The sequence below is a fragment of the Salmo salar genome, chromosome 28, assembly GCF_965601325.2.
Source record: "Salmo salar chromosome 28, fSalSal1, whole genome shotgun sequence".
Taxonomy (NCBI): domain Eukaryota; kingdom Metazoa; phylum Chordata; class Actinopteri; order Salmoniformes; family Salmonidae; genus Salmo; species Salmo salar.
The window spans coordinates 10362532-10433892 of record NC_138318.1 but is presented as its reverse complement, the minus strand read 5'-3'; the positions used below and the strand labels follow the sequence as shown (position 1 = coordinate 10433892).

At 43.4% G+C, this 71361-nt stretch overlaps 5 protein-coding genes across 6 annotated transcripts in view; 2 read left to right on the top strand and 3 right to left on the bottom strand.

The window, feature by feature from the left end:
• Positions 1–3173, top strand: part of LOC106589407 (cysteine-rich PDZ-binding protein) — a 5023-nt gene extending 1850 nt beyond the window's left edge. Inside the window, exon 5 of the mRNA XM_014179360.3 lies at positions 490–3173. Coding sequence (XP_014034835.1) covers positions 490–554 — 65 coding nt within the window. The 3' untranslated portion in view covers positions 555–3173. The remainder of the gene's footprint in view (positions 1–489) is intronic.
• On the bottom strand, positions 1518–10368 carry gch2 (GTP cyclohydrolase 2). The gene is made up of 6 exons (XM_014179359.3): positions 9923–10368; positions 6153–6262; positions 5703–5758; positions 4737–4768; positions 4514–4598; positions 1518–4379 (listed from the first exon to the last, which is right to left on the bottom strand). The coding sequence occupies exons 1-6, from the start codon at positions 10218–10220 to the stop codon at positions 4250–4252; spliced, it is 711 nt and encodes a 236-aa protein (XP_014034834.1). The 5' UTR covers positions 10221–10368; the 3' UTR covers positions 1518–4249.
• An 8456-nt stretch (positions 10369–18824) lies between these two features.
• Positions 18825–38365, top strand: msh2 (mutS homolog 2 (E. coli)). The gene is made up of 16 exons (XM_014179358.3): positions 18825–19073; positions 20143–20288; positions 20373–20651; positions 26281–26427; positions 26641–26790; positions 29377–29510; positions 32982–33181; positions 33331–33440; positions 33505–33628; positions 33729–33879; positions 34001–34098; positions 34209–34454; positions 36238–36442; positions 36754–37001; positions 37098–37261; positions 38018–38365. Exons 1-16 carry the CDS (start codon positions 18866–18868, stop codon positions 38192–38194), a joined length of 2787 nt encoding a protein of 928 aa, XP_014034833.1. The 5' UTR covers positions 18825–18865; the 3' UTR covers positions 38195–38365.
• Positions 38366–44982: 6617 nt separating this feature from the next.
• On the bottom strand, positions 44983–61086 carry LOC106589404 (F-box only protein 11). Of its 2 annotated transcripts, none has more exons than XM_014179356.2 (20): positions 60783–61086; positions 59284–59441; positions 58973–59054; positions 58648–58792; positions 58304–58433; positions 58148–58231; positions 57904–58036; positions 57692–57798; positions 57468–57579; positions 53877–53983; positions 53628–53765; positions 52866–53083; positions 50276–50456; positions 50073–50195; positions 49850–49935; positions 49426–49757; positions 49206–49313; positions 46577–46685; positions 46389–46487; positions 44983–46229 (listed from the first exon to the last, which is right to left on the bottom strand). In XM_014179356.2, exons 1-20 carry the CDS (start codon positions 60868–60870, stop codon positions 46100–46102), a joined length of 2670 nt encoding a protein of 889 aa, XP_014034831.1. In that variant the 5' UTR covers positions 60871–61086; the 3' UTR covers positions 44983–46099. The 2 variants fall into 2 exon arrangements, with proteins under 2 accessions (XP_014034831.1, XP_082826582.1); XM_082970456.1 differs by having other exon boundaries at positions 59284–59438; positions 60783–61085.
• Positions 61087–71238: 10152 nt separating this feature from the next.
• fshr (follicle stimulating hormone receptor) overlaps positions 71239–71361 on the bottom strand; it is an 8260-nt gene continuing 8137 nt past the window's right edge. The window contains 1 exon segment of the mRNA NM_001126230.1: positions 71239–71361. This exon segment is cut by the window's right edge and continues 1083 nt beyond it. The gene's annotated coding sequence lies outside the window, so the exon portion shown is untranslated.

The following is a 71361-nucleotide window of genomic DNA, read 5'->3' as shown; positions in this document are numbered from 1 at the left end:
CATGTATCTGAAATAAGAACACATGTTTGTACTAATCAAGTATTATTAGAAAAGCAATTATATTAGGAAAGTATATATGCAATAAATTTATTTTTTTGTATTAACACTATGGCGCCGCCACCAATATAATATAATCTAAACTGAGCAGATGTGGGCCTTAACAAGAAATTATTGGGACAGGAAGATAATGGTGGCTCAAGGCCAAGGGGAGTTAATCATCTACATAGAGGGGAATGACCATGTGTGTTATTTGAAGGTGGAAACCTATAAAGCTTGAATGTAAACAAGAAAATTCACTTGTTCCATGGAATTGCTCGGCTTCTGTTACTTTGTAATAAAGTCTATTTGAATTTACAAGTTCCGGTATCTGAGAAATATTTGATTCAATATTTCCACAACACTCTCTAAGAAGCAAATTGTCATTCAGTGAAGATGTAATAATGTTCACAATCTCCCTTCTCTCCCCCTTTTTCTCTCACTCTCTCTTAGGGATCTGTGCCATGTGTGGGAAGAAGGTTCTGGACACCAAGAACTACAAGCAGACCTCCGTCTGATAGGCTTCTGACAGGCCACCAGTATAACCAGAGAAAGAAGGGGAGGAGTGAGAAAGAAAAGGAGGGGAAGGAAGGTGGGCATGAGAAATGACCGCTTTATTGTGTAGCAGGCTTGCTTTGACCCCGTCTAAAACTCTCATAGCAGAGATTCAGTCAAAGGGTTCTTACTCTTTCCAGCTCTCTCTCTCGTGTGTGTGTGTGTGTGTGTGCGCGTGTGTGTGTGAGATGGAGCCGTGTTTCCCTCCCTATTGTACAGCTCTTATAACCCTCAGCTTTTAGCAGCAATAAGTGGCCAGTACTGTTCCACACACCAAATCCGAGACAACTTTTAGTTTTAATACCTGGGCTGATGGTTTCTCTCCGGTTGTGTCAAACCTGCTCTGATACAGGAGTTTCCTTTTATCAATTCATTGGGAATTATATCAAGTGTCATGTTTTTGAGTGCATTAAAATATTCAATATGTAATGGCAATTAAATGATTATTCATCGACTTTGTTTTGTCTCAGACCAAAACATTCCAACAAATGTCTGTTTGGTGTACAGGGTCTTATTTAATAGGCTTGAACACAAGTCACGACCCTGTTCTCTGTGTCGCTCGGTCACCTGTACATGCTACAGTGATTGGTTTAGAACCTCTGACATCATCATGATGTGACACGGCATGCTGTAACTTCCTGTGTGACCCAGGGTCAGGTTAGATGCCGTGTTCACGTGCTAGTCAGAGCTTGGAAACTCTGAAATGTTCCACTTGCTAACTGGTTGAACGGGGTACGTGTACAACTACAACCAGTTAGCAAGTCTGAAATGTCAGAGTTCTGACTAGCATGTGAACGTGGCAGGAGAACAGAGGTTGGCTGAGTCATTGCAGCTGCCCACTGACATTTAAAGGCACCGTCTCCCCTCAGGCTCTACCCCAGCAAACACACACCCAGCCCATTACACAGAAGCAAAGAGCCACTCCATTGTGGTGATCTAGTTTAATTGAGGGAACACGACATAATGATGATTCATGAAAACAAATGGCAACATAGACAGAGGAAAACATTGTTAGACAAATACCAGGAAATATAGATATAGAACACGTGTTGGCTTATAAACTGTAGAGATGCTTTTGCTGACCAGTGCTGAAATACACTTTTTTTAAAAAATGTTTTTAACAAATGTTAGTTAAAAATAATTTCCTTTGAACCACATACAGATGAAATATTATGGAGTCTTAACAGGCTAATCTGCTGTTGGAAAAATAACTTTCGGTAAAAAGATGAGGGATGGGGCTGGATAAATCAAACCGCTCTAAAATGTATAGACCGAGCTATGTATGCAAGGGCTGACCATCCACGATATCACAATTATAGTTCTTCAGGATTGGTGGGTCCCCTGCGGGACGGTTGAGCTAACGTAGGCTATTGCAATTAGCATGAGGTTGTAAGTAACAAGAAAATATCCCAGGACAGACATATCTGATATTGGCACAAAGCTTAAATTCTTGTTAATCTAACTGCACTGTCCAATTTACAGTAGCTCTTATAGTGAAAGAATACCATGTTATTGTTTGAGGAGAGTGCACAGCTTTGAACATGAAAAGTTATTAATAAACAAATTAGGCACATTTGGGCAATCTTGACACAACATTTTGAACAGAAATACAATGGTTCATTGGCTCAGTCTAAAACTGCACATACACTGCTGCCATCTACTGGCCAAAAATCTAAATTGCACCTGGGCTGGAATAATACACTATGGCCTTTCTCTTGCATTTCAAAGATGATGGTACAAAAAAAACAGTAGTTTTCTTTCTTTGTATTATCTTTTACCATTTCTAATATGTTATATTTTCCTACATTCCTTTCACATTTCCACAAACTTCAAAGTGTTTCCTTTCAAATGGTACCAAGAATATGCATATCCTTGCTACAGGCAGTTAGATTTGGGTATGTCATTTTAGGCGAAAATTGGAAAAAAAGGGACCGATCCTTAAGAGGTTGTTTTGAGGCTATACAGTGTTCGTTTATATTTACAAACATTGGCGTAAAACAAGCATATATGTTGGGTTCTGATTGCGTGTAACAGTTGAACTAAGCTCATTAGGCATATAAGTTATATTCCTCAAGAATCAATGAGTATAAATAATTAATTTATAAGTCCAAAAATGTATGTAGTGACTGCAGATTGTCCCTTTAAAAAGGGACATTCCACCACTTTTCAACCTGTCATTGTCTATAAATGAAAGGTTATCAAACCCAGTCACAGGGTTGGTTAACTCTGGCGATTCCTTTGGCTTTTAGAGTTAGGTAAATCAGCCTTTAATTTCCTTGCACCTTAAGTGTGGAATGATCTACATATGATCCACTTTAAACTTGGAATTGATACCTCTAGAGCATTTCAGATGGTTGTTCCGGAACCTTTTTACTGAAGAATGTCTTTTTTATGATTGTGTTTTTTTGTTGTTATGTATAATAACATGTATTTAATTGTGTAGTTTAATGTGTTTATTGTATTTTAATGTGTATTGTTGTGCTGAACAGGGCTCATCTGGAAAAGAGACCTCGGTCTTAACATTGACTTCCTGTCAAAAGAAAGGTTAAGTAAAATAAAAAATACAAATCTCCAGCACCATATGTGAAAACGGCTCCTTTCTTCATTTCTACATTCTGTAGGTAAAATAAGAAGAGAGGTCCTAAAAAAGTGCAACTTGATGACAGTAACTAGGTTCCACCCAATCGGTGACAGATTTTCATGTGAATATTCAAAAATCTGCATATAAACAATATGCACATTTTCCCCACCAGAGATGTATTTCCATCAAATTGACTTGTTGCGGCTAAAAGGCTGTGCATGATGACGTAGTGCACATAAAAATAACTTTTGCGGTTAAATATACAATCAAAAAATACAAGTTAAATGGGTTTCCGTTGCATTTTCAACTCTACTGATGCTTTTGTCACAAAACTGATAGGTTATATCCGGTATGTGCCCACTCTGGTCTTGACAGCCAAGCACTGATCATTATATCACAAGAATAAGACTTGATATTTAATATAAAAGAGTGAATTTCATTACTTAGTTTATCTGTAGCCTAATAAATTGCATGATTTCCTGAGTTGTAGTGGGAGTACCACACAACATATTGCGTGACTCCAAATTTACTTTCGATAAGATGGTTATTATATCAATATTTGCGCATAAAGGCGTTTCCCACCGCAATTCCTCACATAACTATTTTTACAGCCACAAAAAGATCCCACCTTGTCTAGCGTATTTTGTTTTGTCGACATTTGGGAAGATTACCGACAAATTTGCTATTTCCATCAGGTCTGTTGTGACATTTTCTATCCGACATGTACTTTACTCACATAAAAAGTTTGAATGGAAACCTGGTTCATGAGTTGCATTTAAAAAGGTAAGAGGTAGGGCATTTTCCTGCTCCCAGTATCACCACAAATCTCAGTCTTAACTAGTCATATCTAGTGCTTATAACTAGTGTTCTAGCTGAGGTGAGCTGAAGGCACCATAATTATAGCCTCTCACTCTGACAGAAATTCACACACACACACACAGGTTTGAGAGCTTGCATTGCCTTGTGTGTATATAAGGCTTCTGTGAGGTGTGTGGAGTAGTCTTAGGAACTCTACCCTAGAACATGTGCTTTACAGGGTCAGGGCAGGGGTTAGAGGTCAGGGGTCCGAGGTGGTTGCTAAGCAGTCTTGGTGAGTCGTAGGAACTCTTCTCGAGTCTTTGGATCTTCTCTGAACACCCCCAACATGCAGCTGGTCACCGTTCGACTGTTCATCTTCTGAACCCCACGCATCACCATACACATGTGCCTGGAACACATTATCATATACAAGCCAACACAAGAATGCCCCGCTTTACTCTCATGATTAACATGTGATTTATAAGTCTGGAACTTCAAGCACCTAATAAACATTCAGAGTTGGTGAGAGTGTGTAGTACTCACGCTGCCTCTATAACCACAGCCACACCGGCTGGCTGTAGAGCTTCTGATATCGCCATGGCAATCTGCTTGGTCAGACGCTCCTGGACTGGGGAGGGGAACACGCACAGAATGTTGCATATTTCTTACAGTAATGTTTCAAGGTAGTATGTTTACGAATATGTCCTTTGAACTACAGTATACGCACTGTGTATGTATATTTGAGTAAGCCCTCTGCCATTCTTACCTTGGAGCCTCCGACTGTACATCTCAACAATCCTACAGACACACACAACAAACAGTTACTATCACAGTAAGAACACACACGCACCAGTGGAGGATGGTGGAATGAGGACGTGCTCTGTGTAATGGCTGGGAGAAAGAAAAAAAATGGAACGGAGTCAAACGTGTGGTTTCCATATGTTTGATCCCGTTTACATTTAATCTATTCCAGCCATTACACAGAGCTTGTTCTCCTATACCCCCTCCCACCAGCCTCCACTGACGCGCGCACACACACACACACACACAGAACAATAATATAATACAGTAGAAGACCATCAAACATATAGCTAATTGGTGATCAGGTTTGATAATGATTAATGTCTTCATAAATAGAGAGATGACCCGATACACAATCTGTCAATCATTCTATCAACCTGTCGATCACTCTATCAACCTGTCAATCATTCACTGCCTGCCAAAACATTATCTGAAATTGTTAGGCAAGATCTGATCAATGTGCATGTTTGGAGTGAAATATACAAAAGGGTTGAAGGGCTATAAAGTATGAGGAGAGAAATAGAGACAGGGAGGGAGGACAAGGGATAGACAGAGAGACAGAGAGAGCCTGTGATAATAGAAGAATGATTCCCACTGGTCTGGAGGGATTTTCTCATGGTCTGGGAGCGGCTAGGTCTGGGTATTGTCTCTCAGTGTGTGTGTGTGTGTGTGTGTGTGTGTGTGTGTGTGTGTGTGTGTGTGTGTCTGGGGTGAGACAGGATATTAGCAGTAGGGCTTACAGTTTAAGCCTCCAGGTCAAAGAACTGAAATAACAGAAGAACTCAGCCACCCAGCACTAACACACACACACTCGGGTAGCCCGACCATTCCCTGCCCCTGTCATGAGCCAACCAGCTTCTCCAATACACACAACGTATGGACTGTGTATCAGTTGTGTGTGTGTGTGTGTGTGTTTGTACTGTACACTCACCTAGCCAGCTTGCTAAGCCCGACCACCTTCTTATTTGGCAGGTATCCGATATGTACCTGGGTCAATGCAACAGAGTAGAAATACAGGTCAGAGTTCAAACAACCAGAGCAGAGTTTCACATGTGACCTGCTCAACACACATACAGCATCTTCACACTCTTTGTAAACTCTACACACAACACCAGACTGGCATCAAAGCTACTGTGTGCTAAGCCAACTCACTGTGTGTGTGTGTGTGTGTGTGTGTGTGTGTGTGTGTGTGTGTGTGTGTGTGTGTGTGTGTGTGTGTGTCCCATTCCTCCCTATCCAGGACAAAGAACCCAATAACCCCCCCCCCCATACTCTCTTTCCAACAGAACACACTCTCTCTCTCTCTCTACCATTCTTTTCTCTGCTACTCTCTGTCAGCCACTCCCCACCCCACTTTCTGTCTTTAGAGCCCCAGTCTTACCCTGCCAAAAAAGGGTACAAGGTGGTGTTCACAAAGAGAGAACATTTCAATGTCTTTTACTATCACTATCTCATCATGGTCCTCGTCAAATATGGCATCATTCAGGATGTCTGTAGAGAGAGCGAGAAAGAGAGAAAGTTCATCAAATTGTTATAAAAGTCTATCAGTATTGTTCAACCTCTGACCATCTTCCACAAGATATAGTCCCAAACCGGCTAGTCGTTCATTCTGTCGATTCGGTTGCCTGTTTTTTTTGTTCTACATCTATGGACGCGACCTAGTCGTTCGTTCTAAATGTTGCATTGCCATACTGGCTGGCAATGTTCTTATCCCTTAATTGCTAGCTAGCCAACTATGGCTAACTTAGTCTCATCAAACAGTGCAGCCAAAATTACAGAAAAGTAGCTGCATTTGCGTTTGTTTAAGCTGTTTTCTAGTGACATTTATTTGGATACATCCATAACAATAAGCTAATGATGCACTATTTCGCCTGGCATAGAAAATGTGTTCTCTCGACCAGACATTGTTGTTCAGAGTAGCCAACAACACAGCTCACACAATCACTTCAAAGTCAAGCTGGAAAGACTGCAAACTAGCTGCATTTCGTTTAGTTTTACCTGTTTTCTATTGATATTTCTTGGTGTGTGTATATATACAGTACCAGTCAAAATTTGGACACGCCTACTCATTCAAGGGTTTTTCTTTATTTTTACTTTTCTACATTGTAGAATAATAGTGAAGACATCAAAACTATGAAATAACGCATGAAATCACATAGTAACCAAAATAATTGTTAAACAAATCAAAATCTATTTTAGAGTCTTCAAAGTAGCCACCCTTTGCCTTGATGACAGCTTTGCACACTCTTGGCATTCTCTCAACCAGCTTCATGAGGTAGTCACCTGGAATGCATTTCAATTAGCAGGTGTGCTTTGTTAAAAGTGAATTTGTGGAATTTCTTTCCTTCTTAATGCGTTTGAACCCTGCGTTCATTCTTTTTGTTCTGTATCCATGGACACGACCCAGTTGTTTGTTCTAAATATACCATTACCATACTGGCTGGCAGCATTCTTATCCCTTGCTTGCTAGCTAGCCAATTACAGCTAATTTAGTCATGTCAAAAAGTGCAGCCAGAATAACAGCAAAGTAGCTGCATTTGCATAAGCTATTTTCTAGAGACATTTATTTGGAAACGTCCATAACAATGAGCTAATGAGGCACGATTTCACCTGGCATAGAAAATGTGCTTTCTCATCAGGATACTGTTGTTCAGAGGAGCTAGCCAACAACACGACCACTTCAAACTGAAGCTGGAAAGACAGCAAACTAGCTGCACTGCCTTTTTTCAATTTACATTTCTATGTATATATCCATAAAAATTATGCCAGCTGATTTACGATTTCGACTGGCTGAGGAATGCTGCCTGCCTACCTGCTTGTCTGTCTCATCCCGACACGTTCATTACTATGGGACAGCTGGAGATCAAATTTGAATTTTGGAAACAATGTTGCAAATGTCGGAGAGACAGACAACAAGGTTTATACAAATCTCCGCTGTTGAAATCTAAATGTAAGTCTAAAAGAAATGTGAGATCATTTCTAGATGTTTTTTATAGTGGGTTGATGAGACAGTGGATTGCTCAGTCAGAGTAAATAGGCAGTGTGTGTTAACTTGCGGAATAGACACAGGCTGGAATGTGGTTTTAACCAATCAGCATTCAGGATTAGACCCACGGTTGTGTATATACAGTTGAAGTCAGAAGTTTACATACACCTTAGCAAAATACATTTAAACACAGTTTTTCACAATTCCTGACATTCAATCCGAGTAAAAATTCCCTGTCTTAGGTCAGTTAGGATTACCACTTTATTTTAAGAATGTGAAATGTCAAAATAATAGTAGAGAGAATGATTTATTTCAGCTTTTATTTCTTTCATCACATTCCCAGTGGGTCAGAAGTTTACATACACTCAATTAGTATTTGGTAGGATTGCCTTTAAATTATTTAACTTGGGTCAAACGTTTCGGGTAGCCTTCCACAAGCTTTCCACAATAAGTTGGGTGAATTTTAGCCCATTCCTCCTGACAGAGCTGGTGTAACTGAGTCAGGTTTGTAGGCCTGCTTGCTCACACACGCTTTTTTAGTTCTGCCCACACATTTTCTAAAGAATTGAGGTCAGGGCTTTGTGACGGCCACTCCAATACCATGACATTGCTGTCCTTAAGCCATTTTACCACAACATTAGAAGTATGTTTGGGGGTCATTGTCCATTTGGAAGACCCATTTGCGACCAAGCTTTAACTTCCTGACTGATGTCTTGAGATGTTGCTTCAACATATCAACATAATTTTCCTTGCTCATGATGCCATCTATTTTGTGAAGTGCACCAGTCCCTTCTGCAGCAAAGCACCCCCACAACATGATGCTGCCACCCCCATGCTTCATGGTTGGGATGGTGTTCTTCGGCTTGCAAACCTCCCCCTTTCCCTCCAAACATAACGATGGTCATCATGGCCAAACAGTTCTATTTTAGTTTCATCAGACCATAGGACATTTCTCCAAAATGCAGTTGCAAACAATAGTCTGGCTTTTTTTATGGCGGTTTTGGAGCAGTGGCTTCTTCCTTGCTGAGCGGCCTTTCAGGTTATGTCGATATAGGACTCGTTTTACAGTGGATATAGATACTTTTGTACCTGTTTCCTCCAGCATCTTCACAAGGTCCTTTGCAGTTGTTCTGGGATTTATTTGCACTTTTCGCACCAAAGTACATTCATCTCTAGGAGACGGCTGCGTGGTCCCATGGTGTTTATACTTGCGTACTATTGTTTGTACAGATGAACGTGGTACCTTCAGGTGTTTGGAAATTGCTCCCAAGGATGAACCAGACTTGTGGACGTCTCCAATTTTTTTTCTGAGGTCTTGGCCTATTTCTTTTGATTTTCCCATGATGTCAAGCAAAGAGGCACAGAGTTTGAAGGTAGGCCTTGAAATACCTCCACAGGTACACCTCCAATTGACTCAAATGATGTCAATTAGCCTATCAGAAGCTTCTGAAGCCATGACATAATTTAATGGAATTTTCCAAGCTGTTTAAAGGCACAGTCAACTTAGTGTATGTACATTTCTGACCCACTGGAATTGAATGTGAAATAATCTGTCTGTAAACAATTGTTGGAAAAATGTATTGTGACATGCACAAAGTAGATGTCCTAACCGACTTGCCAAAACTATAATTTGTTAACAAGAAATGTGTGGAGTGGTTGAAAAACAAGTTTTAATGTCTCCAAACTAAGTGTATGTAAACTTCTGACTTCAACTGTAATATATATATATATATATATATATATATATATATATTATATATAAAAGTTTGTATTTATTAGGTTTAACCAAAGGGGGAAAGTAAATTGAGTGTTTAAAGACATAGGCAGCTGAACTATAGGTTTGTTAATAATCAAATAACAGTTGGCAGCGAATCATATTTTTGGTTTCAACAAATGTTTTTATTTTTTTATTTTGTTTTACAATTTACAGTGTAGGAAGGAATGTGTTCCTAGTTCTCTATTCTCTCTCTATCCTACGTTTTGCACTCTCCTGCTGCTCATCTTTGATAAATGTATTATTATTTTGTTTCTGCATCAAAAGCATAGCCTTTTGAAATGGATGGCAAAAACAGGGTGCTGATATTCAAATTGGATGTGCCCTTTTCTTTTAGCATATTCCCCCCAACTATTAATCGACCAAATACCGAGTCCCCACCGGGTCTTACCGTACACGTCCTCGTGGTATCCCTTGGTAAGGAACTGCATTGCTTTGGCGGCTCTTAGAGGCGTCCTCAGGAGCCCCTGCCGGTCCGTGTCCTCCCCGAGCCCCCGCAAGATGCTGCTGTACGCTGCTTCGAGTGCCGGTAACCGGGACTCATCCTCAGCATCTTTACCGGACGTCTCATGCTGTTTCCGCTGCTGTACGGTGGTCTTCTTGGTCTCGAGGCTCAGCTCACTGAAACCGTTATTATAGTAGAAATCTGTCACCAACTGCTTCCCGGTCCCGTTACAATGGCTGTTCATCGCCGCTGGTTTTTGGTATTCGATCTGACAGAGGGAGAAACAATATACAGCCTTTCAAACTAAAGAAGTTGCTGATTGTAAACGCTAGTTGTCGTTTTGTTGTCCGCCAAGCAGTCCCCAGCAGCAGATTGTCCATGGCCCTGACCTGCGCTCCGTTTATATACCAGACCTGCAGCAGCCGCGTGCGCACCGTGCCAAACCAAACCTCGCTCCCCATTTCGTCATGCTAATGAAAAACATCGGGTGACGCCATCCTGCGCTCCAAGGGTTAGTTTGTATGAATTGTCACGACTGGAAAAGCTTGCTTGTCTGTTATGTTGTTATCAATTCTTTAACTGAATGTTTGATTGTTTGTAATATTTGATTGAATTAAATAAAGGATTGTCATGACTTGATCATCGGTCATTATCGATTATAGATTATAGATCATAAGCCCATATTCGCACGGAACAAGTATTAGTACAGAACGTTGGTTATGTAACTATATTATCCCAGAATGTCTGTTATTCCAGATGACGATTCGGAGGGGATTCGTTTTTTCCAAACCACCGCATGAAATTCTTTATTTTTTTGTTGTTGTTTATAAGCCATACCAAACAATCGTTGGTATAGATAGTGTCGCCATAATATTTGAATTGAGGAATTGTGATCATTTGGATATTTTAGCGATCCACAATAGAAGACGTCGTAAATGCCCCCTAGTCTTCAGATGTGAGCCCAACAACGCCCTTGGTATGTATTTTTAGGCTATGGATGAGAAAGTGAACTTGTCATTTCCAAACGTAAGCTCAGTTGTATTCTGCTTTACGATCTATTAACAGCAAGGTTATAAAAAAAATAGTTATATTACCAAAAAGGGATCTGCTCTGGTTACAAGCCAAATAACCCTTATTTGACACTATATATAACCGTTATTGTGTGTGTGTGTGTGTGTGTGTGTGTGTGTGTGTGTGTGTGTGTGTGTGTGTGTGTGTGTGTATAGTAGTTGCGCATCACAACTTATTTATAATTATCTATACAAAATATAATTGGTTTGACTTGATTACCTGGGGCAATGGACATTCACAACCAGGCTCGTGGGAAGTGACAAAGAGCTCTTATAGGACCAGGGCATAAATAATAATATAATAATAATCAATAATTTTGCTCTTTATTTCACCATCTTACATATAAAACCTTATTTATTCATCGAAAATTGTGAATAATTCACCACAGGTTAATGAGAAGGGTGTGCTTGAAAGGATGCACATAACTCTGCAATGTTTGGTTGTATTGGAGAGTCTCAGTCTTAAATCATTTTCCACACACAGTCTGTGCCTGTATTTAGGTTTCATACTAGTGAGGGTCAATAATCCACTCTCACATCGGTATGTGGTTGCAAAGGGCATCAGTGTCTTAACAGCACGATTTGCCAAGGCAGGATACTCTGAGCGTAGCCCAATCCAGAAATCTGGCAGTAGTTTCTGACTAAATTCAGTTTTCACAGAACCACTTCTTCAGATATTGGTATGTGGACTGGAGGCAAGACATGAAAGGGATAAGGAATCCAGTTGTTTGTGTTGTCCGTTTCGGGAAAGTACCTGCATAACTGTGCACCCAACTCCCTCAGGTGCTTTGCTATATCACATTTGACGTTGTCTGTAAGAATGAGTTCATTTGCACACAATAAAATCATACGATGATGGAAAGACCTGTGTGTTGTCCTTGTTAATGCAGACAGAGAGGAGCTCCAACTTCTTAATCATAAAATATAGTTGCGGAGATGTAATCCTAGATTCAGATCATTCAGGCAAGAAATAAAATCACTCAGATAGGCCAGTCATGTGAGAAACTCGCCATCATGCAAGCATCAGACAAGTGAAAATTATGGTCAGTAAAGAAAACTTTAAGCTCATCTCTCCATTCAAAAAATAACCAGTTTACCTGTTGTAAAAGCGTTACATGGTTGCTGCCCATATCATTGCATAGTGCAGAAAATACACGAGAGTTCAGGGGCCTTGCTTTAACAAAGTTAACCATTTTCACTGTAGTGTCCAAGAAGTCTTTCAAGCTGTCAGGCATTCCCTTGGCAGCAAGAGTCTCCACCAAGAGACTCTTGGTGGATGCTGCAGTGTACCCAAGTGGCGTCAGGAGCAACTGCTTGCATGCACGTTACCACTCCACTATGTCTCCCTGTCATGGCTTTTGCGCCATCAGTACAGATACCAACATGAGCAGCAGCTACGTTTGGCTACATACGGACCGTTAGTGGAATTCCCACGAGAGAGTAACCCTTAATGTGATTGGATGTTAATTATTTGACTAGGCTACCTGTATTTGACATTGTGTTGTTATTTCGCTGAACAGGAGATAGATTAATTGAATTTTTGGCAGTGTAAGGAGGCTACTCAGGCAACAAAAAAACCTCATAAATGGACTGTAAAAAAAGAATCACATTTTTATTTGGAATACCCGGACGGCATTGCACATACCCCTGGGGGTGCGAGAAGTATGCAATTGAGATCTTTCTAGGAACAAATTGCTGTTTGAAATGTTTGCAAATGACTTTGAATTTCTCTGCAGTATTTTCAGGTATAATACATTTAATTGCAGCTTTTGACCGTTTCAGGGCATGTTGAAAAAGTAATACATTAGTTGAGCACCACAACTTATTTATACTTATTATCTGTACAAAATACCATTGGTTAATTGGTTTGACTTGATTACCTGGGGAAATGGACATTAAGGATCTGCCCCTTTTTTTCAATTTTCACCAAAAACATACCCAACTCTAACTGCCTGTAGCTCAGGACCCGAAGCAAGGATATGCATATTCTTGATACCATTTTGAAAGGAAACCCTTTGAAGTTTGTGGAAATGTGAAAAGAATGTAGGAGAATATAACACATTAGTTCTGGTAAAAGATAATACAATGAAAAAAACATGGGCTTTTTTGTATTTTTTGTCCCATCATCATTGAAATGCAAGAGAAAGGCCATAATGTATTATTCCAGCCAAAGCGCAATTTAGACGTTGGCCACTAGATGGCAGCAGTGTATGTGCAAAGTTTTAGACTGATCCAATGAACCATTGCATTTCTGTTCAAAATTTTGTATCAAGACTGCCCAAATGTGCCTAACTGGTTTATTAATAACTTTTCAAGTTCATAACTGTGCACATTCCTCAAACTATAGCATGTTATTCTTTCACTGTAATAACTACTGTAAATTGGACAGTGCAAGAATTTAAGCTTTCTGCCCAAATTTTCTTCTTACTTACAACCTCATGCTAATCACATTAGCCTACGTTATCTCAACCGTTCCACAGGGGACCCACCAATCCTGTAGCGGTTTTAAGGAGAATGGGCATTTACAGAATGTTTAGATAGAAACGTATTGTGTAGATCAAATTTACTGTGAAATAGATTAGAATAGCATAGGACATTGTGGGTGCTCTATTCATTATTTTCTGTTTTCAACATGCAGTTCCAGATACAGCCCTGGCATGAGTTGAAGGTATCCAATCCAATAGTTTCTGAAGAGTAGTCACTTCCTGAGATCTGTATTCAAATATAAAAAAAATAAAGTAGTTGCACTCTCAGATCTGTATTCAAATAGTTGTAGTCAGCTCCAAAGTAACTATTTGTTCGCCCCTAAACATAGTTACTTTCCACAAAGCATAGTTAAAACTACAGTTATCTTAGGTCTGAGTGTATGTGTGTGCGTGTGTGTCAGTGTGTGTGTGTGTGAGCTTGTGTATGTGTGTTTATGTGTGATGCTGCAGTAGTAATCTAATGTAGTCTGTCACCCTGAGCCTCTCAGGTGAATCACTGCTATGTTGTAATCAACACATTTGCTGTCGTCATGTGAGTTTCAGGCATCTATCAAACAGCAGAACCGGCATATTTGTCAGAATTCCGGCATCGGAGTGTGTGTGTGTGTGTGTGTGTGTTGCAGTTCAACTTAGTTTCCCACTAATCTGGTAAAGGAAATTATGTTGTATTGCAATTCAGTGTGAGGGTCCACAAAAGTAACAAAGCAGGATACTGTATTGTCATATAGTAGATTAGTCATCAGGCTATCTCTGGAGTCATGTTTGATGACTTAAGCACTTGTGTTATATGAAGGGTTATCTTAGGTGTAACAGCAGTGTACTCACATAGTGCGTATTGACAAAATGCTAACTGACTGCTATTTTCAATGATGAATGACGTTGAAAAAGTGAAGGGAAGTGGTTCATCGACTGGTGGGATGATTTCGACAACCAATTTTTTTGTTGCACGATGTTGCCTGTATTTCCCCTCAGCAATAAAGACTCAAAATAATTTTTATCTATGGAAATAGACACAATGTTCTAGAACATTGATAAAGCAATGCTTGCTTATTACAGTGATAGTATCAAATGTAGGCTAAGACCACAATGTTCCTGTGCCCATTTTTTAAAAAAAGGTTATCTGCACGACGACCTTGCCATTGCACAATCACACTGTTCTTTAACGTTGACTTAAAAATAATTCAGAAAAACAAAGGGGATAATGGCCACCACTTAGTAAAACAAATGTAGAACATTTTGTTGTGGGCCTTTTTCCCTTCAAGACACTCTGGAGGAAAAACAAAAGGATGAACGAATTGATTTAAAATGCCTTTATTTATTTATTTAGGTAGAAATACTGTATTTAAAAACATGTTTCGGCTTGTTATCTGCCTTTCTCAGGGTATACACTTTCAGAATCCCCTTACATACAGATACAACTTAGCTGTGAGTGAAAGTGAATGAAGTGTTGTGCACACTGTGTGAAAAGGTTTGAAATAGAAACGGTTTGAAAAGGTCTGGTCAATGTGTGTGTGTGTGTCTGTCTGTTGGGCTGTCTAGTGATGATAGACAGACATCTACCATCCAGCACACACACACACTTCTGTCTTGGTTAGACAAAGGCGAGTGTTGCGTCACTCATCTCTGTAACAGAGATGAGTGATCCCCAATACCCTGGGGCAATATGGGGGAGAGAGAGAGCAAGAGGGAGAATAAAAGAGGGCGTTGCATCCAGCAGAGACGTAGGTGGTTGAAACACACACACTTGATATCATCTGTGTTGCCATGGCATTGGTCACCCTGGCAACATTAAGAGATCTGTCATTTCTCACCCGTAAATAGATATCACACACCACGTAGAACACAAGACATATAGAGACCTTCACTAAAAAAGAAGAATAGAGAACTGTGAAAATAGAGCCAGCCATCACCAGAAATGTCCAGGGCCTCGTTTCCCACTTGCCATGTAACTAACTTAAGCATTACGATGATCGTACCAGATGCGTCGCTATTTACGAACCAACTTTTTAAAAGTGTTTCCCAAACAAGCACATAGTGAGAAGAAGGTTCGCTAAGTGCGTCGTTAGACCATGTGTCGATACTGATAGTATCGAAAAAAAAGCAGCGCCCCTCTCGGGTCAGCTTTCTCCATTCAAATCTTACCTTAACATTAGAATTCTTCCACAATACTAACGATGGATTAGATCCTAGCAACATATTTTCACCTATGGCTGCAAATAGGCTATTGAGGGGGCTTATTGTGATTACCCAATAATAATAATAATGCACTAAATCACAGATTGGTCCTATCATTGCGCACATGTTGTCACACATCATGAAACTAGGATGTCTGTAACACATTGAGGCAAAAAATTACAGACAGTATCCTATTTGCAAAATAGAACTCAATTCATTGAACATGAAATTGATTTCAATATGATTGAAAAGGCCTATATCATCCCAAGACACCCTAGACCCACTCCAATTCGGACTGAACCCCTCCCTCTGCAACTGGATTCTGGACTTTCTGACAGGCTAGCCCCAGGTGGTGAGGGTAGGCAACAATACCTCCACCACGCTGACCCTCAACACGGGGCCCCTCAGGGGTGTGTGCTTAGTCCCCTCCTGTACTCCCTGTTAACCCACAACTGCATCTATCTACATCTTGACTGGCTTCAACAAATGCATTGCCGTTGACCGCAAAGCGCTACAGAGGGTGTTACAGACATCCTAGTGCATCACTGGGGCCGTGATCCCTGCCATCCAAGACCTCTATATCAGGCAATGTAAGATGATGGCCCGAAAAATTGTCAAAGACTCCAGCCACCCAAGCCATAGACTGTTCACTCTGCTACTGTCCGGCAAACGGTACCAGAGCATTGGCTCTCGGACCAACAGGCTCCGAGACAGCTTCTACCCCCAAGCCATAAGACTGCTAAAAAGCCAGACTGTTAAATAATCAATTAGTGGTACCCAAACTATCTGCACTGACTCTATCTTGCACTGACCATACGCACACTCACTAAACAATATTTACACACCATATACACACTCACACACACACTACATTGACACTCCCACACAAAACCCATACACATTCACATACACACGCGCACACATAACACAGACACTCATACCAACAACAAACACACATACACATTACACGCACACATTTTTACACTCAGAATTTGTTGCTGCTACACTGTTCTTTATTCTTACTCTTATTATAATCTATCCTGAAGCCTAGTCACTTTACCCTGCTTTCATTTACATATCTACCTCAAATACCTTGTACCCCTACACATTGGTCTGGTACTAGTACTCCCTGTACAGTATATAGCTCTATTTTTGTGTATTTCATTTTATTCCTCGTGTCCTCGTGTTACAATGACTCTGCATGGTAAATTCTACACCAGTTGTATTCAGCGCATGTGACAAATAAAATGATTTGATAGACCAATGTAGCCTAATGCAGTCATCTTGGTTTTTATTTGAAGCATAATTTTATCCTTCACTTGTTTGTAACAATTGCAAATAAATCATTTGGCAACTTTGTATTTGTAGTCAACTTCATTCTGAAGCAATCAGCAGTCACAGTCGGACAGATAGCCTAAACATCTTGATTCTATGTTGAGCAGAGATCTTCTATGAATAAAATTAAGCGGAAGGGGAAAAAAAGCACTTCTAGATGTGCAAAGGTTTTTAAGAGCAACTTTACTAACGAAGGCTATGGAAAACACCTTGGCTACTAGATCCATCGTAAGAAGGTTCTAATGATGATATTACCACTATGAAGGCTCTGAGGAAGGAGGCCCAGGCCTTACCCCAACCTAGCCTGAAGACCAACGTTGAATTGCATTGGATGCTTCAGGAGAGACATCTGAATGTACCAGCACTTTGAAAAGTTCATGTAATTATACTTTTCTGTGGATATATTGTTTCACATTCCTACCTGCAAAAGGACCAACCGCATGGACAACAGGTAAAGTAAGTTAAAATATGATTTTATTCAACATTCTGGCTTGTGGAGGTGGTGAGAGGAAACTTTCCTGATCCAAACGCTCATTTGTGCCTGTCATCGTAGAATTCAATCAAATTTAACTTCAGGTTTCCAGGCTAACTCCAACCATAATCCAGGTGTGGGACCCTTTCTTTTATAACCAACAACACTTTTAGAATAGCTTATGATTTGTAAATACAAAACCGGACATGTAATCTTTTTTAGTATTTTACCCCTTTTTCTCCCCAATTTTGATCTTGTCCCATCACTGCAACTCCCCAACAGGATAGGGAGGCGAAGGTCGAGTCACGCTTCCCCCGAAATACATTCCGCCACATCGCCCTTTTTAACACCTGCCCGCCAGCCGCACCACTGTGTTGGAGGAAACACTGTTCAACTGACTACCTCGGTCAACCTTGGTCACCACAAGGAGTCGCTAGAGCGCGATGAGCCAAGTAAAGCTCCATGGCCAAATCCTCCCCAAACCCGGACGATGCTGGGCCAATTGTGCGCCGCCCTATGGGAATCGGCCGTGATCGAACCCGGGTCTGTAGTGATGCCTCTAGCACTGCAGTGCCTTAGACCACGATGCAGTGCCTTAAAGCGCTGCGCCACTCGGGAGGCCCACATTTAATCTTTTTAAGACACTTTGGCACTAAAGTTGCCAACTCGGGGGCCAGGGAAAATGGCGGAAGCAGATGTTTTGTTTGAATCAGATGGCATGTCGAGTGGAGATGAGAAGAATTGTATTACTGTGGCGAATGCAAAAGGAAATAAGAGAAGTAAAATGGTAGTGGAAACTAGTCGTTTTTGGTTGGAATAAGAGTTTTGAATCGATGATGATACCTGGGAGATCCGTTTGAAGTCTATATTAAAATTGTGGATGAGGTGGCGTCGATGAGAGTAAAGAGAAGTGGGTTTATTTTGTTTCAAGTTGTGATATTGGAATTTGTTGTGTGTGGATCTTCGAAGCAGGGCGCCTATCAAGGGTGTTATCTCTGGTTAGATTCCAGGCTGTATCACAACCGGCCGTGATTGGGAGTCCCATAGAGCAGTGCACAATTGGCCCAGCGTCGTCCGGGTTAGGGTCATTGTAAATAAGAATTTGTTCTTAACTGACTTGCCTAGTTAAAGGTTAAATCATTTAAAAAATACAATTAACAGAATGTCGGCCAAAATATATTTTGAACCATCTTTTCACACTGCCTGGGCTTCCTCTCACCAACATATTTGGTACTGAGTTGAAACGCCAACCGGATGCTTTACATTTATACATCCGGTGAAATATCTGTCTCATAGTTCTGTGCCCTGACGTAACTTCCTGTTTCTCCAGTCCGTGGCGGGAGATTCCAGCATGGCGGTGCAACCGAAACAGAGCTTGTCCATGGACGCTGCTGCCGAACATGGCTTCCTTACCTACTACTTTTCCATGCCGGAGAAGCCAGACACCACCTTCAGGGTCTTCGACCGGGGTGACTACTACACGGTGCATGGGACCGACGCGCTGTTCGCCGCCAAGGAGGTTTTCAAGACCAACGGAGTCATCAAGACCCTGGGCTCAGGTAGCTACACTTATTTAGCTCACAAAGCTAGCCATCTGCATGGTTTTCTACTTTATATTAGCTAATCCTGATAGCTAGATGCTAAACTACTGCATTATTTGCGTGGCCTATGGTTAGCTTACTAGTTTAGACGCTAGTTAAATCCCAATTTGAGAACATAAATCACGCCACTTTGATACTGTTACGACCGGAATAGTTTTTCGTAGTAGGTTATGAGAATTTACACAGCAGGGGCCTCGTTTATCAAAGTATTTGTCAAGGAACACGCCTGATGTAACTGTTGGGAAGCTTTAAAAAAATATATATATATATTGTTCATGTAACGTCTGACGTTATTGCCGCAGTAGTACGTTTCGGTGAAAATCACTCAATGTGCTTCAGCCCAACGTTTAAATAACTAAACCAAGATGGACCAGCGCATGTCGTTTCCAATGGGAACAAATGAGCCACGGGGGGGGGGGGGGGGGGCGAACTAGCGCGATCCTGTTAGCGCGTAATATGAACATCTGCTTATTGTCGTTAGGGAACGCCTACTCTGTGAACTGCGAGTCTGCAGTAACTCAATTCGCCATTGCACTCCTAAACAACGCGTTGACATTTTTTTTTTGTTGCTAAGGGTGAAGTCTACAAACCTTAGTCCACTCTGTTCATAACAGATTGTAGTTTTGGGACCGGAACTGTATTGAGATCAAATGTTTAATCGTTGAGAGAGTTTGAAGAATGTCGGCCCAAAATATCTCGTTCCATCTTCTCCCACTGCCAGCCAGTGGGCTTCCTCTCACTACCATATTTGGTAGTGAGTGGAAACGCCAAGCAGATGCTTCACATTTATACATCCAGTGAAATATCTGTCTCATTATTCTATATGTGCTTTAGCTGTAATCCTGACTGTATTCTGGCTAGCTACACTATTTAACGACTTCCCTCCTTACTGTGGCAAGCAGGACATTGTTCCCCATCTAGCTAGCTGTCTAAAATAGTTAATGTTGAGTTTGTTTTGTGCTGCTGCTAACTTCATAGCAGTGCATGATCATTCATTTAATGACTCATATTTATTGTGTGTGCGTAGGTAGCCGCAAGCTGGAGAGTGTGGTTCTCAGCAAGACAAACTTTGAGGCTCTGGTCAGAGACCTGCTGCTGGTGAAACAATACAGAGTGGAAGTCTACAGGAACCAAAGCAAAACCAAGGATCACAGCTGGCAACTGGAGTACAAGGTACAAACACAGCCATAGACACAATCTGAAGATTACATTTCTAAGTGTTGTAATAGTCCTCTCTTTCACTACTTCTCTCTCCAGGCGTCTCCAGGGAATCTCAGCCAGTTTGAGGAGGTTCTATTTGGCGGGGCTGAGGGAAGAGGGGCTGGCTCAGCGGGGGTTGTGGCCGTACGGTTGGCTGTCGGGGGTGACGGACAGCGCGTGGTGGGCGTGGGCTATGTGGACGCGTCCCTAAGGACCATGGGAGTGTGTGAGTTCCTTGATGGAGAGACTTTCTGTAACCTGGAGGCTCTACTTGTGCAGCTGAGCCCTAAAGAATGTCTGCTACCACAGGGTGACAACACTGATAAAATACGACAGGTAGGTGTGCGTGTGTCTATGCAACAGAGAGAAAATGTATTTTGTGGGAGGTGAATGAAGTCTGAGAAAGGGAGTGACTGTGTGAGGTGAGGTGAGAAAGGGAGTGAGTGAGTGTGTGTGTGTGTATGTATGTCTGTGCGTGTGAGTCTATATACAGTACCAGTCAAAAGTTTGGACACACCTACTCATTCAAGGGTTTTTATTTTTACTATTTTCTACATTGTAGAATAATAGTGAAGACATAAACTATGAAATAACACACATGGACTCATGTAGTAACCAAAAAAGTGTTAAGCAAATCAATCTATTTTATATTTTAGTTATTTCAAAGTAGTCACCCTTTGCCTTGATGACAACTTTGCACACTCTTTGATGGGTGATTGTGTAGGCCAGGTTATCTGATGCAGCACTCCATCACTCTCCTTGGTCAAATAGCCCTTACACAGCCTGGAGGTGTGTTTTGGGTTATTGTCCTGTTGAAAAACAAATGATAGTCCCTCTAAGTGCAAACCAGATGGGATGGCATATTGCAGCAGAATGCTCTGGTAGCCATGCTGGTTAAGTGTGCCTTGAATTCTAAATAAATGACAGTGTCACAAGCAAAGCACCATCACACCACCTCCATGCTTCACGGTGGGAACCACACATGCGGAGATCATCCGTTAACCTACTTTGCGTCTCACAAAGACACCGAGATTGGAACCAAAAATCTCAAATTTGGACTCATCAGACCAAAGGACAGATTTCCACCGGTCTAATGTCCATTGTTCGTGTTTCTTTGCCCTAGCAAGTCTCTTCTTTTTATTGGTGTCCTTTAGTAGTGGTTTCTTTGCAACAATTTGCCCATGAAGGCCTGATTCACGCTGTCCCCTCTAAACAGTTGATCTTGTGATGTGTCTGTTACTTGAACTCTGTGAAGCATTTGTTTGCGCTGCAATCTGAGGTGAAGTTAACTCTAATGAACTTATCCTCTGCAGCAGAGGTAACATGAGAGCCAGTTTCATCATTGCGCTTGATGGTTTTTGCGACTGCACTTGAAGAAACTTTAAAAGTTCTTGAAATTTTCCACATTGACTGACCTTCATGTCTTAAAGTAATGAATTGTTATTTCTCTTTGCTGATTTGAGCTGTTCTTGCCATAATATGGACTTGGTATTTCACCAAATAGGGCTTAGGGACCTTGTCTCAACACAACTGAGACTCAAACGCATTAAGAAGGAAAGAAATCCCACAAATTAACTTTTAACAAGGCACACCTGTTAATTGAAATGCATTCCAGGTCACTACCACATGAAGCTGGTTGAGAGAATGCTAAGAGTGTCCATGCTGTCATCAAGGCACAGGGTGGGTACTTTGAAGAATTGTAACACTTTTTTTGGTTACTACATTATTTCACGTGTTATTTCATAGTTTTGATGTAATCACTATTTATTCTACAATGTGGAAAATAATATAAAGAAAGAAAAATCCTGGAATGAGTAGGTGTCCAAACTTGACTGGAACTGTATATACCTGTGTGTGTGTGTGTGTGTGTGTGTGTCCGTCCTTCCTTCCTTCCTTTGGAAAGTATTGAGATGAAATTGACTTTTTCCACATTTTATGTTAGAGCCTTCAAAAATGGATAACAAAAAAAAACTTAAATCTACACACACTACCCCATAATCAGAAAGCGAAAAGTTTATTTTACATTTTTGTGTACCTTATTTACATAAGTATTCAGACCTTTTGCTATTAGACTTGAAATTGAGCACAGGTGCATCCTGTTTCCATTGATCATCCCTGAGATGTTTCTACAACTTGATTGGAATCCACCTGTGGTAAATTCAATTGATTGGACATGATTTGGATAGGCACACCTGTTTATATAAGGTCCCACATTGCATGTCTTAGCAAAAACCAAGCTATAAGGTCAAAGGAATTGTCCGTGGAGCTCCGAGACAGGATTGTGTCGAGGCACAGATCTGGGGAAGGGTACCAAAACATTTCTGCAGCATTGAAGGTCCCCAAGAACACAGTGGCCTCATCATTCTTAAATGGAAGAAGTTTGGAACCACCAAGACTCATCGTAGAGCTGGCTGCCCGGCCAAACTGAGCAATCGGGGGAGAAGGGCCTTGGTCAGGGAGGTTACCAAGAACCCGATGGTCACTCTGACAGAGCTCCAGAGTTCCTCTGTGGAGATGGGAGAACCTTCCAGAAGGACATCTCTGCAGCACTCCACCAATCAGGCCTTTATGGTAGAGTGGCCAGATGGAAGACACTCCTCAGTAAAAGGCACATGACAGCCCGCTTGGAGTTTGCCAAAAGGCACCTAAAGGACTCTGACCATGAGAAACAAGATTCTCTGGTCTGATGAAACCAAGATTGAACTCTTTGGCCTGAATGCCATGTGTCACATCTGGAGGAAACCTGGCACAATCCCTACCGTGAAGCATGGTGGTGGCAGCATCATGCTGTGGGGATGTTTGTCAGCGGCAGGGACTGGAAGACTAGTAAGGATTGAGGCAAAGATGAACGGAGCAAAGTACAGAGATACTTAATGATAACATGTTCAGGACCTCAGACTGGGGCGGTTCACCTTCCAACAGGACAACGACCCGAAGCACACAGCCTAGACGACGCAGGAGTGGCTTTGGGACAAGTCTCTGAATGTCTTGAGTGGCCCAGCCAGAGCCCGGACTTGAACCCGATCGAACATCTCTGGAGAGACCTGAAAATAGCTGTGCTGCAACGCTCCCCATCCAACCTGACAGAGCTTGAGAAGATCTGCAGAGAAGAATGGGAGACTCCCCAAATACAGGTGTGCCATGCTTGTAGCGTCATACCCAAGAAGACTTGAGGCTGTAATCGCTGCCAAAGGTGCTTCAACAAAGTGCTGAGTGAAGGGTCTGAATACTTATGTAAACGTGATATTTCAGTTTATTTTTACTAAATTAGCAAACGTTTCTAAACCAGTTTTTGCTATGTCATTATGGGGAAAACGATTACAAATCAAGTGTTATTTGTCACATGCGCCGAATACAACAGGTGTACCTTACAGAGAAATGCTTAGTTACAAGCCCTTAACCAATTTTAAGAAAAATGTAATGAAAAATAGATGAGTAAAAAATGTACATTTTTAAATAATGTAAAATAAGTAGCGAGGCTATATACAGGGTTCCCGGTACAGATTGAATGTGCGGGGGCACAGGTTAGTCGAGGAATTGAGGTAAAATGTGCATGTAGGTAGAGTTAAAGTAACTGTGCAAAGATAATAAACAGAGTAGCAGCAGTGTAAAAGAGGGGGGGACAATGCAAATAGTCTGGGTAGCCATTGGATTAGCTGTTCAGGAGTCTTATGGCTTTGGGGTAGAAGCTGTTGAGATGCCTTTTGGACCTAGACTTGGTGCTCTGGTACCGCTTGCCATGCTGTAGCAGAGAGTAGTCTTTGACTAGGGTGGCAGGAGTCTTTGACAGTTTTTAGGGCCTTCCTCTGACTCCGCCTGGTATAGAGGTCCTGGATGGCAGGAAGCTTGGCCCCTGTGATGTAAGCACTACCCTCTGTAGTCCCTTGCGGTAGGAGGCAACCACTCAGGATAAAGATCTGGGGACCCATGCCAAATCTTTTCAGTCTCCTGAGGGGGCATAGGCTTTGTCGTGCCATCTTCATGACTGTCTTGGTGTGTTTGGACCATGATAGGTTGTTGATGTGGACACCAAGGAACTTGAAGCTCTCGACCTGCTCCACTACAGCCCTGTCTAGGAGAATGGGGGTGTGCTCGGTCCTCCTTTTCCTGTAGTCTACAATCATCTTCTTTGTCTTGATCACATTGAGGGAGAGGTTATCCTGGCACCACACGGCCAGGTCTCTGACCTCCCTATAGGCTGCCTCATCTTTGTCGGTGATCAGGCCTACCACTGTTGTGTCGTCGGTTAACTTAATGATGGTGTTGGAGTTGTGCCTGGCCATACAGTCATGAGTGAACAAGGAGTACAGGAGGGGACTGAGCACGCACCCCTGAGGGGCCCCTGTGTTAAGGTTCAGTGTGGCGTATGTTGTTACCTACCCTTACCACCTGGGGGCAGCTCATCAGGAAGTCCAGGATCCAGTTGCAGAGGGAGGTGTTTAGTCCCAGGGTCCTTAGCTTAGTGATGCGTTTCAAGGGCACTATGGTGTTGAATGCTGAGCTGTAGTCAAAAGAATAGCATTCTCACATAGGTGTTCCTTTTGTCCAGGTGGGAAAGGGCAGTGTAGAGTGCAATAGAGACTGCATAATTTGTTGGAGCGGTATGCAAATTGGAGTGGGTCTAGGGTTTCTTGGTGTTGATGTGAGCCATGACCAGCTTTTCAAAGCACTTTATGGCTATAGACGTGAGTGCTATGGGTTGGTAGTCATTTAGGCAGGTTACCTTAATGTTCTTGGGCTCAGGGACTATGGTGGTCTGCTTGAAACATGTTGGTATTACAGACTGTCAGGGACAGGTTGAAAATGTCAGTGAACACACTTGCCAGTTAGTCAGCTCATGCTCGGAGTACACGTCCCGGTAATCCGTCTGGCCCTGCAGCATTGTGAGTGTTGACCTGTTTAAAGGTCTTACTCACATTGTCTACTGAGAGCGAGATCTCACAGTCGTCTGGAACAGGGAGAGCTTTGTACGCGCCTCTGTGTGTGGAGTAAAGGTGGTCTAGAGTCGTCCCCCCCCCCCCCATCTGGTTGCACATTTAACATGCTGGTAGAAATGAGGGAAAACTGGTTTACGTATGCCTGCATTAAAGTCCCCGGACACTAGGAGTGCCGCCTCTGATGAGCTTTTTCCTTTTTGCTTCTGGCCTTATACAGCTCGTTGAGTGAGGTCTTAGTGCCAGCATCGGTTTGTGGTGGTGAATAGACAGCTACGAAAAATATAGATAAACTCTCTTGGTTAATAGTGTGGTCTACAGCTTATCATGAGATACTCTACCTCAGGCGAGCATAACCTCGAGACTTCCTTAATATTAGATTTCGTGCACCAGTTGTTGTTTACAAATATTCACAGACCGCCACCCCTTGTTTTACCGGAGGCAGCTGTTCTATCTTGCCGATGCAGCGCTAACCCAGCCAGCTGTATGTTATCCATGTCGTCGTTCAGTCACGACTCAGTGAAACATAAGATATTACAGTTTTTAATGTCCCGTTGATGGGATATACGTGATCGTAGTTGGTTTATTTTGTTATCCAATGATTGTACGTTGGCTAATAGGACGGATGGTGAAGACAGATTACCCACTCGCCGTTGATCCTTACAAGGCACCCCCGACCTATGTCTGATATCTCTTTCTGCGAATGACTGGGAGGAGGGCCTTTGTCTGAAGTTAATCCTTTGCCTCAGACTCTTAAGGAAAAAAAAGCATCCAGTACGAGGTGAATAATCGCTGGCCTGATATCTAGGAGCTCTTTTTGGTCATAAGAGACGGTGGCAGAAACATGATCTATTTTTTTTTTTTAAGTATAAATTACGCGCAAACACACGAGCACAATTGGCTAGGAGACCGTGAAACGACAGCCATCTCCTCTGGCGCCATTGTAGAGGAGATGGCTGTAACCTAACAAAATGTGGAAAAAGTCAAGGGGTCTGAATACTTTCTGATGGCACTGTATATAACGTGTGTAGGTGGTGCAGCGTGGCGGTGTGTTGCTGTCAGACAGAAAGAGAACAGAGTTCAGTAGTAAAGACATGACCCAGGACCTCAACCGACTGCTACGGACCAGGAAAGGGGAGGCCAACGCCTGCAACGTTCTGCCTGAACTAGACAAACAGGTAACACACACAAACCTACTCGTATTGGATGAGTCTTAATAAACAATTGTTGTTACCGCTGTGTGTCGGTCTGGGTTGCAGCAGCTTGTTGTGCCAGCGTCTATTGCCATTAGTAAAGCTCTTTATATAACAATGCCGCACATGGGATAATATGACTGTTTCCAAACACAACCCACTCCGTTAGTAGTAAAATGACATGTCTGTGTGTTCCAGGTAGCCATGTCATGCCTGGCAGCAGTGGTTCGTTACCTGGAGTTGCTGTCTGACCAATCAAACTTCAGCTCCTTCAGCTTGACGACCCTTGACCTGAGCCAGTACATGAGGCTGGACAACGCTGCTGTACAGGCCCTCAACCTCTTTCAGGTACATTTCAGGTAACATTTAGCTTAACCTGTTGGGTCTAGGGGGCAGCATTTGCACGTCTGGATAAAACAAATGTACCCGATTTAATCTGGTTACTAATCCTACCCAGTAACTAGAATATGCATATACTTATTATATATGGATAGAAAACACTCTAAAGTTTCCAAAACTGTTTGAATGGTGTCTGTGAGTATAACAGAACTCATTTGGCAGGCAAAACCCTGAGACATTTTCTGACAGGAAGTGGATACCTGATGTGTTGTATTGACTTTAAACCTATCCCATTGAAAAACACAGGGGTTTAGGAATATTTTGGCACTTCCTATTGCTTCCACTAGATGTCACCAGCCTTTACAAAGTGTTTTGAGTCTTCTGGAGGGAGATCTGACCGAACAAGAGCCATGGAACGATGATGTCCCATTAGACACCTGGCGCGCGAGTTCATGTTGGGTACCCTCGTTCCAATACGTTATAAAAGAGTATGCATTCGTCCACCTTGAATATTATTCATGTTCTGGTTAAAAAAGGCCCTAATGATTTATGCTATACAACGTTTGACATGTTTGAACGAACGGAAATATATTTTTTCCCCTCGTTCATGACGAGAAGTCCGGCTGGCTTACATCATGTGCTAACGAGACGGAGATTTTTGGACATAAATGATGAGCTTTTTTGAACAAAACTACATTCGTTATGGACCTGTGATACCTGGAAGTGACATCTGATGAAGAGAATCAAAGGTAATGGATTATTTACATAGTATTTTCGATTTTAGATCTCCCCAACATGACGTCTAGTCTGTATCGCAACGCGTATTTTTCTGGGCGCATTGCTCAGATTATTGCAAAGTGTGATTTCCCAGTAAGGTTATTTTTAAATCTGGCAAGTTGATTGCGTTCAAGAGATGTAAATCTATAATTCTTTAAATGACAATATAATATTTTACCAATGTTTTCTAATTTTAATTATTTAATTTGTTACGCTGACTTGACTGCCGGTTATTGGAGGGAAACGATTTCCTCAACATCAATGCCATAGTAAAACGCGGTTTTTGGATATAAATATGAACTTGATAGAACTAAAAATGCATGCATTGTCTAACATAATGTCCTAGGAGTGTCATCTGATGGAGATTGTAAAAGGTTAGTGCATCATTTTAGCTGGTTTTATGGTTTTGGTGACCCTGTCTTTGACTTGACAAAACATTACACACAACTCTTGTAAATGTACTGTCCTAACATACTCTAAATTTATGCTTTCGCCGTAAAACCTTTTTGAAATCGTAAAACGTGGTTAGATTAAGGAGATGTTTATCTTTCAAATGGTGTAAAATAGTTGTATTTTTGAAAAATTTGAATTTTGACATTTATTTGGATTCAAATTTGCCGCTCTTGAAATGCACCTGCTGTTGATGGAGTGCACCACGGGTGGCACGCTAGCGTCCCACCTAGCCCCAAGAGGTTAAGTTGATCAACTATGAAAAATGTACATTACAAGCGCGGGCCATATGGGTCAATGTTCCAAAATGCTATTACGGGAGAACACCGTTCTCAAACGCGCACCTGATGCGTACGTTTTTTTAAATAATGTGACAGAGATGGATATACAGCCTAATAGTAGAAACTTGGAGGGAATATCTGAAGATGCAACAATGGGATTGTGCCTTACTGCCTTTGGACAGTAGAAGAAGAAATGCTGGATTTCTGGATTTGACCTTTATTTAACTAGGCAAGTCAGTTAAGAACACATTCTTATTTTACAATGACGACCTAGGAACAGTGGGTTAACTGCCTTGTTCAGAGGCAGAAAAACAGATTTTTACATTGTCTGCTCGGGGATTCGATCTTGCAACCTTTCGGTTGCTAGTCCAACGCTCTAACCACTAGGCTACCTGCCACGGTGGCTGGTCTACCAAAAGTACATTTTAATCCCTGGCCGTTAGCAAGCGGTGGTGCTCAAAAAGGGTCAAGGCGACCATTCTTCAGTGACTGAAAGAGGGTGAAGCAGAGAAATTGAAGGCTGGGGAACACACACACCTGTTCTTTATGGTATATTGTTATGTTTTAAAGGGGCAGCTGGTGGTGGAATGTAATGTCTCTAAATGAATTGCCTTCAGTAACCAGTTCACAATAACATTGTTCTCTCTTAGGTATGCATGTTCAATGAGTATCTTATAATTATTAATGTAATGTATGTTTTTGTTAAGATGCAAAAAGTTGTATTTTTCTTAACAAATTAAGTTTATGTAATAGACTGTCTGTATCTGTCTCAGAAATACACCAATTACTTTAAAAGCACAGCAAAGAACATAGACCCATGTTGGCATATCAATATATATATATATATATATATATATATTAATTTTGGGATGTTTCAAGTTCAGTTTCGGACAGTTGAAATTGCGCTTTGGGACCGGGACGGTGAGGGAAAAAGTTAGTCTCGAGCCATGGTTACTACATACTATTTAATCGACTTAGTGAGTAAACGTTGCAGTTCAGTGTGTGGGTAACCCCAAACATTGTGCTCCTGGTATTTGTCTTTATTCCAAGCAGTCCGAGTCTGTCCTGATAGGCTCGTTCTCCCCAGGGTTCCCCCGATGACACCAGTGGAGCCCACTCATTGGCCGGGCTACTGAATAAGTGCCGCACCCCTCAGGGCCAGCGATTGGTCAACCAGTGGATCAAACAGCCACTCATGGACAAGAACAGGATTGAGGAGAGGTGAGGTCCAAACTCTCTTCAACCCTCTCTCCCTTTCTCTTTCGCTCATCTCAGTACTCTACCAAAGAGAATATCCATGAAAAACTCCAGAAACTGCTTCTACAATAGAAATCCCTGATCAGGTTTGTAGGTAGCGTCATGGCGACTTCAGCTCGCTAAGCTCATGCGCAGGAATGTGTCATCAGGTCTAACGGTTGTGTTGTGCAGGCCATCAAATAAAAGGCACTCCTTCGATATGAAGTTGTTTTTGACAAATGGAAGTGTCCATTTTGTCAATTTCACAAGGTTGTAGTAATGACTAATCACATGATAAAAAATGTGTCACACCAACTATTACTGCCTGCTTGAATGGTGAATATCTCTGATTCACATGAAATGACCCAGCGAATCAATAGAACACCTCTGAGATTCACATATGATATAACATTCAAAATGGGTTCATCTTTATTTTAAGGACCAATGCAGGGGTGGGGGCTATGTCAAATTATGTCAGTGACCTTCAGGTCGCAAAGTCGGAGCTCTAGAAAGATGCGTGAATTTCCGAGTTGGATGTCCGTTCCAAGTGATTTTTTTCAAAGTTAATTGTTTTGAGTTTCAAGTTGTCTTGAAAGCACCGAAGTCGGAGAGTTCCGAGTGCCCAGTTGTTTTGAAAGCAGCATAATTGATCTATTAACTAATGTCACCAGGCGGGTCAATACTCCATCTCACCTGAACAGGCTGACATTTCAGGCTCTCTCTTCAAACAGCTCTTACACTAAAAGGGCATTTTCACCATTTCACAGTGTTCTTCCAACCTCATAGTGTGGAATATATAAAACACAGGAAAATCAAGTTAACTGCAGGATTTGAATATGCTATCTTGGACCTCTTTTGCTAACATGGCCTTCAATATGACATCTTCAAAACAAGTCATGTCTCACTGCTGTGAGTGGACGTCATCAACATTAGTACATTGACACGTTTTATTCAAGAAAAGCAATGTCACAAAATATCATTGTCAATTGTAATGGTAGCCACAGATGTAGGTTACATTTTCTGAAGCTAGAATACATTTTTATCCGTTCGACCGGTGGATTCATCTACTGTCCAACTTTCTTTATTGTGACTAATGATGACTGACAAATCACGTGCCCTGCGTACCTTACAAATTGTTACCACGTACAGTTGAAGTCGGAAGTTTACACACACAGGCTGGAGTCATTAAAACTCATTTTTCAACCACTCCACACATTTCTTGTTAAGAAACTATAGTTTTGGCAAGTTGGTTAGGACACCTACTGTGTGCATGACACAAGTCATTTTTCCAACAATTGTTTACAGACAGATTATTTCACTTACCATTCATTGTATCACAATTCCAGTGAGTCAGAAGTTTACATACACTAAGTTGACTGTGCCTTCAAACAGCTTGGAAAATTCCAGAAAATTATATTATGGCTTTAGAAGCTTCTGATAGGCTAATTGACATAATTTGAGTCAATTGGAGGTGTACCTGTGAATGTATTTCAAGGCCTACCTTCAGAACTCAGTGCCTCTTTGCTTGACATCATGGAAAAATCTAAAGAAATCAGGCCAAGACCTCAGAAAAAAAATTGGAGACGTCCACAAGTCTTGTTCATCCTTGGGAGCAATTTCCTCACACCTGGAGGTACCATGTTCATCTGTACAAACAATAGTACGCAAATATAAACACCATGGGACCACGCAGCCATCATACCGCTCAGCAAGGAGACGCGTTCTGTCTCCTAGAGATGAACGTACTTTGGTGCGAAAAGTGCAAATCAATCCCAGAACAACGGCAAAGGACCTTGTGAAGATGCTGGAGGAAACAGGTACAAAAGTACCTATATCCACAGTAAAATGAGTCCTATATCGACATAACCTGGAAGGCCGCTCAGCACGGAAGAAGCCACTGCTCCAAAACCGCCATAAAAAAGCCAGACTACCATTTGCAACTGCACATGGGGACAAAGTTCGTACTTTTTGGAGAAATGTCCTCTGGTCTGATGAAACAGAAATAAAACTGTTTTTGAACATAATGACCATCGTTATGTTTGGAGGAAAAAAGGGGAGGCTTGCAAGCCGAAGAACACCATCCCAACCGTGAAGCACGGGGGTGGCAGCATCATGTTGTGGGGGTGCTTTGCTGCAGGAGGGACAGGTGCACTTCACAAAATAGATGGCATCATGAGCAAGGAAAATTATGTGGCTATATTGAAGCAACATCTCAAGACATCAGTCAGGAAGTTAAAGCTTGGTCGCAAATGGGTCTTCCAAATGGACAAAACCCCAAGCAGACTTCCAAAGTTGTGGCAAAATGGCTTAAGGACAACAAAGTCATGGTATTGGAGTGGCCATCAAAGCCCTGACCTCAATCCTATTGAATATTTTGTGGGCAGAACTGAAAAAGCGTGTGCGAGCAAGTAGGCCTACAAACCTGACTCCGTTACACCAGCTCTGTCAGGAGGAATGGGCCAAAATTCACCCAACTTATTGTGGAAGGCTACCCAAAATGTTTGACCCAAGCTTAACAATTTAAAGGCAATGCTACCAAATGAGTGTATGTGAACTTCTGACCCACTGGGAATGTGATGAAAGAAAAGCTGAAATAAATCACTCTACTATTATTCTGACATTTCACATTCTTAAAGTGTTGATCCTAACTGACCTAAGACAGGGAATTTTTATTAGGATTAAATGTCAGGAATTGTGAAACTGAGGTTAAATGTATTTGACTAAGGTGTATGTAAACTTCCGACTTCAACTGTAACTATAAAGCTCCACATTTAATTCCAAATGCCTACTGCTTGCAAAATCCAGTCATTCAACTATAAAAAATATATCTTTGCAAGACAAGGATGGTCTTGACTTTGAAGAATGCTTGAATTGCTTTATATTGCAATTCAAAGTTTCACCGTCAAATTGTTCGATTTTTTTATTTATTTTTTTTTTTTTTTCCTCTTGGCCTTCATGAGTGCAAGGTATGCCATAATTATTAGAATATTAGGCTGTTCTTGCATTGTATCCATGCTGGCTTTTGCGATGGGTGGGCAGGGCATACAGCGTCTCACTACTTTATTAATGCTCAATTTGCCGAAATGGAAACACTTTAACCACTTGAATTTTATTCAACATTCTAGATTTTTAACCTTTTTTTTTGACACAACAGTTCAGTAGAAACGCACCATGGCAGACAATTGTCGTATCTACTTTCTAAATGCCAACAAAAAAATCACTGGACAAGTTAATGGAAACCTAGCTATTGGCTCGACTGTGGGTTGTGCCTTTTTTAGATTATAGAGAAAAAAAATGTCACTTCTCCCATTGACTTCTGACTTCTGCTCCAAGGCGCTCCCAGAAGTATTAGCAGTGTTTCCTGTAGCCCTCTGTTCTGCTGCCACCTTCTGGTCTTTCCTAGTAATGCAGACACTACCTGTGAATTCTCACTGTCTTTGTGTGTGTGTGTGGGAGACTGGACCTGGTAGAGTGTCTCGTGAATGACGGTGAGGCCAGACAGACTCTTCAGGACGATCTGTTGCGGCGGTTCCCAGATCTCCACCGCTTGTCCAAAAAGTTTCACCGGCTCTCGGCAACACTGCAGGACTGTTACCGCGGTTACCAGGCCGTGGGCCAGATCCCTGCACTTCTGTTGGCTCTGGAGAAACACCAAGGTACGCACGCGTACACATGCGCACGCGTACACACATATACTAAGATGCGCACGCGTACACACATATACTAAGATGCGCACGCGTACACACACACACATACTAAGATGCGCGTGCGCACACTAACTCCCTAGCACCATCCTGTGTTGTAGGAAGTCACCAGATGCTGTTGGAGGCAGTGTTCATCTCTCCTCTCAGAGACCTGCAGGCTGACTTCATCAAGTACCAGGAGATGATAGAAACTACACTGGATATGAACCAGGTAGGGTGGGTGTGTGTGCTCCGTGGTAGAATACACTAGATGTGAACCGTGTGTGTTTTTGTAGGTGGAGCACCATGAGTTCCTGGTGAAGGCGTCGTTTGACCCGGTGCTCTCTGAGCTGAGGGAGAAGATGGACACACTGGAGAACAGCATGCAGAGTGTACTGAACAGCGCAGCACGGGAACTGGGTACACCACACAGACAGACAGACACACACACACACACACACACACACAGAATAGAACACACCAGTGTATTTAATTGTGTGTGTGTGTGTGTGTGTGTTAGGTCTGGATGCTGGTAAGACAGTGAAGTTGGAGTGTAACAGTGTGTTGGGGTATTACCTGAGGGTGACCTGTAAAGAGGAGAAGAGTCTGAGGAACAACAAAACGTTCACAACGCTGGACGTCCAGAAGAATGGAGTCCGGTTCACCAACAGGTCTGGCGCGCTCACACACACACACAAACAATTTGCCCTGCGGTGAGCTAACTTTCTCTCTCTGTGTGTGTGTGTGTGTGTGTGTGTGTGTGTGTGTGTGTGTGTGTGTGTGTGTGTATAGTAAGCTGAGTTCTTTGAATGAAGACTACACCAGGAACAGAGAGGAGTATGAGGAGGCTCAGAACGCCATCGTTAAGGAGATCATCAGCATCGCCGCGGGTGAGAGCACACACACTTCCTTCCTATCAACTTCCTATCAGGTTTGATGTAGAAATACATGTTGGAACGGAGTCTGCTTTGTTCTGAAATAAACCCTTGGACGTCCCCAGGCTACGTGGACCCCCTGCAGTCGTTGAGTGACGTCCTCGCCCAGCTGGATGCGGTGGTCAGCTTCTCTGTGGCGTCAGTCTCCGCCCCCGTTCCCTACGTCAGGCCACGCCTCCTGGCTGCGGACGGCAGGCGCCTGGAGCTCCAACAGGCCAGACACCCCTGTCTGGAGTCGGACGCAGACACAGCCTTCATACCTAATGATATATCCTTCATACAGGGAGAGCAGAGCTTCTATATCATCACAGGTACACGCACGTGCACAGTTCTTTTATTTGATGCATTTCAGAGGAGGCTGCAGCCGCTCATTCACCCGTTTTAGGGATTTGACCGAACACCAAGTCGGAGGATATTGGAAACGAGGGCTAAGTTCCATTCATCAATCTCCGGTTCGGTACTATAATTTTCGTTCCGTTGAGAGGATCAAGTCTATCAGCGCAGCCCCTTTTTTATAGCGTGAAGAGGAAAGATCGCGCTACACTTATTAATTGCTAGAGCTGTCTGGGCTGCATTGTTGGCTCCCAAGTCCTGCAGCACAGAAGTTGGTACACTTGAATAATGCAACACGGCATGTAGAAATGTTGAAACTGTTTTGCGAACAGTAATTAAATGTCCACACAAGCTGAAACACTTTCACAACGCAAGAAGATACTGGTGCCTTCCAGCTTTAATTGTAGGTTAACTTTCTTTGCTAGTTTACAGCTGAATTCACTACCCTAGTACTTTTTGTGAAACCATAATGCAAAATATGCTGATTTCAAAGCTGATTGCCACCAAAAATGTTATTAATTCACTTAGTCTCCCATGTCAACAATAACACATTTTGCTTAATCTTCCTCTCCTTCTGGTTTCCACAAAGTCGGATTCCACTGCCTCTCCTCACGTCTCATTACTTTCTTAGAGACGCCACACACTTTTATAAGGGTGCTTCTATGCTAATGTTGTTGGTCAGGACAACGAAATAAGTTCTCCTGGCAGTTGCCAATTAAATACATCTTAAATGGAAGAGACTATTTGTCGTCTGAAGCCCCATGAAATGAGCTAAAACCAACTCAATAATATGCCTTCGCCTGTATTGGGAATAGACCTAGGCTACATCTTGATTTATCCAGTTCATCAAGAGATGTACCATTCAAATAATTGATTACCGTTATGTTTTGGAGTTCGATTGGTTATTAAGTCAATCGACTGGATAATTGATGAATTAACCCTTGGCCTACAATCGGAAATCAAATTAACATTAAAAAATCCCTCTCAAAATCCGTCAGTTTAAGATAGAGATCTGTTTTTTTTTTTTTTTGCATGGCTGCGTCTCAGTCCACCGCATCCATCGATATTGCCCTTCCGCATCTGTGTTGAAAGGTGGCAGAGCTAGAGAGAGCAGTGTTTGTCAGACCGTGAGACATAACGAAAACATCTGTGGCGTCTGAACGGTTTGGCCTACAAACTATTATGACCACTCTATTGAAAGATGACTCTGGCGAACACGATGGTGTTCTCCGTTTTGCTCTAGGATGCCAACAAGACTCGTCTTAAGATTCCCGGTACCAGATAAAAAAAAAAAATGAAGGTTTAGTGCCTAAAATAAGTACAAGTAAATGAAAAGATCAGGAAACCATTTGTTTATTTATCTAAGATATAGGACAGATATTTCAGAACAAACTTTTTCTTGGACTGACCTCTGTTCCATGGAGTGAATCTGTTATTCATTGTGTTTGTATTGGCTAATGGCAGTAATGCCAAAATCAATGTTTCATCCAATCATTTTTTTTATACATTTTTTTTATCTTAAGGGGTCTTTAAATCCAATAGTTAACCTGGTATCGAAGTCAAACTTATGGTATCACGACAACACTAGTGTCCATACCATAGACTGAATAAGGGTCCATACCCATAAAAAACGGAGCACACCATGGAAACGTGTACATTTTTCTTGATATATTTAGCCCGAGAAATGCACAATGCTCTTCTGTACTGTGTGTGCTACGTTCTGACGTACAGATTTACATACATTAACCCTCACCTCCACAGGTCCTAATATGGGCGGGAAGTCTACCTTCATCAGGCAGGTGGGCGTGATCTCTCTGATGGCTCAGATTGGCTGCTTTGTCCCCTGTGAGAAGGCGGAGCTAAGCATGATTGACAGCTGTCTGTGCCGTGTGGGGGCGGGGGATAGCCAGCTCAAGGGCGTGTCTACATTTATGTCCGAGATGCTGGAGACTGCAGCTATTCTCCGGTGAGAACACACACGCCACCATCTCTGCAGCTCTTTTAGTCAAATCCTTTGCTCTCCCTGATTACACTATCAAAGTGCTTTGTGTGCATCATTGATAATGAATGTGTATTAATAGGGCTTTGGGGCACCACGAGCTAGAACAGCTTCACTGTACCTTGGTGTAGATTCTACAAGTGTTTGAAACTCTATTGGAGGAACACTAAGCATGATGGGATGTTAATTGCTTAACTCAGCAACCACCTGTTTTCGTATATTATTTTTGGCAGTTGCCTGTTAATTGACTCAACTGTTACACAATTTTCTCTCCCTAGCTCTGCCACGAAGAACTCTCTAATAATAATCGATGAGTTGGGTCGAGGAACATCTACATTCGATGGCTTTGGTCTGGCCTGGGCCATCAGTGAACACATCGCCTCTAAGATTGGCTGCTTCTGTCTGTTTGCCACTCACTTCCACGAGCTTACGGCGTTGGCCACACACCACCCCACCGTCCGCAACCTGCACGTCACCGCTCTGACCACTCAACACACACTCACCATGCTCTACAGGGTCAAACCAGGTACACACACACACACTACACTGTAGTATCCAGTATATACACACAAACGTCACAACAAATTCAGAGCAGCGGTTGACAAAGTATGTGTGTGTTTAGGTGTGTGTGACCAGAGTTTTGGGATCCATGTGGCGGAGTTGGCCTGTTTCCCGCCGGCGGTGGTTGCCATGGCAAAGCAGAAGGCTGCAGAGTTGGAGGAGTTTCAGGAGGAGCCTAGTGAGGAGGGGGGGCCAGAGGCCAAGAAACGACGCAGCGATAAACGGGTAAACTACTGCAATGCTAAGACGAGTGTTTTGGCTGTGTTGTCTTTTTGACATGTAGAACTATACTGAGCAAAAATATAAATGCAACAATTTCAGAGTTTACTGAGTTACAGTTCATATAAGGAAATCAGTCAATTCATTTATTTCAATTAGGTCCTAATCTATGGATTTCACATGACTGGGCAGGCGTGTAGCTTTGGAGGGCATACGCCCAGCCAATCCATAGTCGTTTTTCCCCACAAAAGGGCTTTATTTCAGATAGAAATAAGCACAACCCCCCCAACCCCCCTCAGACGATCCCACAGGTGAAGGAGCCGGATGTAGAGGTCCTGGGCTGGCGTGGTTAGTGGTTGAGGCCAAATTCTCTTAAATTAAATTGCAGGTAGCTTATGGTAGAGAAATTAACATTCAATTCTCTGGCAAAAGCTCAGCATGCCAATTGCACGCTCCATCAAAACTTGAGACATTTGTGGCCTTTTGTCCCCAGCACAAAATCATGCTGTTTAATCAGCTTCTTGATATGCCACACCTGTCAGGTGGATGGATTATCTTGGCAAAGGAGAAATGCTCACTAACAGGGATGTAAACACATTTGTGCACAAAATGAGAGAAATAAGCTTATGGAAAACTTCAGGAATCTTTTATTTCAGCTCATTAAACATGGGACCAACACTACATGTTGCTTTTATATATTTGTTCGGTGTAGAATGACTTGGCTTATAATTACTCCAACCTTCTAATACTGTCTCTTTCCAGGAGGGAGAGGTATTGATCCAGTCGTTTCTGGAGAAGGCGAAAGCTCTGCCGGCAGTCACCATGACTGACCAGGAGGTGAAGGCGGAGCTTAAAGCCATGAAGCAGGAGCTTGTTGCCCATAACAACGCTTACATCACTGAGCTCCTGGCACGCTCCGCCCCTATCCACTCAAACTGAGACCGGTCGTACGTTACACACAAACGCAACCAGAGATCGGTTCTGTATACACTCTCGCACCCTAGTGAGATGTCATCTCCAGTAGTTTACAGCACTTGGTCAGTTTTATGTTTTTCCTTACCATCTTTCTTATGTTACCAGGTTACCAATAAAATAAACCTCTTCAAAAAAGTTCATTGTGTTTTCTTGAAAGTAATGGTTGCATGAATAAACGCCATCCCTCCAAGCAGAGATGCCGGGGTGTAATCATTAGTCCAAACACTTTGTTTTGCAACATTCGTTTCTATTGGACTAATTCGGGTAGGTCCCTCCAGTTTTATAGGCATACTACATTTCAGTTAAAATTTGAAGAAACTATTTATTGAATGTCTACGCATAAATAAGTTGGGTAAATCATACAGGCAAGTCATTTACACATCACTAACAGAATAAATCTAACATTTTTCAGATCAAGTTCAAGCTATAAATGTTGGTGTGGGTTGTGAGACTTTTTTTGAGAGAGATTTAGCCTGGCTGATGTGACTCACGTGGTACACAGGGTCATGGCTAGAAGGGATCCAGCTTTTGTCAAATTAACGGCAAAAGTTGAATTTTACCGTTAATTTGACAACCTGGGCCCTTCTAGCCATGACCAGCAAGAGAGCGCTGTGACACACTAGTCTTGGACAGGAGTTTGTTGGTTCGAGCTTTTTTTCCTTTCTGGGTGCGGGGTTGAGACCGATCGTGCTTTGGATTAGAAAATTCAAGTTGTATAGGGCAGCACTCGAGGGAGTGGGGGGCAAAACAATTAATGAAGGGACCTGAGCTTTCTTACTAGACACTTCATACCTACATCAAGGAGCCTTTCCAGACTGAAGTCAGAAATACTGAATTTGGCTTCAACCAGATTAGCCCAGGATGCCTGACAGAAAAAAAGACGGCCTGAAACTTTGGCAACTAAGGTTTTTTTTGTTTCCCCCACTCTTTGTACTGGATAGTAAGAATAACGCCGACAGATGGTCGCTTCGAGTTCTTAGGAAACTATGCACTGTTTCTTACATTGTTACCCTGGGAAAAACTATAGGATATAGGAGCACCGCTAACTTTCCCGAAGCGGATCCTCTGTTCGGGCCACCACCCAGGACAATGGATCTAATACTACCAGGAGCCGACCCAAAACAACGGAGCCACAGAAGGGGCAGACAGAGCGGCCTCCTGGTCAGGCTCCATAGACGTGCCCACCGCTCCCGAGTATACTACTCGCCAATGTCCAGTCTCTTGACAAGGTAGATGAAATTCGAGCCAGAGTTGTCTTCAAAAGTAACATTCGCTGTTTCACGGAATCTGGGCTCTCGGGATATGTTGTTGGAATCGGTTCAGCCACCGGGCTTCTCCATGCATCTCTCCAACAGAGAAACACCTCTCTGGGAAGAGGAAGGGTGGGGTGTATGCTTGATGACTCATGGTGTAATCATAACAACATACAGGAATTCAACTCCATCTGCTCACCCGACCTAGAATTCCTTACAATCAAATGCTGTCCGTTGTACCTACCAAGAGAGTTATTGTCAGTTGTGTACATTCCCCCTCAAGCGAACACCAAACTGCCCTCCATGTAAACTGGAAACTATACAGTCGTGGCCAAAAGTTTGAGAATGACACATTAATATTCAAAGTCTGCTGCCTCAGTGTCTTTAGATATTTTTGTCAGATGTTACTATGGAATACTGAAGTATAATTACATGCATTTCATAAGTGTCAAAGGCTTTTATTGACAATTACATTAAGTTAATGCAGAGTCAATATTTGCAGTGTTGACCCTTTTTCAAGACCTCTGCAATCCGCCCTGGCATGCTGTCAATTAACTTCTGGGCCACATCCTGAGTGATGGCAGCCCATTCTTGCATAATCAATGCTTGGAGTTTGTCAGAATTTGTGGGTTTTTGTTTGTCCACCTGCCTCTTGAGGATTGACCACAAGTTCTCAATGGGATTAAGGTCTGGGGAGTTTCCTGGCTATGGACCCAAAATATCAATGTTTTGTTCCCCGAGCCACTTAGTTATCACTTTTGCCTTAGGGCAAGGTGCTCCATCATGCTGGAAGAGGCATTGTTCGTCAAACTGTACCTGGATGGTTGGGACAAGTTGCTCCCATTCTTTATTCATGGCTGTATTCTTAGGCAAAATTGTGAGTGAGCCCACTCCCTTGGCTGAGAAGCAACCCCACACATGAATGGTCTCAGGATGCTTTACTGATGCTAGCGCTCACCTTGTCTTCTCCGGACAAGCTTTTTTCCGGATGCCCCAAAAAATCGGAAAGAGGATTGATCAGAGAAAATGACTTTACCCCAGTCCTCAGCAGTCCAATCCCTGTACCTTTTGCAGAATATCAGTCTGTCCCTGATGTTTTTCCTGGAGAGAAGTGGCTTCTTTTCTGCCCTTGACACCAGGCCATCCTCAACGTCTTTGCCTCACTGTGCATGCAGATGTACTCACACCTGCCTGCTGCCATTCCTGAGCAAGCTCTGTACTGGTGGTGCCCCGATCCCACAGCTGAATCAACTTTAGGCGACAGTCCTGGCGCTTGCTGAACTTTCTTGGGCGCCCTGAAGCCGCCTTCACAACAATTGAACTGCTCTCCTTGAAGTTCTTGATGATCCGATAAATGGTTGATTTAGGTGCAATCTTACTGGCAGCAATATCCTTGCCTGTGAAGCCCTTTTTGTGCAAAGCAATGATGACGGCACGTGTTTCCTTGCAGGTAAGCATGTTTGACAGAGGAAGAACAATGATTCCAAGCACCACCCTCCTTTTGAAGCTTCCAGTCTGTTATTCAAATTAATCAGCATGACAGATTCTCCAGCCTTGTCCTCGTCAAAACTCAGGCCTGTGTTAACGAGAGAATCACTGACATGTCAGCTGGTCCTTTTGTGGCAGGGCTGAAATGCAGTGGAAATGTTTTTTGGGGGGATTCAGTTCATTTGCATGGCAAAAAGGGACTTTGCAATTCATCTGATCACTCTTCATAACATTCTGGAGTATATGCAAATTGCCATCTTACTGAGGCAGCAGACTTCGAAAATTAATGTGTCATTCTCAACTTTTGGCCATGACTATATATCCGGAGGCTGCATTTATTGTAGCTGGGGATTTTAAGAAAGCAAATGAGAGGCTATCTAAATTCTATTAGCATATTGATTGCACAACATGCAGGGCTAATAGTTGACCACTGCTACTCTAACTTCCGCGATGCATACAAAACCCTCCCCTCGGCAAATCCGACCACGACACCATCTTATAGGCAGAAACTCCAACAGGATGTACCAGTGATGAGAACCATTCAACACTGAATCTGGCCAATCGGAAGCCACGCTTCAAGATTGTTTTATGTATGTTCCGGTCAGCCTCAGAACAAAATTAACCTAAAACGACTGACTCCGTGAGTGTGTTTATAAAGAAGTGCATTGGAGATGTTGTACCCACTGTGACTATTAAAACCTACCCTAACCAGAAACTGAGCATGGATGTCGGCATTCGCGCAAAACTGAAAGTGCGATCCACCACATTTAACCAAGGAAAGAGGTCTGGCTGAATAGAAAGTGCCTTGCGGAGGGAATAACTACAATCAAACAAGCGAAATGCCGGTATAGGGACAAGGTGGAGTCGTAATTCAACAGCTCAGACACGAGATGTAGGGGTCTACAGGAAATCACGGACTACAAAAAGAAAACCACCGACGTCACCCTTCCAGACAAACTGAAACGCCTTCTTTCCCCGCTTTGATGATAATACATTGCCACTGTCGCGGCTCACTAACTAAGACTGCGCCCTCCCCGCCCCAAAAATGACGCAGTCGCCATCACACTGCCCACTGCCCTATCCCATCTGGACCAAAAAAATACCTATGTAAGAATGCTGTTTATTGATTACAGCTCAGCATTCAACACCATAGTACCCTCCCAAGCTCATCAAGCTGGAGGCCCTGGGTCTCAACCCCGCCCTGTGCCACTGGGCCATGGACTTTGACGGGCCGTCCCCAGGTGGTGAAGGTAGGAAACATCTTTGCTGACCTTCAACACTGGGACCCCACAAGGGTGTGTGCTCAGCCCTCTCCTGTACTCCCTGTTCACCCACGACTGCGTGGCCATGCACGCCTCCAACTAAATTAGTTTGCAGACGACAACAGTAGTGGGCTTGATCACCAACGACGAGACAGCCTACAGGGAGGAGGTGGTGAGGGCACGCAGAGTGTGGTGTCAGGAAAACAACCTCACTCAACGTCAACAAAACAAAGGAGTTGATCGTTGACTTCAGGAAACACCAGAGGGAGCACCCCCCTATCCACATCGAAGGGACAGCAGTGGAGAAGGTGCAAAGTTCCTGGGCGTACCCAGACGGGCTGAAATGTTCCACCCACACAGTGTGGTGAAGAAGTCGCAACAGTGCCTCTTCAACCTTTAGGAGGCTGAAGAAATTTGGCTTGTCATCTAAAACCTTGACAAACTTTTACATATGCACAATCGAGAGCATCCTGTCGGGCTGTATCACAGCCTGGTACGGCAACTGCACCACCCTCAACCGCAAGGCTCTCCAGAGGGTGGTGCGGTCTGCAGAACGCATCACCGGGGGTAAAAGACCTGCCCTCCATGACACCTACAGCACCCGATGTCACAGGAAGGCCAAAAAGATAATCAAGGACAACAACCACCCAAGGCGAGGTCAGTACAGGTGCATCAAAGCTAGGATCGAGAAGCTGTACTACAGTCGCTATCTCAAGGCCATCAGACTGCTTAACGGCAATCACTAACTCGGAGAGGCTGCTGCCTACATTAAGACCCGATCACTGGACACTTGGCTAGTGATCCATTAACTTAAAACAATGCCACCATATCTTACATTACTCATCACATGTATATACTATTTTATACCATCTATTGCACCTTATGCTGCTCGGCCGTATTCTCATTCACCCCTTTAGATGTGGAATTGTTATTATTGCACTGTAGGAACTAGAAGCGCAAGGATTTCACTAACCAAGTGTATGTGACCAATAACATTTGATTTTGATGTGTAGTTTATACATGTAATCTATGAGCAGAATTAGTTATACCTCAGTTGCTTTCAAACTAGGAATTGTTTTTCTGGAAGCTGTGGTGTGCCATTTTCCACTGCACAGCTATTTTCATGTCGCTCCAGAGATGTACGATCGGGTTCAAATCCGGGCTCTGGCTGGGTCACTCGTCCTGAAGCCACTCCTGCGTTTTTTTGGGCTGTGTGCTTAGGGTCGTTGTCCTGTTGGAAGGTGAACCTTCGTCTGAGGTTCTGGAGCAGGCTTCTATCAAGGATTACTCCGTTCATTTTTCCCTCGATCCTGACTAGTCTCCCAGTCCCTGCCGCTGAAAAACATCCCCACCGCATGATCCTGCCACCACAATGCTTTACTGTAGGGATGGTGCCAGGTTAACTCCAGACTGTGATGCTTGGCATTCAGGCCAAAGAGTTCAATCTTGGTTTTGTCAGACAAGACTCCAAGCGGGCTGTCATGTGGCTTTTACTGAGGAGTGGCATGTCTGGCCACTCTACCAAAGGCCTGATTGGTGAAGTGCTGCATAGGAGTACCATCCAGAGGAACTCTGGAGCTCTGTCAGAGTGACCGAGTTCTTGTTCGCCCAAGGCCCTTCTCCCCTGGTTGCTCAGTTTGGCTGGGCGGCCAGCTCTAGGAAGTCTTGGTGGTTCCAAACGTCTTCCGTTTAAGAATGAGGCCACTGTTCTTGGGGACCTTCACCTTCAATGCTGCAGAAATGTTTTGGTACCCTTCTCCAGATCTGTGCCTCAACACAATCCTGTCTCGGAGCTCTACGGACAACTCCTTTGACCTTACGGCTTGGTTTTTGCTCTGAGATGCACTGTCAACTGTGGGCCATTATAGACGTTGCCTTTCCCCATGTCCAATGAAGTTGTAGAAACAAAGGAAACAAGATTCACCGGAGCTCAATTTCAAGTCTCGTCGATTCTGAATACTTATGTAAATAAGGTGTTTATTTTTTTATTAAATTTGCAATTAAGGCTGTAACATCACAAAATGTGGAAAAAGTTTAGGGGTCTGAATATTTTATGAATGCACCTGTCAGAACACAATTTCCAAGTACGGTTGTCTTAAGCGCAACTTTCAGAACTGGCTAAAAATGAAGCCGAATCCTTTTACAATTTCTGCCTAAAATGACTTTTGGGTATAACTGCATGAAGCAAGGATATGCATCTTCTTGATACCATTTGAAAGGAAACGAAATTAGTACAGATCTGGTAAAAGATCACAAATCAACAAACATCAATTTTCTTTCTTGTTCCTTCTTTGAAATGCAAGAGATAGGTGTAATTTAGATTTTTGCCAGCAGTGTGTGTATGCAAAGTCTGATCCAGTGAAGCATTAAACTATTTTGTATCAAGTCCCCCAGGAGTTTGCCCAAATCTGCATGGTAATAACTAAGTTTACACTCGTACAAGATGGATAATCAGCTTCCCCAAAGAAAAAAGCCCATTAACCTTCACACACCTAGATGGCCGGGCGGGGGAGACAGCTGGGATTCAAACTGTAGAACCCAGTTCCTACATTTCATCTCTGGGACCATCAGATGACAAATCAGAGCGAGGTGTATGTATCAAACAATAGCATGGTCTTTTTTTTTTTTTCACTGTAAATTGGACAGTGCAGTTAATCTAACAAGAAACGTTCTGCCCATATAATATGTTGGCTGTTAAGTCATTCCAGTCACATTAGCAACAACCGTAGAGGTTAATCAGACACACAACGCTGATCTAATAGTTTTATTTTCTTACAAATGACCAGTTTCCTTTTTCTTTCTAGTAAATTAAAACCCTTTTTGAATTCATACTAGCATCTACATAATGGTTTTTTAATACTTCACAATATATTAAGTCTAGATGTTATGGTACACATGCTTACAATCCAGGCTGCCTGAAGAGCCACAGTCACCACAATACACAGGGAGGGAAGTAGGGAGCGGGTGGGAGGGGGACTGCAGAATAACTCATGTCCCGATACCTCATATCTGACCCTCTCCAGTGGCTGAACACAACCATACACATGCACCCACAAAACAACAATCCACACAGATGCACAACAGCCAGCCATACCTACCTTGTTCCACCGGTCCTATATATATATCTATAACCTGGAGAGGGTCTTCATTAGTGTTAAACGTGATTCTCTTTCACAGAAAGAACTGATCCACTGGGACATGAAGAGCTACTGCAGCAAGCCTGGGGCTAACAAAAATAATAATTAACATAATATATAAAGACATTCAAATACAGTAAGATTTTTGCTTGAAAATACAAAACTACATGAGAAAGCATTAAAATAATATAAAAGCTGAAGTGCTCGGTCAAAGTCTCTCTCCCATGAGCTGTACATGTATCAGCCACCCGCTGCCTAGTAACAGTTGCCACAAGGACTACAATGCCTTGGGACCAGAAGTGTCTTTCTCAGTGGGCGGGGCTAAATATAATCCTCTTCCTGTCTGGGGAGGAAGTTTGATTTCCAGGACCGCAGAGAGGCAAAGGAAGTCTCATTGGCCACTCTCCAACAGAGCAGCCATATCCCACTCCCGCTCACTCTACCTGTCCATTTGGTGTCCAGAGATGCAACGGTGAGAATCTCATGTGGCCGTTCAGAGTCAATTTCTCATCACAGTAGACCAGACAAATCAAGACCAGACCCATAGCAGCCCCCCCCAGTGCAGCAGTGTCTGAGCTTCAGGGTTCCTCTATAACCGTCACAGCTGAGAACAACCTATTCTGCCTCCTTATGGCCACAGTTCTGAGTGTTTGCGAGTGGTGTATGACGGAGTGTGGTATGTGTGTCGACTATAGGGTGTGTGTGTTTACGTAGTGTGGGTGTGCGTGTTCAGTTGTGCTGCAGCGTGTTGGACTCTATGGGCGGAGCGGAGTCGTAGAGTGTGTCTGTGTCATGTGTTGGTTCTCCAGCCAGCGTACAGGGGTTGGAAAGAGTTCCCGCTCCACAGTCACAGAAAAACCTACAGAGAGACGAGGGTTAACATGGAATACAGGACAAAACAAGGAAAATATATAATTGAGTGGTCAGCCTGGTATTCTAGAAAGAATTCTATAGTCAAGACACAGTAATGACAAGCCACAAATAGGTCAGTATTAAATGGTTGGTGTGCGCTACTCACCTATCGTGCCGTATAAACTCCACGTCGTGTCCTTGGTGACACTTCTTGATGCAGTTCACACAGATGGCGTTCCTGTCTGTCGTATTGCAGGTGTGACACCTTGACACACATAGGTGAAAGAAAATCAGCCCTGGCGTAACCGCTGTGTAACTAACTAAAAGTCATGCATTGGCTAGTTGTGTGTGTACCTGTAGAAGTCGTGCATGGGGTAGGAGGTGTAGCTGGAGATCTTGTAGAGACACTGTCCTCTGCTCACAGCTTTCTCTATGGCATCCTGATTATTCAATATCTTATTATCTGGAAGAGAGGAAGAGACTGCTGTGACCAAGAACCTATTTTATATAGTCTAAGCCAGCCAGTCATCGCGTGTCTCTCGGCAACAATCTGAATGAATGTGTTGTGCAAGTTATTTTCCTCAAGTCAGCTGAATGTGCCACTGATTTAGTTCATAGAACTGTGGTTACGCAAGTAACCTTCGATATCCACTATTAGCAACTGGGCCAAACGGAGCGGTAATACGAATGTGATTAAAGCTTATCAAAAGTTGAGGCTATTTGCGAATATGACCCCATTCCTGAAAGCAAAGACTCTCAGGAACACGTACGCGTCTTCTGTTTCCATCTATGTCACACACAAGCTGTGTAGGACTCGTTAGAAGGGAGAGTTATGAATCTGCACAGAATGACTGAGGAAATTAATTGATTAAAGCCTATACTTCCTTCCATTACCTGGTTTAACATATCTTGTGCCATAACTTTTAAGATGATGGAAATAAGGCCATATTCAATAGATTCCTCAAATGTATTTTACACATTTGTTTCTGATACCCAAGTGTCCTACAACAGAGATTCAAATAGCTTGAAGGTCCATGTATCTTAATAAATATCATGTATGAATCGGTTTTCTGAATTCTTGACCCCCCCCTTCTCCAAAGGGTAGGATATTTAGGTTGTTTCACAAAAGTGGCTCCTTCAGAAATATTAGTGACTACCACTGGTCTATTTCAAGAACTGACAGACTGAAATAATATTAGCATTAGCCCAAGTGCTACATTACATTAGCTAGCGGCGCTGACAGGCTAGGCTAATGTCCAATAACGTAATACAGCAGTGTTTTTAGCCCTTAGAGTATGTGAGCAGATGGGAGTGGAGTGATCCCAATTTGACTGGAGTGCTGGCCATCTTGCCCGCTCCAAAAGCGCTCACTTCACGAGCTCGGGGCATACCCGGCCAAGCATGCATTTGTAGTCTACTTGTGTGCTACTAATAGACCCTTGCTTTAGCTACTGTCGTGGAGTTCGCTTTATATTTTCATAAAGAAACTGATAAAACACACAGGTGCTAAATCAAGGGGACTTACTTATAAAGATGAGGACCAAGAGCAAGGGAGGGAGTGTGGTGATGTAGAGTTCACAACTAAATAATCATAGAGGAATCTGAAAAGACAAATATTCCAAAAGCATGATGGTGTATTTACTACTTGCACATGCTAAAAGAAAGGAACGAGGTGGGTAGATAAGTGTGTCATTGTAGCAAAATATTTATAAACTAAAAATCCGATCTCTTAAACGTTTCGTTCATTTTTGTTGTATTATCTATACTAGGCCGTAATTGATTCAAGGAGGTTTCCGTTTCGATCAGGACATTTTTTTGTGTGTTACATTTTACCCCATTTGTGTGGTATCCAATTGTCCAATCGCTGCAACTCCCGTACAGACTCGGGAGAGGCGAAGGTCGAGAGCCATGTGTTCTCAAAAACACAAAACTGCCAAGCCGCACTGCTTCTTGACACACTGCTCACTTAACCCGGAAGCCAGCCGCACAAATGTGTCGGAGGAAACACCATACACCTGGCAACAGTGTCAGCGTACATGCGCCCGGCCCACCACAGGAGTCGCTAGAGCGGACAACGACATCCAGGTCCGGCAAAACGATGCCCTAACCTGGACGGCGCTGGGTCAATTGTGCGCCGCCTCATGGGTTTCCCGGTCGCGGCTGGCTGCAACACAGCCCGGGATCGAACCCGGGTCTGTAGTGACACCTCACGCAATGCAATGCTGTGCCACTCGGGAGGCCTGATCAGATAAAGAACTCTGCCCAGCCTGTCAAGGATGACCAAAAGGATGTTTAGCATCCCCAGTAGCTCTGCAAGTATAGAGAGGATACTCCCCACTGCTGGCTGGCTCTCCAGGCACCATCGCTTCTTGACACATTGTCTAGATTAGCCTGAAGCCACAGCCTGGCCAAACGCTTGTTTCTAAAAAATAAATTCAAGGGCATTTTTCCTTTAATTCTAAGTTAGTCACAGCCTATATGTGCAATGTATAGACTAAATGATTTAATACAACAAAACGTTTAAATGCTGAGCGCTTTGTTCCTACCAGCCTATTGGGTCACACTCGCAAATTATTCACAATATATTAATTTGTAGGCTATTGCCTTGAAATAATTCATTTCCGTTCCTTCTCAGTCTCCCTGTCTGGCTCCTGACCTATTTAGAGTGTTTACTATGACATGTAGCCTATTTGAAATGATATGCGCCCCTTTGAATGTTCATTCAGGTAGTCACAAAAATAAAATGTGCGATGGTTAAATTGTGATTTTAATGAATGGAGCGAATTTGGAGCGGCAGTTTTCTTTCCTGTGAGCGCAAAGCAGTATTCAGCTGAGCGGTTGGAAAGGACGTGGAGCGCCGGAGCGGTGTGCATGACAGTAGCTAAAGCAAGGAGCTAACATCCATGAGCGATGAGCGGGATTTCCAATCGTTCCAACTCCACTCACATACTCGGACCCTTAGCGCTACAGTAGCACTAGCTACCTTTCATGGTGACGTTGACTCCCGAGGCGAGGAACAGGCCACCGAAACGGTTGTTGAAGATCTGGTTTCCCTCCAGAGTCGCCGTGGCGTGGTTGGTTATCTCGATACCTGAGAAGGAAATTACATTATCAACACAGGTGGTGGATGAGTAGGCAACAGTATTGACTAGTCAGTACAGCATGGTATAGTTAGTGTAAATGTGTACACATGGGCAGCTGACCTGCAGCAAAGCCATCAAAGATCCGGTTCTTGCGGAGCACCGGGTGGCTGTTGGTGCTGATCAGAACTCCTGCCTGGGCGTTCCTGAAGATATCGTTCTCCTCCAGGAGACCTCTCCCTCCGTTAAAGATACAGATGCCTCCGTCTCTCCCGTCGTGGATCTTGTTGCGTCGCAGCGTGGGGTTGCTGTCCGTCTTAATCCACACGCCCGCCATGGCGTTGTCGAAGATCTCATTGTCCTCGATGAAACCCAGACCCGAGTTGTAGACCAGAATGCCTCCGTTCTGTCCTCCCCAGATCTTGTTGCGTCTGATCTTGGGGTTGCTGCCAGTCCTATAAAACAACCAACAATATTAGTGAAGCCTTCATCGAATGTTAGTCAAACGTTATCGTGTCCTGCATTTGACTGAAGAGGCAGGACGTACCGTATCTGAACGCCAGAGTACATGTGATTGTAGATGTCGTTGTCTTCCAACACCCCATGACCGTTGTCATAGAAATACACCCCTACCTGAGGGAGAAAGAGGGTTAAATCTGACTTTTTACAGAATATATCATGTAGGCACAATGAGACAGGCCTCCAATTCTCACAGAAACGTTTTTTTTTTTTTAAAACACCGGTAACAGATAATGTGGAGTGTGTTTTACCTGTTTGCCGCTGTGGATGCGGTTCCTGCGGAGGACAGGTGTGCTGCCGGTGGTCACCCAGACGCCTGCCAGCGTGTTGCTGTACACCTCGTTCTCCTCTATCACACCCTGGCCCTTCTCATGCTGCAAACACACACACCCGATTAGAATGTTTAATCAACATCTATAGGACTGAAATATCTAAACAGTATGTGTGTCTTTACCACGTAGATGCCGCCATGCTGTCCGTCGTGGATCTTGTTGTGGCGTACAATTGGGCAGCTATTGGTTCTGATCTGGATTCCCGCCAGAGCGTTGCCATGGATATCATTCCCCTCGATCAGGCCACGCCCATCGCCAAATATGTACACGCCCCCTTGGTTACCGTTAAAGATTGCATTGCCCCTGGAGAATAACAGAACGTCAGCCACTTTTGTCTTAAAAAGCTAGATCCTAACATCTGCCAATTAACTGCCAGTCTGTGTGATGTGCACATTGCTCTATCACTCCGTGTGTAGCCAGTTAATGACAAATACTATCCCCAAAACCCTCTCAATTAAAATGTTAACTGCAAAGTAGACTTACCTGGCAGAAGTAAACTCAGCAAAAAAAGAAATGTCGCTTTTTCAGGACCCTGTCTTTCAAAGATAATTTGTAAAAATCCAAAGAACTTCACAGATCTTCATTGTAAAGGGTTTAAACACTGTTTCCCATGCTTGTTCAATGAACAATAAATAACTAATGAACATGCACCTGTGGAACGGTCGTTAAGACACTAACAGCTTACAGACGGTATACAATTAAGGTCACAGTTACAAAAACTTAGGACACTAAAGAGGCCTTTCTACTGACTCTGAAAAACACCAAAAGAAAGATGCCCAGGGTCCCTGCTCATCGCGTGAACGTGCCTTAGGCATGCTGCAAGGAGGCATGAGGACTGCAGATGTGGCCAGGGCAATAAATTGCAACGTCCGTACTGTGAGACGCCTAAGACAGCGCTACGGGGAGACAGGACGGACAGCTGATCGTCCTCGCAGTGGCAGACCACGTACAACAACACCTGCACAGGATCGGTACATCCGGACATCACACCTGCGGGACAGGTAGAGGATGGCAACAACAACTGCCCGAGTTACATCAGGAACACACAATCCCTCCATCAATGCTCAGACTGTCCGCAATAGGCTGAGAGAGGCTGGACTGAGGGCTTGTAGGCCTGTTGTAAGGCAGGTCTTCACCAGACATCACCGGCAACAACGTAACCTATGAGCAACAAACCCACCGTCGCTGGACCAGACAGGACTGGCAAAATGTGCTCTTCACTGACGAGTCGCGGTTTTGTCTCACCAGGGGGTGATGGTCGGACTCCCGTTTATTGTCGAAGGAATGAGCGTTACACCGAGGCCTGTACTCTGGAGCGGGATTGATTTGGAAGTGGAGGGTCCGTCATGGTCTGGGGCGGTGTGTCACAGCATCATTGGACTGAGTTTGTTGTCATTGCAGGCAATCTCAACGCTGTGCTTTACAGGGAAGACATCCTCCTCCCTCATGTGGTACCCTTCCTGCAGGCTCATCCTGACATGACCCTCCAGCATGACAATGCCACCAGCCATACTGCTCGTTCTGTGAATGATATCCTGCAAGACAGGAATGTCAGTGTTCTGCCATGGCCAGCGAAGAGCCCGGATTGCAATCCCATTGAGCACGTCTGGGACCTGTTGAATCGGAGGGTGAGGGCTAGGGAAGTGTCGGGGAACTTGCAGGTGCCTTGGTGGAAGAGTGGGGTAACATCTCATAGCAACAACTGTCAAATCAGGCACAGTCCATGAGGAGGAGATGCACTGCAGTACTTAATGCAGCTGGTGGCCACACCAGATACTGACTGTTACTCTTGACTCCCCCTTTGTTCAGGGACACACTCCATACCTGTTAGTCACAAGTCTGTGGAACTTGTTCAGTTTATGTCTCAGTTGTTGAAATCTTGTTATATTCATACATGTTAAGTTTGCTGAAAATAAACGCAGCTGACAGTGAGAGGACGTTTCTTTTTTTTGTTGCTGAGTTTATATAATCTGTATATATTATTTGCAAACTTTGCCATGAAATCAGGGGCAGCAGTACAGAACCTTCACAGATGGCACATTCCTCACTCGCTAGATGAGCAATTAAAAAGGGCCAGATGCGGAATTAAAGGGGAATTACACTCAAATCTATTTGATATTTATGGGGGTCTGGAGGAAAACAAATCTTCTGATGTGATTTAAGCATTGACATGAACTCTGAACATTCAATTTTGTTCTTTCTTTATAAACAACAAATTTTGAGAGTAAAAAAATCTATCTAAAACCAGGTAAAATAAAACAGAGGAAACATATTTTAGGAAAATATACAACAGAATTGGGGTTTTATAGGGCCCCCTTAGAGTTGTTTATAAACCATTATTTTACCAGGTATACTGACAGAAAACATAATGCAATACTTTCTCTTGTACACTAAGGACCTGGGGAGGAGTTGCAGGAGAGAGGAGAAGAATGTGCCTATTTGAAAGCAATACAAAAAATGAGGACCAGGGATGTTATCTTGATAAGTGGGTGAGTTTGACAATTTCGCTAAGCATTCGAAATGTAATTAACTTTTGGGTGTCAGTGAAAATGTATGGAGTAAAAAGTACATTATTTTGTTTAGGAATGTAGTAGAGAAAAATAAAGTTGTCAAAAATATAAATAGTAAAGTACCCCCCAAAAACGACTTATTAGTACTTTAAAGTATTTTTACTTAAGTACTCTACACCACTGACGGTGTGTGTGTGTGTACCGTATCGTAGGGTCACTGTTGGAGGTGATCCAGACTCCAGCGAAGTTGTTGGCGTAGATCTTGTTTTCTATGAACTGTCCCCGTCCTTTCTCATGCACATAGATGCCCCCTGTTTGGCCATGGTGGATCTCACAGCGAACCACTGTAGGGTTAGCATACGCCTTCACTTCAAAGCCTGCTATACGATTCCGGTGGATGTTACAACTCTCAAAATAACCCTGGGGGAGAAGGAGAGAGAGCGATACCATCATCATTGCCATGTACAGCACAACTGTAAAGCCCTCCAAAATGATGGGTGAGAGGTAAAGGCTGTCACTAGCTTCCACAGCTACAAAGTCATAAGCCATGCATATTTATGAAATGCATCTTAAAACCTAACCTTAACCACACAGCTAACCTTACGCCTAACCTTAAAGGAAAACGCCACCCAAAAACTATATTTTGCCATTTGTTTCATTAGTCCATTTTTGATATAGTCCCAAAATGTTTTGCATGTCAGCAATCAAGTTTAAGATGTTACTTTCAAAATACAGAAATCTTGCCCATATGATGCATTATGCATCATATGATGCTGCGTTTTGCAATTGACTAATGAAACAAATACCAAGTGTTTTTGGGTGGATTTTTCCTTTAAGATCAAAAAGCAAATTTTTGCTTTCATACATTTTTACCATATAGCCAATTTTGACCGTGGCTGTGGAAACTAGTGGAAATCAGTTGTAAGAGGTTTGACGTTATAGGTTAAAGGTCAAAGTGAGATACCATTCCATGGTCGAAGGTGAAGACTCCTACATCTCGGCCGTGGTGGATGTGGTTTCGTCTGATGATGGGGTTGCCGTGGTTTTTTACCCAGATTCCCGCCAATGCATTATTACTGATCTCATTATCCTCATAAATACCCTGTAATACATTATCACATCATAGATACCATGCAGGAATACACAGTCAGAGAGGGTGTTTAAGTGTGGTTAGTGATGTGTGTGTATGGTCGGTGATGAAGTGTGCATTTACCTGCGCATGGTCGGTGATGTAAAGTCCAACGTTCTCACAGTCGCTGATGTTGCAGTGTTTGATGCTAGGACACGCCCCCTGGCCGCTCACACAGACAGCCGAGCCAACTAGAATAGGGGCAAAATACATTACCCAACATGCCCCACTGGAGACAACCTACATCAGGGATCATCAACTAGATTCAGCCACTGCAAATTGCCCAGAAGAAGCCCAAACAGATATATTTGACTAAAACATAATTTCAAACCTTGCTTACATTTATATACAATCCCATCTCTCACTATTAAGCATGGGAATATTTTAGAACAGATACCCAAAATTAAAATCACTTGGAGCTGATTTGCTTGTGTGTTAAGTCTTATGTATAGAAAAGTGTATATATTTTTTTTTATATACACACTACCGGTCAAAAGGTTTAGAACACCTACTCATTCAAGGCTTTTTGTTAATTTTTACCATTTTCTACATTGTATTGATATTGAAGACATCAAAACTATTAAATAACACTAATGGAATCATGTAGTAACCAAACATTTTTTTAAACAAATCAAAACATATTTTATATTTGAGATTCTTCAAAGTTGCCACCTTTGCCTTGATGACAGCTTTGCACACTTGGCATTCTCTCAACCGGCTTCACCCGGTATGCTTTTCCAACAGTCTTGAAGGAGTTCCCACATAGAGTTGAAGTCGGAAGTTTACATACGCCTTAGCAAAATACATTTAAACTCAGTTTTTCACAATTCCTGACATTTAATCTTAGTAAGAATGCCCTGTCTTAGGTCAGTTAGGATCACCACTTTATTGTAGGAATGTGTAATGTCAGAATAACAGTAGAGAGAATTATTTATTTCATCTTTCATTTCATTTCTTTCATTCCCAGTGGGTCAGAAGTTTACATACACTCAATTAGTATTTGGTAGCATTGCCTTTAAATTGTTCAAACATTTCGGGTAGCCTTCCACAAGCTTCCCACAATAAGTTGGGTGAATTTTGTCAGGTTTGAAGGCCTCCATGCTCCCACACGCTTTTTCAGTTCTGCCCACAAAATGGGATTGAGGTCAGGGCGTTGATAGCCACTCCAACACCTTGACATTGTTGTCCTTAAGCCATTTTGACACAACTTTGGAAGTATGCTTTGGGTCATTGTCCATTTGGAAGACTCATTTGTGACCAAGCTTTAACTTCCTGACTGATGTCTTGAGATGTTGCTTCAATATATCCACATACTTTTCCTTGCTCATGATGCCATCTATTTTGTGGAGGGCACCAGTCCCTCCTGCAGCAAAGCACCCCCACAACATGATGCTGCCACCACCGTGCTTCACGGTTGGGATAGTGTTCTTCGCCTGGCAAGCCTCCCCCTTTTTCCTCCAAACATAAATGGTCAGTATGGCCAAACAGTTCTATTTCTGTTTCATCAGACCAGAGGACATTTCTCCAAAAAGTACAATCTTTGTCCCCATATGCAGTTGCAAACCGTAGTCTGGCTTTTTTAATGGCTGTTTTGGAGCAGTGGCTTCTTCCTTGCTGAGCGGCCTTTCAGGTTATGTCAATATAGGACTCATTTTACTGTGGATATAGATACTTTTGAACCCGTTTCCTCCAGCATCTTCACAAGGTCCTTTGCTCTTCTGGGATTGATTTGCACTTTTCGCACCAAAGTACATTCACCTCTAGGAGACAGAACGCGTCTCCTTCCTGAGCGGTATGACGGCTGTGTGGTCCCATTTATACTTGCGTACTATTGTTTGTTCAGATGAACGTGGTACTTTTCAGGCGTGAGGAAATTGCTCCCAAGGATGAACCATATTTGTGGAGGTCTACCCTGAGGAGGCTTTTCCCTGAGGTCTTGGCAGATTTCTTTAGATTTTTCCATGATGTCAAGCAAACAGGCACTGAGTTTGAAGGTAGGCCTTGAAATACATCCACAGGTACACCTCCAATTGACTCAAATTATGTCAGTGAGCCTAACAGAAGCTTCTAAAGCCATGACATTCTCTGGAATTTTCCAAGCTGTTTAAAAGTCAGTCAACTTAGTGTTTGTAAACTTCTGACCCACTGGAATTGTGATACAGTGAATTATAAGTGAAATAATCTGTCTGTAAACAATTGTTGGAAAAATTACTTGTGTCATGCACAAAGTAGATGTCCTAACCGACTTGCCAAAACCATAGTTAACAAGAAATTTGTGGAGTGGTTGAAAAATGAGTTTTAATGACTCCAATCTAAGTGCATGTAAACTTCCGACTTCAACTGTATGCTGAGAACTTTGTTGGCTGCTTTTCTTTCACTCTGTGGTCTGACTCATCCCAATTTGGTAGAGGTCGGGGGGTTGTGGAGGCCAGGTCATCTGATGCAGCACTCCATCACTCTCCTTCTTAGTCAAATAGCCCCTTACACAGCCTGGAGTTGTGTTGGCTCATTGTCCTGTTGAAAAACAAAGGATAGTCCCACTAAACGCAAACCAGATGGGATGGCTGCAGAATGCTGTGGTAGCCATGCTGGTTAAGTGTGCCTTCTAAATGAATCACCGACAGTGTCACCAGCAAAGCACCCCCACACCACCTCCTCCATGCTTTACGGTGGGAACCACACATGCGGAGATCATCCGTTCACCCACACTGCGTCTCACAAAGACACGGCGGTTGGAACCAAAAACCTCCAATTTGGACTCCAAACCAAAGGACAAATGTCCATTGCTTGTGTTTTTTGGCCCAAGCAAGTTCTTATTGGTGTCCTTTAGTAGGGGTTTCTTTGCAGCAATTCGACCACTAAGGCCTGATTCACACAGTCTCCTCTGAACAGTTGATGTTGAGATGTGTCTGTTACTTGAACTCTGTGAAGCATTTATTTGGGCTGTAATTTCTGAAGCTGGTAACTCAAATGAACGTATCCTCTGCAGCAGAGGTTACTGTGGGTCTTTCATTCCTTTGGCAGTCCTCATGAGAGCCAGTTTCATCATAGCGCTTGATGGTTTTTGCGAGTGCACTTGAACAAACTTTGAAAGTTCTTGAAATGTTCCATATTGACTGACCTTCATGTCTTAAAGTAATGATGGACTGTCATTTCTCTTGGCTTATTTGAGCTGTTCTTGCTATAATATGGACTTGGTCTTTTATCAAATAGGGCTATCTTCTGTATACCACCCATACCTTGTCACAACACAACTGATTGGCTCAAACGCATTAAGAAAAAAATTAATTCCACAAATGAACTTAACTAGGCACACCTGTTAATTGAAATTCATTCCAGGTGACTACCTCACGAAGCTGGTTGAGAGAATGCCAAGAGTGTACAAAGCTGTCATCAAGGCAAAGGGTGGCTATTTGAAGAATCTCAAATATAAAATATATTTTGATTTGTTTAACGCTTTTTTGGATACTACATGATTCCATGTGTTATTTCATAGTTTTGATGTCTTCACTAATATTCTACAATGTAGAAAATAAAGAAAAACCCTTGAGTAGATGTTCTAAAACTTTTGACCGGTAGTGTAGAAATAAATAAAAAAAGGGAACCCCGAACTACATTATTCAACATGCTCCACAGGAGAAACAAACACGCCCAACTGCAGACTGTTTGCATTACCTGTGCAGGTAGATCTGATGATACAGTGGTCTATGTTGGGAGAACAGTTGACAGTGATCTCCAGACAATGGTGGGCATTGTGGTGCTGAGCCGACTTATCATCTGGGTTAAACTGAAAAGGAAACACAGGAGGTTAGAGGGGAGGTGTGTGAGTGTGTAATGGGGTCTATACAATAGTGCGTGTGTGTTAGTGTGTGAGAGCTGGGTCTGTGTTTGCAGCATACCCTGATAGTCATGTATCCCACGTAGGCGTCCTCTGATCCTTCCATGAAGACAAACGTTGAGTCTCTGGTGTTCTCAATCACCACCTTATCAGACACCTTACCCGGAGCTACATACACACAAAAAGAAAGTCTGTTTCTACCATAAGTAGTAGAGCATACATACACAGACTAGAAAGAGCAAGACACATGCACAGACAGACCACACACAGTACCTGCTCCGATCATGGTGATGGGGGACTCGATGTAGATCCACTCGTCAGTGTAGATCCCAGAGTGCACGAAGATCAGCCCTTCAAAATGAGCCTCCTGTACCCCTCCTAATGCATCCTCTATTGTGTCATAGTACTGGAAACACAGAAACACGGTTACTTAAAATCAAGCAAAATTGGAGCTGACGGGCAGCCATATTGAAAATGTATTTTCAATGGACCATGTGTGTGTGTGCACGTGTCTTACCAGCATATTCTCCCTGCCTTTGTACCTCCCAGGGTTGCTATAGAAATGTTCAGCAAAGCCCGGCTTCACATGGGCTCCTTTATACTGCAAAAATGTTAAAACAATGTTAAAATAACATGAACACAACGCTTATCTAACTACACACACTTTACCCACCAGTTGTTGGAAGCTGTCCTTCCAGGGATTGGGGTGGTCGTGTTCCTCAGGGCTGACCTGGTAGAACTTGCCTGGCTCGGGGTGCATCATGGGACGTGTGTACTCAAACACCTCCATGTACAGACGCTTCCTGGACACACAGAGAGAGGAAAAATGTCAACCCCCCGGGCGTAAAGGGTTTTGCACAAAGTAACAGCCTTCATATCAGTATGGACCAGTAATGGTCGATAGGGACTAGATTTTTTTGGGGGGTGACATGTCAGTTAACTATAACGGGCAAGAAAATATAGGTTATGCATGTTTGTGTTTCTTCAGTATAGGATCACAGAAGTGTCTGTGTGTACCAGAGTATAGGGTCGTTGGCTAGCTGGCTGAAGCGTTTGCAGACGCAGGCAGTTTGACAGAGGTCCTGCTCCAGGAGGTATGAGAAGATCTTCAGAACCACCTCATCTGGAAGCTTCTGCTGCAGGTACTGCTCTGCTGGAGCCGCTACACACACACACACACACACACACACACACACACACACACACACACACACACACACACACACACACACACACACACAGGGTTTCACTTAGCATGAATAGATGATGCATATGCAGATGTAGAAAGAGCCATGCAGACACGTCACATCCGTGACTTGTACACCTAGACACACATTGTTACCTGGCAGGTCGTGGCTTTTGCCGGAGACTCTGGCCCGTTTGGCTCGGTGGCCGAAGGGTTCTGTTGTCGAGGTGGATGCTCCCTGTGTCAGAATAACACACATCAGCAACACACACTGCTACCTCCCCCAGTGACGTGACTGAGACACACACTTAAACATTCTGTCTCACTCAACTACACTGTCCTCTACCTTTCTCCTGAAATATACACTGGTGCTTGTGGGAGTTTACACCACGTTTCAAAAACCAGTCCTTTCCTTTTAAACCAATTAAGGAAAGTGAACAAGCACAGAATGGTGCTCTCTCTCTGACCTCCATAGCAGTCTTGCTGGGACAGGCCACTGTAGTACTGGAGGCTGTTCTCTTGGGCAATAGAGACTTGCGTCGGAGCTGGTAGGGGCTGTTCCCAGCTGCTGGCCCGGACTCCTCCACAGCCACCTCCGCTGCTGCAGCTGGAGCCTCCTCATCTGCTGGACACACAGAGGACGCAGTCAGAACACAGTCTGACAGATACAGCACAAAGAAACGTCTTCTCTACCAGCACAGTTTGACAGACAGGCAGCATCCTCTCTCAGCAGTTCGACAGACAAACATGGGCAGGCAGATGACATTTAAACACCATCCACCCACACAGATATCTACTGTACTGCAGTTGGTAGGGGAGTACAGACTGATTACAAAACACAGGTTAATAATGACAGCTGATCACTGGCATTCTCGTTCGCCTTTTTTCAAAACGCTTTCAGGACATTCACAGACTGGGTGTCATGGTTGTGTTTGATTGACTGCATATACTGACAGGGACTGGCTGTTGTATTGCAGGGCAGTGTGTGTGGCTGACAGACAAAGGTTGGTGATTGACAACCACAGATGTGTCCCTGCCGGCCGACAGAGCCCTACAATACCCTTCCCTTCTCTAGCTGGACACCGGCCTCTGCCCCGTCACACTGATACGGAAGTCACAGCCCCGAGCAGTTGACCTGCCGGTAACCTGGCCGCAGATTTTTTTACCGCGAGCGACCAGTCAAAACGCAACTAACGTTAGTTACGTAGCTAACTAACTCGTAAATCCGTCGTGTAAACAAACATACAGCTAGCCAGCTAACGTTAGCGATCAGTCAGACACATTTTTTTTTGCTAGCTTAACTAGTAGTTCGCTAACTAGCTAGTTAGGTAAATTAAATAACTAAAAGGTAGCCGTTGAACGTGATCCACGCAGTTATCTACCGTTAGCTGCCGACTGCTTAACGTTAGCAAGAAAATGAACCTGTCTAAATTGCGGATGATATATTCAGATCAGTTGGCTAGTAAGGTTAACTTAGTTGCTGGAGGATGGCGACTGGCTAGCACACCCCAAAATGGCAGTCCAAAAACGCAACGCAGATTAATTTCGTCCGAAGCGTTACAGCTAATAGCTAACCTTAGTACGTTACTGCCATGACCATGATGACACGTCCTGGCAAAGTCAGAACAAATATATATAAATGTGGTCACTGTGGGTCCGCCATGGTCGTCGTTATGGTTGCGTAGTGTGGGCTAGTTCTTTGGCTAGTCACCTTACTAGCTGACTAGTTAGCGAGGTAACGTTAGCTACACAGGCAAAGCACTCACTAACGTCGTTACCCCTAGCCCCACTGGTAGCCACAGACACTCAAGCCAAACAAAGCGCGGCCTGGCCTGGGCCAAAAAGCTACGAGCTTCGGCTTTTCCTAAATAAACACTCAGACAGCTGAGGTTGGGGGTCACAGTGGAACCTTGCCGCCCTGACACGACTACAGTCCCTACAGTACTCTGACCGTGGTCCCTCTCACCTCGGTCGCCCTCGTTCTGGTCGGGCTGCACCGGGCGCGGCCTTGAGACTCGCCTGGGTCTCCGGTTGGTGGCTCTGACGGAGTTCATTTGGGGAGTCGGTTGTTAAAATACAAAACGCTTTCCTCGACCGTCCACTTTGCGCTTTAACACCAGGCCTCGACTACAACCCCGTGCGCCGGTCTCTCTCAAACCACCCACCGCGCTAGCTATCTACCCGAGGTGTAGTTTGTGTTTTTCGGACTGCTCCCTCCTGCACAGCTCTCTACCAGCTCTATCTCTATATCAAGCAGGAGGAGCCATTAACTCACACAGGGACAGTCGGAGGATGTCTGCCACTAATCCTGAGCTTACAGCGACCTCCTGTGGCCAATAATAGACAGGTCCTATTGAGCATGGGTTCTCAACGTGGGGTCCGATGTATTTCATGTTTATAATTTCTCGTCATTATTTCTCTTCATATGACAAGGATTAAAAAGGATTGTCGACTTGATTCATGATGATGACTGCTAGCTAAGATTTTGAAAGTATGATGTTGACATGATGCTCTGAAAGGCTGGTAATGGCTCACATCAACACCATTATCCCAGAAACCCTAGACCGACTCCAATTTGCATACCGCCCAAACAGATCCACAGATGATGCAATCTCTATTGCACTCCACACTGCCCTTTCCCACCTGGACAAAAGGAACACCTATTTGAGAATGCTATTCATTGACTTCAGCTCAGTGTTCAACACCATAGTACCCTCAAAGCGCATCACTAAGCTAAGGAACCTGGGACTAAACACCTCCCTCTGCAACTGGATCCTGGACTTCCTGACGAGCCGCCCCCAGGTGGTGAGGGTAGGTAGCAACACATCTGCCATGCTGATCCTCAACACTGGAGCTCCCCAGGAGTGCGTGCTCAGTCCCCTCCTGTACTCCCTGTTCACCCACGACTGCATGGCCAGGCACGACTCCAAAACCATCATTAAGTTTGCAGACGACACAACAGTGTCACCGACAACGATGAGGCAGCCTATAGGGAGGAGGTCAGAGACCTGGCCGGGTGGTGCCAGAATAACAACCTATCCCTCAACGTAACCAAGACTAAGGAGATGATTGTGCACTACAGGAAAAGGAGCACCGAGCACGCCCCCATTCTCATCGACGGGGCTGTAGTGGAGTAGGTTGAGAGCTTCAAGTTCTTTGGTGTCCACATCACCAACAAACTAGAATGATCCAAACACACCAAGACTGTCGTGAAGAGGGCACGACAAAGCCTATTCCCCCTCAGGAAACTAAAAAGATTTAGCATGGGTCCTGAGCTGCAACATCGAGAGCATCCTGACCGGTTGCATCACTGCCTGGTACGGCAATTGCTCGGCCTCCGACCGCAAGGCACTTCAGAGGGTAGTGCGTACGGCCCAGTACATCACTGGGGCAAAGCTGCCTGCCATCCAGGACCTCTACACTAGGCGGTGTTAGAGGAAGGCCCTAAAAATTGTCAAAGACCCCATCCACCCCAGTCATAGACTGTTCTCTCTACTACCGCATGGCAAGCGGTACCGGAGTGCCAAGTCTAGGACAAAAAGGCTTCTCAACAGTTTTTACCCCCAAGCCATAATATTCCTGAACAGGTAACCAAATTGCTACCCGGACTGTTTGTATTGTGTGCCCCCCCCCAACCCCTCTTTTTACACTGCTGCTGCTCTCTGTTTATCATATATGCATAGTCACTTTAACTATACATTCATGTACATATTACCTCAATTGGCCCGTCCAACCAGTGCTCCCGCACATTGGCTAACCGGGCTATCTGCATTGTGTCCCTCCACCCGCCAACCCCTCTTTTTATGCTACTGCTACTCTCTGTTCATCATACATGCATAGTCACTTTAACCATATCTACATGTACATACTACCTCAATCAGCCTGACTAACCAGTGTCTGTATATAGCCTTGCTACTGTTATTTTCAAATGTCTTTTTACTGTTGTTTTATTTCTATACTTACCTACACACACACACACACACCTTTTTTTCCGCACTATTGGTTAGAGCCTGTAAGTAAGCATTTCACTGTAAGGTCTACTACACCTGTTGTATTCGGCGCACGTGACAAATAAACTTTGATTTTATTTTATTTGACAGAGTCCAATCAAAGCTACTGTAGATAAGCCTCCCAAGTGGTGCAGTGGTCTAAGGCACTGCATCGCAGTGCAAGCTGTACCACTAGAGATTCTGGGTTCGAGTCCAGGCTCTGTCGCGACCGGGAGGCCCATGAGGCGGTGCACAATTGGCCCAGCGTCGTCCGGGTTAGGGGGGGTTTGGCCGGCAGGGATATCCTTGTCTTATCGCGCACTAGCGACTCCTGTGGTGGGCCGGGTGCAGTGCACGCTGCCATGGATAGGCAGTGCGGCTTGGTTGGGTTGTGTTTCGGAGGATGTATGGCTCTTGACCTTCGCCTCTCCCGAGTCCGTACGGGAGTTGCAATGATGAGACAAGACTGTAACTACTACCAATTGGATACCACGAAATTGGGGGTGAAAAATAAAAAAATAATATATAAAAAAAATAACGATAACGTGATTTGATGTCATTTTATCTGTGGCACTTCTAATGTAACTCTATGGCAGCACCCAATCGGCTTGAATTTTCGAGCTCTACCCTTACATTTGGCAGTGATATAGTGTCCCCATGAGTGGAGGCTTCTTGGATGGGCACTTTTAATGTAACTCTATGGCAGCACCCAATCGGCTTGAATTTTCGAGCTCTACCCTTAGATTTGGCAGTGATATAGTGTCCCCATGAGTGACAGAACACTAAGCCAATCACAGCTCAACTAGAGAACATTACCAACCCCTAAACACATATTTTCTGCTGTCTGCCCCACCACCAACTGAAAGCACTGAGCTAGGCTGAAACACCTGCATTTTGGAGCTGCCTTACTCAAGAAAGCAAAAAAGAGACCATGTTTGTATGGAGACATTACTAACGCAATAAAAACATTTTTTTTTACATTTGCAAACTGATATGTGACATGTATTAATGCCAAAATAACATGCAAAACAGGCAAGCATTCTATAAGTTTTATTTCTCAACTCTCAATATTCAGCTCAATAGCAACTATTTTACAACCAAGATATTTGATAAGGCTTTGAGATATGGATTGAAACATGGGCTAAATGCGCACCCGCCATTGCAAGGGCATAGGCCTATGGGTCTAATGGGTAGTAGCCTACAGCTGCCATGTTTTTTTAGGACATTACATTTACTGTTGGATGAATACATAGCTACTAACAGTGGATAGTATATTTAGAGTTAGCGATCTAGTTAATGTGTTCCTTGGGCGTTGAACCCCAACTTAATTAGCCTATGATATTAGTTAGTGAACATAAATATGTATGTAATTTATCTCTATAGTATAAAACAAAATCTGGAAATTCTGGAGTCCTATTTTGACAATCAAATCAAATCAAATGTATTTAAATAGCCCTTCTTACATCAGCTGATATCTCAAATTGCTGTACAGAAACCCAGCGTAAAACCCCAAACAGCAAGCAATGCAGGTGTAGAAGCACGGTGGCTAGGAAAAACTCCCTAGAAAGGCCAAAACCTAGTGTTAGGGTTGAACTGGCTATTTGTTTGCATAACCTATATAATATACCGGGGAAGCTATGCTACAATATTAAGTATATAAACTACGGATAAATCAACTGCTGAAGACAAGAAGAACTACACCCGGCGACAGGAAGTGCGTCACGAGGCTGGGACCAGCCTGCACGCCGACGATAGGATGAGGAAGTTTAAACCACGCTCATCCTCGCTCTGACAGGCCAGCAATGAGCGGGAACTATCTCTGTCAGAGTATTTACGGATGAACAAAGGATGTGTCGCGCTCTTCTCTGTCTGCCCTGCGTGGTGTCACAGCGAGACCGTATATATACGAACATCATATTTTCCATTTGTACTATCATTCTATTTATGAATTAAATAATCATTGCAAAACTAAGTTGCATGGTTTGTTTATATCCTAATACCAGATTCGAATTGACGCAACTTGACACTAGGAAGAAACCTAGAGAGGAACCAGGCTATGAGGGGTGGCCAGTCCTCTTCTGGCTGTGCCGGGTGGAGAATATAACAGAACATGGCCAAGATGTTTAAATGTTCATAAATGACCAGCATTGTCGAATAATAATAATCATAGTAGTTGTCGAGGGTGCAACAAGTCAGCAACTCAAGAGTAAGTGTCAGTTGGCTTTTTCATAGCCAATCATTGAGAGTATCTCTACCGCTCCTGCTGTCTCTATAGCAATAGCAACTATAATTACAATAGCAACTATAGTCTAATTGTCAACCCAAAATTCACCCACAATCACTGGATTAGGTTGTACAAAATATATTGAGTCATGCATTCCTACTTGGATGTGTTAGATGAAACAACTTATTTCTTGAATACCTCAGAAGTCTATTTATTACACTTCTTAATAAAGCACTATGAATTAATTTATAAGATGATTTACTCATGACTTGGGTGAATGGGTCTGACCAATTCTCGGCTGGTGCCTGTGCCACCAAATGTAAAAGTCAGTGACACCAGGGAAAAATGTTAGTCTGGAGCCCTGTAATAGTAATTAACACTTAGGATAGTTGTTGATTCAGGGGAACACATGACAGGCACTAATTTGCAATATAGCCTAAGTCGTTAGCTTGGCTTTTATAAAGTATAAGGCTTAAGCAGACAGGCAGACATACATACAGACAGAGACCCAAAGAAGCACAGAGAGACTGCAGAAAATATGCTGGGACAGACAGCACAACAGGAAATGGAAAGGAGGCAAACAAAATGGCTACAGCAGAGGCACAGTTATAATGGTGAGTCGTATCTCCAGTGTATTTTTACATATTGTATTTGTTTTAAACATGAGCTGGTTAAAAAAGAGGAGGACCATGTCTCGCTAGTCACTGACACAGAAATGGTTGAGAAACGCAGTACTCTACTGACAATGTGATGTGTCTGAACTACTGCCTGTGTCTAAGTGTAGGGTCAGGGTTAAGATGACCACATGTAAAATGCCCAAATGCGGGACAACAGGATGATTTGGCAGCACACCAAGTTAGGCACACATAACTTCAAAATAGACCATGGCACCATCACTGTCAGTTGTGAATGATAATTCTTCTGGTTTTACCAGTGAAATGTCCAAACTGCATCTGCATTCCAATCGTTTGATCTAAATCAGTTTTTCATGGGAATATGCATTAATATTAATATTCTTGAATGACTGTTTCGTGAGCAAATTAGAGCAGATGGTGGTAAAAAACTATATAGCCTTCCTGTATTTTGTTTAAATCAAAGCACATTCTGCCTAGTGTGTGCGCTCTGTGGAGTTTTGGCAACATAATTTTTGGGGACTGTTCAGCTAACCATCCTAAAATCTCAGAAGAAATTAGGTGGTGTTTTTGGTGTAACAGTAACATTATACTATCGTTGTGATCTTCCAAGATGTGGATTCAGCTTTGATCTACCTTTACTAAACAAGCGCCATTGTGAAAAGTGGCGCTTAGGTGTGCTCCAGCAGCACTACACCCCTGCAAATATAACTATTTGTTCAGCACTTTTGAAATGTACAGCGATAGAATTCAGAAAATGGGTCGTTGTCACGTCCTGACCATAGAGAGCTCTTATTTTCTATGGTAGAGTAGGTCAGGGCGTGACTGGAGGGGTTTATCTAGTTTATTTAGTTCTATGTTGTTTGGTTCTAGTTTCTTTTTTCTATGTTGGGATTTTTGTATGATCCCCAATTAGAAGCAGCTGGTCATTGTTGTAGTTTATTGTTTGTTTTGCAAAGTTTCACATTAAAAATAAAAGATGTGGAACGATACCCACGCTGCGCTTTGGTCTCCTTCCTACGACGAACGTGACAGCCGTTCTTACAGTATTCTCCCTGTACACCAAGTCAGAACCGTAGGATAAACAAAAGGGGCATATAAGCAGACAATGAAAGCTCTTACAATATTAGATGATTACATTTCTCTAAAACAGGCCATATGCTGCATGTGCACCACCCAGTCAGAACAGTAGGCAAAATTATGAGGGGAAGGCACATGGGCTACTAACAGCTTACTACACAACATACACTTAGTATTACTTTCTTATCTATAGACAGTATATCAAATCAAATGTTATTTGTCACATGCGCCAAATACAACAGGTGTAGACCTTACAGTGAAATGCTTACCTACAAGCCTTTAACCAACAATGCAGTTTTGAGAAAAATAAGTGTTAGGTCAAAAATAGATAAGTAAGAAATAATAATAAGAAAAAATAATAATTAAAGAGCAGCAGTAAAATAACAGGGGGTACCGGTACAGAGTCAATGTGCCGGGGCACAGGTTAGTCGAGGTAATTGAGGTAATATGTACATGTAGGTAGAGTTAAAGTGACTATGAATAGATAATAACCACAGAATAAGGGGGGACAATGCAAATAACTATTTGATTAGCTGTTCAGGAATCTTATGGCTTGGGGGTAGAAGCCTTTTGGACCTAGACTTGGCGCTCCGGTACCGCTTGCCATGTGGTAGCAGAGAGAACAGTCTATGACTAGGGTGGCTGGAGTCTTTGACAATGTTTAGGGCCTTCCTCTGATACCGCCTGGTATAGAGGTCCTGGATGGCAGGAAGCTTGGCCCCTGTGATGTACTGGGCTGTACGCACTACCCTCTGTAGTCACTTGCGGTCGGAGGCCGAGCAGTTGCCATACCAGGCAGTGATGCAACCAGTCAGGATGCTCTCGATGGTGCAGCTGTAGAACCTTTTAAGGATCTGAGGACCCATGCCAAATGTTTTTATTCTCCTGAGGGAGAATAGGCTTTGTCGTGCCCTCTTCACGACTGTCTTGGTGTGTTTGGACAATGATAGTTTGTTGGTGATGTGGACACCAAGGAACTTGAAGCGCTCAACCTGCTCCAATACAGCCTGTTGATGAGAATGGGGGTGTGCTCGGTCCTCCTTTTCCTGTAGTCCACAATCAATTCCTTTGTCTTGATCACGTTGAGGGAGAGGTTGTTATCCTGGCACCTAATGGCCAGGTCTCTGACCTCCTCCCTTATAGGCTGTCTCATCGTTGACTGTTGTGTCGTCTGCAAACTTAATGATGGTGTTGGAGTTGTGCCTGGCCATGCAGTCATGGGTGAACAGAGAGTACAGGAGGGGACTAAGTAAACACCCCTGAGGGGCCCCCGTGTTGAGGATCAGCGTGGCAGATGTGTTGTTACCTACCCTTACAACCTGGGGGCAGCCCGTCAGGAAGTCCAGGATCCAGTTGCAGAGGGAGGTGTTTAGTCCCAGGGTCCTTAGCTTAGTGATGAGTTTTAAGGGCATTATGGTGTTGTACGCTGAGCTGAAGTCAATGAATAGCATTTTGACGTAGGTGTTCCTTTTGTACAGGTGGGAAAGGGCAGTGTGGAGTGCAATAGAGATTGCATCTGTGGATCTGTTGGGGCGTTATGCAAATTGGAGTGGGTCTAGGGTTTCAGGGTAATGGTGTTGATGTGAGCCATGACTAGCCTTTTAAAGCACTTCATGGCTACAGACGTTAGTGCTACGGGTTGGTAGTCATTTAGGCAGGTTACCTTAGTGTTCTTGGGCACATGGACTATGGTGGTCTGCTTATAACATGTTGATATTACAGACTCAGTCAGGGACACGTTGAAAATGTCAGTGAAGACACTTGCCAGTTGGTCAGCACATGCTCGGAGTACATGTCCTGGTAATCCGTCTGGCCCTACAGCCTTGTGAATGTTGACCTGTTTAAAGGTCTTACTCACATCGGCTATGGAGAGCGTGATCACACAGTTGTCCAGAATAGCTGATGCTCTCATGTATGCTTCAGTGTTGTTTGTCTTGAAGTGAGCATAAAAGTAATTTAGCTCATTTGGTAGGCTCGTGTTACTGGGCAACTTGCGACTGTGTTTCCCTTTGTAGTCTGTAATAGTTTGCAAGCCCTGCCACATCCGGCGAGTGTCAGAGCCAGGGTAGGACGATTCAATTGTAGTCCTCTATTGACATTTTGCCTGTTTGATGTTTCATCTGAGGGCATAGAGGGATTTCTTATCAGCGTCCGGGTTAGAGTCTCGCTCCTTGAAAGCCGCAGCTCTACCCTTTAGCTCAGTGCGGATGTTACCTGTAACCCATGGCTTCTGGTTGGGGTGTGTATGTACTGTCACAGTGGGGACGACGTCATCGATGCACTTATTGATGAAGCCAGTGACTGATGTGGTGTACTCCTCAATGCCATCGGAAGAACATATTCCAGTCTGTGCTAGCAAAAATAATCCTGTAGTTTAGCATCTGTGTCATCTGACCACTTCTTTATTGACCGAGTCACTGGTGCTTCCTGCTTTAGTTTTTGCTTGTAAGCAGGAATCAGGAGGATATAATTATGGTCAAATGGAGGGCAAGAGAGAACTTTGTACGTGTCTTTGTGTGTGGAGTAAAGGTGGTCTAGAGTTTTTTCCCCTCTGGTTGCACATTTAACATGCTGGTAGAAATTAGGTAAAACTGATTTAAGTTTCCCTGCATTAAAGTCCCCGGCCACTAGGAGTGCCGCCTCTGGATGAGTGTTTTCCTGTTTGCTTATGGCCTTATACAGCTCATTGAGTGCGGACTTAGTGCCAGCATCGGTTTGTGGTGGTAAATAGACAGCTACGAAAAATATAGATGAAAACTCTCTTGGTTAATAGTGTGGTCTACAGCTTATCATGAGATATTCTACATCAGGCGACCGACCTCGAGACTTCCTTAATATTAGATTTCATGCACTAGTTGATGTTTACAAATATACACAGACCGCCACCCCTTGTCTTACCAGAGGCAGCTGTTCTATCTTGCCGATGCAGCATAAACCCCGCCAGCTGTATTTTATCTATGCCGTCGTTCAGTCACGACTCAGTGAAAAATAAGATATTACAATTTGTAATGTCCCGTTGGTAGGATATTTGTGATTGTAGCTCATCTATTTTGTTATCCAATGATTATACGTTGGCTAATAGGACTGATGGTAGAGGCATATTACCCACTTGCCGTCGGATCCTTACAAGGCACCCGACCTACATCCCCGATGTCTCCATCTCTTTCTCATGCGAATGACAGGGATGTTGGCCTTGTCAGGTGTCTGAAGTAAATCCTTTGCGTCCGACTCGTTAAAGAAAACATCTTCTTCCAGTACGAGGTGAGTAATCACTGTCCTGATATCCAGAAGCTCTTTTCGGTCATAAGAGACAGTGGCAGAAACATTATGTACAAAATAAGTTACAAATAGCACAATTGGTTAAGAGCCCGTAAAACGGCAGCCATCTCCTCCGGTCCATACATATCTCCCTGCCATATTACATCATTTATGCATCAGCATACAAGACATTTTTGGACTCACCTTGTTGTGCTGTGCTCACTTGAACAGGAAGGTGGCGCGGTGGTCCTTCGAGGGCAAATTCATCAAACTGTCATCAAAGTCTGGCATTCTCTGGATTTATGGTGCTTTCAAGACAACTGGGAACTCTGAAAAAAACAAGGTCGAATCACGATGACGTTGCTGATCTTCAGGTCGGGGGCTCAAAACAGTACATATCCCCCCTGTCTCCAGTGAAAGTTGCGTCCCAGCTAAACATAGTCACCTTTTTTGTGAATTTGATCATTAGGGGACGGACTAGAAATATGGTGCAATGTCCTCTAATGGTCCTTTCATGTATATGCGGTAGGTGGTACGTGGTAGGAGCTAGGCCCAGGGGCTAGGCCAGGGGTTGATTTGGGACTGGGCATGAGAGTGTTTCCACATTGAGGTGGACCCATGGACCTGCCTCGCACCTGCAACCTTGAAATAACATCTTTGGAGTGTGTGTGTGTTTGATAGACTATCTACCAGTCATTTCCCTCCTGATGAACGGGCTGAGTGCAGCTGTGTAACCTCTCCTCCCACACACACGCAAACACACACACGCGCACACGCACGCGCGCGCGCACACACACGTACACACGCACACACGCACACACACACACACACACACACACACACACACACACACACACACACACACACACACACACACACACACACACACACACACACACACACACACACACACACACACACACACACAGGGTTGGGGGATTGGTCATTGTCCTTGAACAAACTGGATGTGCTGAAGGACAGAATGTTTCTGATAACACAAGAAACTTCTCAAAAATGTGTGTGTGTGTGTGTGTGTGTGTGTGTGTGTGTGTGTGTGTGTGTGTGTGTGTGTGTGTGTGTGTGTGTGTGTGTGTGGTGTGTGTGTGTGTGTGTGTGTGTGTGTGTGTGTGTGTGTGTGTGAGAGTGTGCCTGTGTTCATGTGTTCGTTTTGGCTTCTCTATGTGCAGCCAGTACACACTATACCTCAACTCCAAGTCTCAGTAACATTCTCACTCTTGGTAAAATGCACAATCATAGAGATTTATCAACAACAGTAGATGCACAACTCATATAAACACCTTTTTTTCTACAACCAATAAACAGAACTCGTGAAAGAACCAGACCTGGGTTAAACAATTTAAA

Bases quoted from the DNA above. Each gene is read 5' to 3' on its own strand.
- msh2 (XM_014179358.3), top strand. From the start codon at position 18,866: ATGGCGGTGCAACCGAAACAGAGCTTGTCCATGGACGCTGCTGCCGAA. The intron at 20,652-26,280 runs GTAGGTGTGCGT...TAACGTGTGTAG, and splicing joins ACACTGATAAAATACGACAG to GTGGTGCAGCGTGGCGGTGT. The intron at 34,455-36,237 runs GTACACGCACGT...TCACCTCCACAG, and splicing joins GAGCTTCTATATCATCACAG to GTCCTAATATGGGCGGGAAG.
- gch2 (XM_014179359.3), bottom strand. From the start codon at position 10,220: ATGAACAGCCATTGTAACGGGACCGGGAAGCAGTTGGTGACAGATTTC. The intron at 6,263-9,922 runs GTAAGACCCGGT...CTCTCTCTACAG, and splicing joins ATACCACGAGGACGTGTACG to ACATCCTGAATGATGCCATA. The intron at 4,599-4,736 runs GTAAGAATGGCA...TCCCCTCCCCAG, and splicing joins GTACAGTCGGAGGCTCCAAG to TCCAGGAGCGTCTGACCAAG.
- LOC106589404 (XM_014179356.2), bottom strand. From the start codon at position 60,870: ATGAACTCCGTCAGAGCCACCAACCGGAGACCCAGGCGAGTCTCAAGG. The intron at 58,434-58,647 runs GTACACACAGAC...CTGTGTGTCCAG, and splicing joins GCCAACGACCCTATACTCTG to GAAGCGTCTGTACATGGAGG. The intron at 49,314-49,425 runs GTCAGCTGCCCA...TTTCCTTCTCAG, and splicing joins CTTTGATGGCTTTGCTGCAG to GTATCGAGATAACCAACCAC.